The 71,460-nt window shown below is 44.4% G+C and overlaps 1 protein-coding gene and 1 non-coding gene across 2 annotated transcripts; one reads left to right on the top strand and one right to left on the bottom strand.

Annotated features, from left to right (window-relative positions):
• The first annotated feature begins 29,754 nt into the window (after positions 1-29,754).
• On the top strand, positions 29,755-64,894 carry RPIA (ribose 5-phosphate isomerase A). Its single transcript, XM_019970272.2, has 9 exons — positions 29,755-30,067; positions 38,094-38,154; positions 40,414-40,469; positions 54,596-54,655; positions 56,785-56,849; positions 58,097-58,165; positions 58,825-58,966; positions 60,715-60,814; positions 63,956-64,894. Exons 1-9 carry the CDS (start codon positions 29,795-29,797, stop codon positions 64,048-64,050), a joined length of 921 nt encoding a protein of 306 aa, XP_019825831.2. The 5' UTR covers positions 29,755-29,794; the 3' UTR covers positions 64,051-64,894.
• TRNAC-ACA (transfer RNA cysteine (anticodon ACA)) lies at positions 53,981-54,052 on the bottom strand. The gene has a single exon. It is a non-coding gene; the product is annotated as a tRNA-Cys (tRNA).
• Positions 64,895-71,460: the final 6,566 nt, after the last annotated feature.

Here is a 71,460-nt window from a genome sequence, read left to right as displayed (position 1 = left end):
ATAATTCCTGCTAAACATGATACTGATTGCAACTATTATTTCAGTACTTAATGCAAAGTTGCTGAAATGAATTTATTTCCACAAATTTCATTTGTGCACCCATTAAATGCTATGCTATGCTATGCTAAGTCACTTCAGTCATGTCTGACTCTGTGTGACCCCATAGACGGCAGCCCACCAGGCTTCCCCGTCCCTGGGACTCTCCAGGCAAGAACACTGGAGTGGGTTGCCATTTCCTTCTCCAATGCATGAAAGTGAAAAGTGAAAGTGAAGTCGCTCAGTCGTGTCCAACTCTTAGTGACCCCACGGACTGCAGCCCACCAGGCTCCTCTGTCCATGGGATTTTCCAGGCAAGAGTACTGGAGTGGGGTGCCATTGCCTTCTCCGTGTGGTAGTTCTCTCTTTGTGAAGAGCACAGGGTCTAGGGAACATGGGCTCAATAGTTGCAGCTCCCAGGCTCTAGAGCACAGGCTCAGTACTTGTGGTGCTTGGGCTTAGATGCTACTCAATATGTGGGATATTTCTGGACCAGGGGTCGAACTCATATTTCCTGCATGGGCAGGTGGATTCCTTACCACTGAGCCACCAGGGAAGCCTCCTGACTTCTTTAAGCTCCATTTCTTTCTCCTTTTTATTCCCTGCTTCTTCTTTTCCTATCACTTGCTCATTTATCTTGATAAAACCGAAGCACTAATGATATCAGAGACATTAGTTTAATTTTTAATTATCTTTGAATATTCTCAGTAGGAAAAAAATACTTACCCTTCCCTCCTCTATTCTATGGTTCTAACAGAATAATTCCCATTAATTTTATAGAATAATAATAAACTTATAGGGAAATCCCTGGCAGTCCAGTGGTTAAGACTCTGTGAAGACAAGGGGTGCAGGTTCGATCCTTGGTCAGGGAACTAAGATCTCATATGCTGCATGGCATGACTGGAAAAAAAAAACTTATAAACTAATAATTCCCTTTAATTTTCTTACAAATAAACACAACTGGTTGGAGAGAGGACTGGTGCAAAGAGTTTGAATCAATGCTGACCCAGAACTAAGAAAACAATTCAGAGTTCACACTATTAATTGTGAGTCAGTAAGTGTCATTTTCCTGGAAAAACACTGGGAGTCAGAAAAGGAAGTCAGAGGGATCATCCTGACAGAACCTTCCCTTTTCGTTTTTGGCAGCGAGGGATGCAAGAATCCTAGGTACCCAACCAGGTATCAAACCCAAGCCCAGTGGAAGCATGGAGCCCTAACCACTGGTATGCCAGGGAATTCCCAACTGTCCCTTCCAACCCAAAGGTTTTTTGGCTCTCATGTTCATCTATTTGCACTTCTAACCCCTGCAGGTTGGCCCTTCTTGAGTAGCATGAAGACAGGGTCATCTGTCCTTTATCCTAAAGCACCGTGGGTCTGAGCTGCCACCAGTTCAAGTACAGCCCTTCTTGTTAATTGCTGTCTCTTCAGCATCCGTGCAACACTGGACACCTAGTAGGCGCTCAGTAAGTACTGGTGAAATGATGTGAAATAACCAATGAAAAAATGAATGACTAGAACCAGTGGTGTTAGCCTGCACTTGTTGCAGAATTGAGATGGTGGAGGTACCCACCCTTCTCTTAATGCTGAGTTTAGAGACCCCCCAAGAGCAGGAAATTTAGGCCAGTATCACCTTTACAGACTTCCCCCAACAACCATACTCTGAGGGAAGTGATCAACCCTGGCTGAGCTGACGTGGAGGGTTGTCAGCCTGTGATATTTGCTCTTCTGATCCATCTGTAGAAACTCAGGCTTCCTCTCTTGCAGCTGTGCTTTGAGGTAACAAGATGTTTCTACATTCTTCCTTTCCGGACAGCCTGTGGTGAACTGAAATCCTCCTTTCACTTTGAAAGCAGCTTCCTTGCAGCTCCTGAATTTCAGAAGCAGGGCAAGCATGCCTAAAATACATTCACTCTTCCTATTGGCTTAGTAATTGTGTTTCCAGCCATGCGACCATCACCTGATCCCAGAGGCCAGCCCCCGTTTCACCCAGAGAGGCCACCAGTGACTCAGATGTGGATCTGTTTTTCTGAAATCCTAAGGCAGATGGAGCTGTGGCCGGGCTGCTAGTGGGTGGGGCCCAGACGATCTGTGCTTCCTTAAACAGTTTATTCTGAGAGAACTGGCAGAAGCCAAAACATGGAGATCAGAGAGAGGCTGTGGGATAGAAGAGTGTCCTCCACTTTATCCTTTTAAACATCTCTCTGATGACTATCTCCCTCTTTGCTAAATCAGTGAAAAAAGCTATCCTTTATGAGAAAAACTATTTTTTTTTTTTTTTTTTTTGGCTGCCCGGCATGAGAGATCTTGGGATTCCAAGGTGGCACTAGTGGTAAAGAATCCACCTGCCAAGGCAGGAGATGCAAGAGACATGGGTTCCATCCCTGGGTTGGGAAGATCCCCTGGAGGAGGAATACTGGCAACTCCAGTATTCTTGTCTGGGAAATCCCATGGACAAAGGAGCCTGGCAGGCTACAGTCCTTGGGGTCACAAAGAGTCCAACACAACTGAGCACACAACAACAACATGTGGAGTCTTTGTTCCTGGAAAGCCACACCCTTGCCCCTTGCAGGGAAGCGTGGAGCCTTAACCACTGGACTGCCAGGGAAGTCCCGCTTTCATAAGAAAACCTTAATCTTAGTTCTGAAAAGAAGGCAGGAAGGGTGGCTTCTACACACAGCTCTGGCCTTGGAATTGTTTTTCTAAGTTAAAAGGCCAAGCACGTCATGAACATGAATGTGTACCAGGTAGCCAGCCATAAGCAGTTCAGCAGGGAGGAGCAGAGATAACCCCCAAGTAAAGGTTCTTTAAGGATGGGAGAGAGAACCTTTTCTTGAAAGGAAACGTTTCAAGCCTAGCAACCTTCTTACATGGAAGGGCGTCTTCCAAGGGCCTACTCAACGCTGGTTCAGACTTGATTGCATGGTATCGTTCTGTAGACATTGGGTGTATTTCTCAGCTTGTGGCAATACCAGAGACTTTGTTTTTTCTTTTTGCTTTTCTATGTTGGTTAAAGGAGGAAATGCTAATTGGTCCTCTGCAAAACCAAAGCGTATAAATAACCCAAACCACGAATACAGAAGTCCTTTAGATGTAAACCCCAGCTCTTATGACTGGTTCTTAGTTCATACTAAATTTCTCAGAGCTGTATGAGCCTCACAGGACTAAGCATTACTTACTTCTTTTCTAAATGCAAAAGGCGAGACTTCCCTGGCAGTTCAGCAGTTAAGATTCAGCGTTTCCACTACAGGGGGCATGGGTTCAGTCTCTGGTCGGGGAACTAAGATCTGGCATGAGGCACTGTATGGCCAAAAATTAATAATAATAACAATAAAAATTAAATGCAAAAGGCCCTTTGTGCACATGTACTAGGATAGAACCTTTGTATATAGATCTTTCTTGTCCTGAGAAGCCAAATAAATCCTTCTTTTATGAATGAAAGATGGGCATGGACTTGATCAGTTCCAGGGATGGTAAATTTGATTGCATCACTGAACAGACATCGTGAGAACCGTATCTACTGTCAGGACAGACACAGAAGGCAAAAATGGAAATGAATTAAGATAAAGTCATCTGAAATATACAAAATCATTATCTGAAAATACCAGCAAGAGATTTGGTCTTTAGAGTTTCCAGGAGAACTTAGCTAGGTTACCAGAAATTAGATTGCTTTCGTATTAAACAACTAACTTCCTCCACAGCAAATTTGCTTGATTTAAACATTCCTTTGAAAGTCTAAGAAGCTGACGTAATAGCTAAGATAGCTGTGAACCTTATGGTCAAAGAGGGAGTGGGGGTAGGAGGGAGCAGGCAAACCATTTCTTGCTCAAGAAAAAATTCTATGAGTCTAGCCCCAAACCAGAGACTTCAGATTTGACTAGTCCTAACTCAAGTAGTTTAATAAAACCAAAAAAGAAGGAAAGAAAGAAATTGTGAGAGATATACCTACAGAGCAGGGGCCAGGTTGTGAAGAGCTTCTTTTGTCAGACTGAGAGCTTTGTTCTGCAAACAAAAGGAATAGAGAACTGGGGAGTAATAAGAAAGACTATGTTTATTTCATGTGTCCCATGAAACACAAACCTCAAGAAACGCTTCTTGAAAAAATGGTCACATGGACAAATCAGTTTTGGAAAGCCAGTCCACTAGTCCTGGAATCTCCTGGAGATGCATTTGTTCTAAAAGTCCCTGAAATGTCACAAGAAACCGATTTTATTCTTCTTAGTTCAGGGAAAGAGGAAAACACAAAGGAGAGTATATTGTTGACAAATCTATGCAGTTTTTCTAGTTCACTTCACAGCAACGAATTGATAGGTTGCCTTTTTTTTTTAAATTTGTGGGGCTTCCCTGGTGGCTCAGATGGTAATGGAATATTGTCCAATTAATGTAGTATCACACAAATATAACTCACATGTTCAAACTCTAGTAGTGAGTGACCTCAAAATAAAGTCCCATGATTATAATATGAAAAAACCCAGTGCTCAGGGACTTCCCTGGTGGTCCAGTGCTGAAGAATCTGTCTTGTAATGCAGGGGATACAGGTTCGATCCCTGGTTGGAGGACTAAGATCCCACATGCCTCAGAGCAACTAAACTGGTGTGCCAAAACAAGAGAGTCCCCAAGTCACAGTGAAAGATCCTGAGTGCTGCAACTAAGACCCTTGGCAGCTAAATAAATAAACTCAATGCTCAGTGCCTCTAACAGAAAGTCTTGGGTTTCTAGAGATTCTCCTCTGAAGATATGCCTTGGATGCTCACAGGTCTAGTCCCAATGCCCTTTCTGTGATAACTGCTCAGTCATGTCTGACTCTTTGTAATCCCATGGACTGTAGCCCGCCAGGCTCTTCTGTCCATGGGATTCTCCAGGCGAAGAATACTAGAGTGGGTTGCCATTTCCTTCTCCAGGGGATCCTCCCAACCCAGGGATAGAACCCAGATCTCCTGAATTACAGGCAGATTCTTTACCATTACAGCCACCAGGGAAGCTTTAATGCTCTTTAGGCTTGGCCAGTTTGATTCCAGTTAAGCCCCTTTTCCTATTAGGAGAACAAATGGGCTAGAGAGACCCTGCTCAGATCCATGCCCAGCTCACCTGGTCCTGCTTGCCGACTGTTGTCACTCCTCCCTGCCCACTCACTGCCTGGACACAGAGAGCTTCTAGATGACTCTTCGTCGTTTGTCTCCTCTCTGGGCAGCGGGGAAACTCATTTCACAGTGACTGCTCCTAAGGGAGCTGCAGGATGCCCGGGTCATAGTTTTCCCCTTTAGCTGTACTTTTCCCCTTCTCTGAGTGTTAAACACACCTGCATGCTGGATATGTATAATGGGGGAAATCGGACCTTGGGAGAAGGCTCACCTCCTGTACTAGGCAGGGTTCTCCAGAGAAACAGAGCCAATAGGATGTCTGTGGGGGCAGGAATAGAGCTGCAGATGTAGAGAATGGGGGAAAGAGAGGGTGGGACCAAATGAGAGACAGTAGCATGGACATATATATACGCTACCATGTGTAAAACAGCTAGCTAATGGGAAGCTGCCGTATAACACAGGGAGCTCAGCCTGGTGCTCTGTGATGAACCAGAGGAGTGGGATGGGGATGGTGTGGGAGGGAGGCTCAAAAGGGAGGGGGTTTTCTTATTGTTGTTCGGTTGATCAGTTGTATCCAACTCTGTGACCCCATGGACTGCAGCATGCCAGGCTTTCCTGTCCTTCACAATCTCCCGGAGTTTGCTCAAGTTTATGTCCATTGAGTTGGTGATGCTATCTAATCATCTTATTCTGGGCCGCCCTCTTCTCCTTTTGCCTTCAATCTTTCCCAGCATACATATATCCCAGCAGATATGTATACCTAAGCTGATTCACATTGTACAGCAGAAACCAATACAACGTTGTAAAGCAATTATCCTCCAATTAAAAGCAAACTTAAAAAAAACTTTTAAAAGTGTAAAGAAAAAAAAAAGATGTGTGTGTTGTGTATGCATGGAGAGAGAGAGGAGGGTTTTTAAGGAATTGGTTCACGTGATTTGAGGGACTAAGTTTGACATTTTCAGGGCAGACCAGCAGGCTGGAGATGGAGACTCAGGGATGATTTGATGTTGTGATCTCAAGTCCAAAGGCCATTTGGAGGCAGAATTCCCTCTTCTTCTGGAGACCTCGAGCTTCCTTGGTGGCTAGCGGTAAAGAATCCACCTGCTAATACAGGAGACTAGGGTTTGACACTTGGGTCTAGAAGATCCCCTGGGGAAAGAAATGAAAATCCACTCAAGTATTCCTGCCTGGAGAATCCTGTGGACAGAGGAGCCTGGTGGGCAACTGTCCATGGGCTTGCAAAGAGTCAGACATGACTTAGAGACTAAACAACAACTGGAGACTTCAGTCTTTTTTTCTTAAGGCTTTCAATTGATTGAATGTGGCCCACCCACATTATGGAGGGTAATCTACTTTACTCAAAGTCTACCAATTTAAATATTAATTTCCTCTAAAATGTGCCTTCACTGTGATATCTAGACTAAGTGAAAGTGAAAGTCACTAAGTCATGTCTGACTCTTTGTGATCCCATGGACTATACAGTCCATGGAATTCTCCAGGCCAGAATACTGGAGTGGGTAGCCTTTCTCTTCTCCAGGGGATCTTCCCAACCCAGGGATTGAACCCATATATCCTGCATTGCAGGTCGATTCTTTACCAGCTGAGCCACAAAGGAAGCCCAAGAATACTGGAGTGGGTAGCCTATCCCTTCTCCAGCTGATCTTCCCTACCCAGGATTCAAACCAGGGTCTCCTGCATTGCAGGTGGATTCTTTACCAACTGAGCTATCAGGGAAGCCTGATATCTAGACTGGTGTTCAACAAAAACTGGGTACAATGATATACCCAAGTTGACATATGAAATTAACCATCACACCTAGGTGTGATGTGGAGTTGGGTTCACTCTGCCAGGCTCCTGGGTCATTTACAGTGACTTACCTCTTGGGCTACTTGTCCTTCTCTGCCATCTGACATCCTGGGGCCAGACTGCAACTAAGCTCTTAACTCAGGTACAGCCAAAGTAGTATAAAGTAGACAGAACCTTTCTCTCAAACCCATCAAACCAGCTCTGATTTATTTGCATGACTGTTTGCAGTTTTGTCATTAAAGTTCCTTTGGCAAAGAATTTCTTCATTCTTCAAACACTGAAATCTTTAAGTTTATTTATTTAAAAACTTAATAGAATGACAACATGGAAATGCAAGGTAAGTAACTGGCTACCAGACAATAAAGGAAGACAACAATACTATCTGATACTTTGATGCTCAAAGAAACTGAGTTCAGAGCATGACAGAAGTTTTGGGAATGTCAATGTATAATGGGAATAAATGGGTGATACCGAGCCAGGGAACCTGTGTGATGCTCTATGGGCCCTTATGTGGCAGAGAATATTTTCAGCTGTAATGATTTGGTTAGATCTACCTAGGCTCTTAATCTCAGATTCATTAAAACTGTTTTGAGGGGTGAGATTTATGATTTCATCCATTAAATGTTTTCTAAATTTTACTTCTCTCCTCTCTTTCCATTCTAAAGTCATCCCCTTTTCTTTTTTCAATCTTCCCCCTTCAGAGATGCCAGTGCTAGAACTCTTTTGGAAGCCAGGCCCCTGTCACTAAATAATGTCTGGTGATTTTGATACTGCTAACTTATTTTACACAATAAACTAGCTCAGGCATCATAGTCCATTGTGAAATGTTAACTTCTAATTCTGCCTACTAACAGCATGTGACCCTATAAACTGTAGCCCACCAGGCTCCTCTGTCCATGGGATTCTCCAGGCAAGAATACTGGAGAGGGTAGCTATGCCCTTCTCCAGGGGATCTTCTTGACACAAGGATCGAACCCAGATCTCCGGCATTGCAGGCAGATTCTTTACCATTTGAACTATCTGGAAAGGCCCTGTATTTGATGTGCATACCCTATAATTCACAACACTATTTTTTTGTTCTTCTAGCTTTATTGAGAGGTAATTGACAGACACTACTGTGTAAGTTTAAGGTGTCCATCATAATGATTTGACTCACATATGTCATGAAAAAATCACCACAATAAGTTTAGTGGCCATCCACATCTCATACAGAGAGAAAATTAAAGAAACAGAAAAAAATGTTTCTGTGTAATGAGAACTCTTGGGATTTACTCTCTTAACAATTTTCATATATGACATATAGCAGTGTTAATTATATTCATCATGTTATATATTATATCCATAGCATCTTAAGTTACATTCATAACATCTTTTTTAGTTTTTGTTACTCTAGCATAGTTTTGAAAATATATTTATTTTAATTGAAAGATAATTGCTTTACAGTGTTGTGTTGGTTTCTACCAAACATCAACATGAATCAGTCATAGGTTTACCCATGTCCCCTCTCCCCTGAACCTCCCTCCCACCTCCCTTCCTATCCCACCCCTCTAGGTTGTTACTGAGCCCCCAGCTTGAGTTCCCTGGGTTATACAGCAAATTCCCATTAGCTATCTATTTTATGTATGGTAATGTATGTTTCCATGTTACTCTCTCCATACACCCCACCCTCATTCGTAACTTTTTAAAAAATCCCATTATGTTAAAAAAAATTGTTATAATATGGATCCATATTGGAATTAAACCAAGCCTTTGACTTTAGAACACAATGGACCACACCTTCATCAGGCCACATGACACAGAGCCCAAGAGTATCATCATACTGAAAATGTGTTCCAAGTCTTAATTGCTTGTGCAGTGCATAGTCTTATGAATCTGAGCAGTCTGAAAGCATTTGTACCCATTAGGAAATGGTGCATCATCAGTATCCAGTTTTCTTCTGTGGCCATTTAATGGACATGTGTAGTGCTGAATACCTAAGCAACAGACTCTAAGAAAAGGATGTAGTCTAATCTGCAACTCCCTTGTCTTGGATGTTTTTTCTCATGGTAATCTGGGAATTTTAATATTCATCCCCTTTCTAATTTTCATAGTCTTTCCAACTACCACTAGTGAGAACTTTGAATAATAACCTAGCTGGTTGCTTGAGACCCTTAGCAGACTAAAAGAGAGGGTACTAGCCTCCAGTCTTAGTGAGATCAGTGCAAATGCTTAGTGCTGTGGCCAATGCACAGATAAATGGTTTTTTTTTTTTTTTGTCCAGGTGAGTAGTTGTCTAATTTTGCTACCTATTAGATTTTTGAAATCCTATTGCTCGACTGTATTTCAGATCCACAAAATTAGAATATCTGGAGGGAAGCAGGCATTGGTAGCTTTTTAAAATTTATTTTATTGAAGTATAGTTGATTTACAATGCTGTGCTAATTTCTGCTGTACAGCAAAGTGTTTCAGTTATACATATATATATATGTATATAGATTCTTTACATATATATACTTTTTTAAAAATATTCTTTTCCACTACGGTTTACCACAGGATGTTGGCTATGGTTCCCAGTGCTACACAGTAGGCTGTTGTTGTTGTCGTTGTTCAGTTGCTAAGTTGTGTTTGACTCTGCAACTGCATGGACTGTAGCCTGCCAGGCTCCTCTGTCCATGGGATTTTACAGGTAAGAATACTCGAGTGGGTTGCTATTTCTTCTTCCAGGGGATCTTCCTGACCTGGGGATTGAACCTGCATCTCCTGCATTGGCAGGTGAATTCCTTACCGCTGAGCCACCTGGGATTTTTGTAAGGACATGGAATTCTCCTACATACGAAAGTCCCCCACCTTTTGTTTTTCATTTTTCAAAGTCAAAGACCTTTGAACTGGAATCTAGTCCCTAAGAACTCCTGGAAGTATCAAGAATTTCTTTGGGGGATTTTGAAGGAATATCTTTCTAGAAGGGTGGAGAGACTCATAACCAATATTGAAGAAGGAAAAATTAAGAGACGAAGAAGGGGAAACTCCCTTATTTTCCTTGGATCCTATTCAAATGGGCATCTCCTGAGTTTGGGATAGAGTTATATCTTGGATTCAGGTGACGTTCTCTTCCTTAGCATGTTGATCCCAACCTCAGAGACCAAGGAATTATTACCAGACTTCTGAAAACCCACCCAATCACCAAGTCTTTGACTGAAGGCTGACTAAACAATGTATCACACACAGATATATGACAATCCAATATCTGTAGAAATGGCATCTTTAGTAAAATACAAAGATATTTAAATCCACTGAAGAATTTATGCTAGATTTTTCATTATGAGCTTTATTTGGTTTACAAATAATAGAAAAAAAAAAACAATAATAGAAAAAGCAATTAAAAAAACCCAGCAGAAATCTGCAAGATTTCTTTTTTATATGTTACTCATACTTATTACTGCTCCCTCCTTCTTGAGGTAGACATTGTTTATAGCTGATTCAGCTGTAATATAAGATCTAATAGGAAGAATTTGCTCACAGATGGGCAAGCAGAGGAAAAAGACCAATGGGTCTAAACAAGGGTGCAATCTCAGGGTCCAGCTGCCTGCACCTCATATGGAGATTCTTGGTCTTGTTTGGAAGCTCTGGGTTTTGTTTTTATGGAAGGCTCCATTCTGAGGCTTCCCTGGTGGTTCAGTGATTAAGGCTCTGAGCATCTACTGTAGGGGGCACAGTTTTGATCCTTGATGGGGAACTAAGATCCTAAATGCCGAGTGGCCGAAAAAAAAGGCTTCCAAAAAAGGCTTCCATCCTGACTCTGATTCAAGGTCAGAGATATTTGAGAGAAATCTCCTTGGAAGCAGTCTCAGGTAGCAACATAAAGGTAAAAACACAGACAAAATACTGGACCAGAATAGTCATTCACTCATTCAACATTCTTGACTATCAGTTATAAGTAATAGTTGTTCAGTCATGCCCAACTCTTTGTAACCCCATGGACTGTAGCCCACCAGGCTCCTCTGTCCATGGGATTCTCCAGGCAAGAATACTGGAGTGGGTTGCCATTTCCTTCTCCAGGGCATCGTCCTTATTCAGGGATTGAACCCATGTCTCCTGCATTGGCAGGTGGATTCTTTACCAGTGAGCCACCAGAGTAGCCCTACATGTAAACATATTAGTGCCTAAACACAAGGGTGAAAGTATCAGCATGGAACATTATCAGGACCGGATTGAAAGTGACAGTGACCTATTAAACAAGAGAAAGATTCAGTCATTTATCTCCATTTCACATCAAACTTGACTTCAGGTTAGCCAAAGAACAGACAAAGGAAGACTTATCTTTCTCAATATCTCTATCAGTTCCCTCAGAGCCTAAGGATGACACAAGAAATGACTGCAAGCCACTGAGGTTGGAGGAGGGGATGACTGCTGGTGACCGTGCCTCATGACTCACCCGAACTAGACTTAGGCTGTCCGGAGGGTGGCTGGATGGTCCCTCGTACACCCTCCTCAGGTGCAGCCATTCCCAGGCACTGTGAGTCATTATCATGAGATGCCTGCCTCTGCTCCCGCCCTGGCCCTGTGCCAAATCAAACACACTGGCCACAGCGCCCTGAGCCTTGTTTACCTTTAAAACTTGGCACAGCCCCGGAAGTCTATGCGTTATCGATGTACAGGCTGTGCGTGGACAGCATGGGCTGCAGGCTGGGTCCCACTCTCCTACTCGTCTACCCCACTGTCCCTCTTGGTTCCCAGCACTGAGCAGCATCTGACAGTGCCAAGTGATCCACCTTTGTGCAATCCTCCTAACATTCTTTTTTAAAAGGAAGGATATTCTTTTTCTTCTTCTTTTTTAAAGTGAAAGTATTAGTTGCTCAGTCATGTCTGACTCTTTGCAACCCCATGGACTGTAGCCCGTCAGGCTCCTCTGTCCGTGGAATTCTCCAGGCAAGAATACTGGAGTAGGTTGCCATTCCTCAGGGGATCTTTCTGACCCAGGGACTGAACCCAGGTCTCCTGCATTGCAGGCAGATTCTTTACCTCTGAGCCATTTTATATTTATTTATTTGGCTGTCCCGGGTCTTAGTTGAGACATGCTAGATCCTCCATCTTCAGTGTGGCCTGTGGAACCTAGTTCTCCGACTAGGGATCGAATCCAAGCCCCCTACACTGGGAGCATGGAGTCCTAGCTAGTGGACCATGAGGGAAGTCCCTCTCCTAACTTATTTTAAGCACGTAACTGGTGTCTGCTTTTACCATGCTTAACCAGATGTTCTTGGTAGCAGAGCGCAGAGCTGTGTAATCCATACACTCAGCCTCCGAGGGGTGTTTGTGTGTGTATGTGTGTTGCAGAGGGTGGTGTTGCTGAAGACTGTGTGTGGTTGAGTGTTTTCACTAACACCAGCTGACCAATTCATTGCCTCAGCTTCGCCCAAATTTCATGCCTAAATCAGCGTCCATTTGCCTATGCCCAGTGCAAAGGCTGGGCTTCCCAGGTGGCTCAGCGGCAAAGAATCCACCTGCTAATGCAGCCAATGCAGGAGACGTGGGATTGATCCCTGGGTCGGGAAGATCCCCTGGAGAAGGGCATGGCAACCCACTCCAGTATTCTTGCCTGGAGAATCCAATGAACAGAGGAGCCTGGCAGGCTACAGTCCATGGGGTCATAAAGAATTGGACACTACTAAAGCAACTTGGCAGAGAAGGCAATGGCAACCCACTCCAGTACTCTTGCCTGGCCATGGATCGAGGAGCCTGGTGGGCTGTAGTCCATGGGGTCGCTAGGAGTCAGACACGACAGAGTGACTTCACTTTCACTTTTCACTTTCATGCATTGGAGAAGGAAATGGCAACCCACTCCAGTGTTCTTGCCTGGAGAATCCCAGGGATGGGGGAGCCTGGTGGGCTGCCATCTCTGGGGTTGCACAGAGTCAGACACGACTGAAGCGACTTAGCAGCAGCAGCAGCAAAGCAACTTAGCACTCACACATGAGGGGTTTCATGGAATGTGGGATTTTTAGATCTAATAGTGGGAAAGTCCCAGCAAAACTGGGACAGATTGGTTACGCTATGACCCCGGATTTCTTGAGAAGGTACCATAGTTTATTTGAAATCCATCTGAATCATTTTTGTCCACTTGGTCATATTCTTTCTAGCTTTGCCCAGGTCAAAGCATTTTGAGTGTGAAGTAGAACAGATATATTTTGCAATTCCTTATATGATTTATATAGGAGGATTTGATAGGGAAACACTTTGCAATAAACACACACACACACACACACACACACACACAGTCTAAAAGCTACCATGCCATGCATGGCTCTGTCCCCAGCCCTTTGCAGAGTATTTGTCATAGGAGCTTGATAAATACTCGATACACTGTTGAACCAAGTTTAACTAAGGGTTGGATCACATTAAAAAATCTCAGGGTTAGAAAAATCTGGAGAAACTGGAGATGTCTCTTCCAGATATCTTGCAGAGCAGGAAACAGCAAGACTTCATAACCTAAATATAGCCGGTTACCATCACCTCCGGTGACCAAACCGATCTTCAATAGACAGGGTGGTCTGCCACCTAGTGGTAAGTGTTAACATTGCTTCCTGGTAAACCACAATTGCTGTTTTGGTTGGGTGAATTTACTGAGCGTAGAATTACAGTGGGTAAGGACTCGGTGAGTCCCAATGCTATGACTGACCACTAAAGTAAAGAAACATGATAAAGAATATATTTTAATGATTTTTGAATTATTTCATATAAGAAAACCCATAAGAGGATAAGGGAAAAGACAAAGGAAACTAAAACGTGTGGAATGCTTATGTGAACTAAACATTCTATATAGATTTGTTTACTTTGCAACAGCCTTGTAATGTGGGTAGTATTGTGTCTATTTTATGGATGACAAAATGGATCCTCAGAGAGGTTAAGATATTTCTCTGAGATTAAAGAAGAAGATTATGGGTATGGCACAATTATTCCTGGCTCCAAAGCATGAACTCAGGCTGTTACACTACATTTTCCCAAACATTTAAAAGACCACTTAAAAATTAACTTTATTGTATTATAGCTTACATACACATAATTGTATGTGTTTAACATTTTATTTTTTTTATTGGAGTATAATTGCTTTACAATGTTGTGTTAGTTTCTGCTGTACAACAACATGAATCAGCCATAAGTATACACATGTCCACTCCATCTTGTTCCTCCCTCCCACACCCATCACCCCACCCCTCTAGGTCATCACAGAGCGCAGAGCTGAGCTTCCTGTGCTTTATAGCAGCTTCCCATTAGCCATCTATAATGGCACTCCATTCCAGTACTCTTGCCTGGAAAATCCCATGAGAGGAGGAGCCTGGTAGGCTGCAGTCCATGGTGTCGCTAAGAGTCGGACATGACTGAGCGACGTCACTTTCACTTTTCACTTTCATGCGTTGGAGAAGGAAATGGCAACCCACTCCAGTGTTCTTGCCTGGAGAATTCCAGGATGGGGAAGCCTAGTGGGCTGCCATCTATCGGGTCGCACAGAGTTGGACACGACTGAAGCGACTTAGCAGCAGCAGCAGCAGTGTATATATGTCAAACTCAAACCCTCAATTCATCCCACCCTCTCCTTCCAGCCTTATGTCCACTTGTCGGTTCTCTATGTCTGTGTTTTATGTTGAAGTAATTATATACTCATAGGAAGTTGCAAACATTTTATACCTTCTGTAACTATAGTAACACAATCAAAGCAAGGAAATTAATATTGCTGCAATATATGTGTGAGTACTTTTTATTTGGTCATTTTTAAGTTCATGCAACCCAGCTGCAATCAAGAGACAGTATTATTCCTTCCCCAGAAATGCCCCGTAAAGTCACCCCATTCTGTGTATGTCTTAGCCTTCTGTAGGGATACTGTGGGCTAGAAATGCCTGAGCTATACTGCGCTTGATAAGCCCCATCTTATCATTTCCCCTTTTGGAGCCATAGTTGCAACTGGACTGGCCCTTATGGTTCTTATTATTATTACATGACACATATCGTCAAAAGCCATCTCGGGACTTTGAAAAAAACAAAGTTTATTACACTGGAGGGTACACAGCATGTTTTGGGCCACACAGCAAGGTCACAGGAGAGAGCAAAAGAGAATATGGACCTAGGGTTCAGTCTTTATTGGGGTTGAGGATGGGGTGCCTAGGGTTTCTCAGGTTTACTCTTTTGGGAATTAAAATGTGGGAAGAAAAAAGCAGGATTGCTCACTCAAATGGTCAGTTATTGAGGTCGGTCAGGGCTTTCCAAAAGGGGAACTTCTTGTGTGGGGCAGCCTGGCTCTTTATCTGGTTGTGTTACAAGTAGCATGTGTGTTTAAGATGAGCACCTTTGAAGTGGAGGCCTCAGCCCTCAAAAGCTTAATGTCAGACACTTATATTTTACAATAAAAGGAGCTAATAGTCAGTTACTTGCAATATACACACCCCAACTCTCCCTTCCACCATTCCTAAACCCTGGTGGCCCTTAATCAACTCCCCATGTCCAGAATGTCATTTGACAGTGTTAGTTAATTGGAATCAATCATATAGTATGTGATCTTTTCAGATTGGCTTTTTTTTCACTCTGTGTAATGCTCTGCAGTCCATGCCTACTGTTGTGTGTATCAGCAGTTCATTATTTTCAATTGATGAGTCAAGTTCCATGGAAAGTATGTGCCACATTTTTTTAACCTTTCACCCATTGAAGGACCTTTTGTTAATAGCTGTTTCCAGTTTTTAGTATTACAAATAAAGTTTTGATGAACAGTCACATATAGCTTTTTGTGTGGATGTGGGTTTCCATTTCTCTGGACTAAACATCTAGGAGTGCAATTGCTGGGTCATATTCCTGGTGCATGTTGTTTTAAACTAAATTAAGTTTGCCAAGCTCTTTCCAGAGGGTATACCATTTTACATTTCCACCAGAAATATAAGAGAAATTCCTTTTCTTCATAGCCTTTCCATCATTTGGTATTGTCATCTATTTTTTATTTTATTTTATTTATTTTATTTGTGGCTGTGCTGAGTCTCTGGTGCTGCATGGACTTTTCTCTAGTTATGGCAAGTGGGGGCTTCTTGTTGCAGTGGTTTCTCTTGTTGTGGATCGCAAGCTGTAGGACGTGCAAGCTTCAGTAGTCACAGCATGTGGGCTCAGTAGTCATGGTGCATGGGCTTAGTTGCTCCACCGCATATGGGATCTTCCTGGACCAGGGATGGAACCTGCATCTCCTGCATAGGCAGGCAGATTCTTAACCACTGAGTCATGGCTTTCCAGGTGGTGCTAGTGGTGAAGAACCTGCCTGCCAGTGCAGGAGTTGTAAGAGACCTAGGCTTGATCCCTGGGTTGGGAAGATCCCCTGGAGGAGGGCATGGCAACCCACTCCAGTATTCTTGCTTGGAGAATCCCATGGACAGAGGAACCTGGTAGGCTACAGTCCATGGGGTTGCAAAGAATTGGAGATGACTGAATCAACTTACATGCATGCACACACCAAGGAAACCCACCCATTTTTATTTTAGCTGTTTTAATAGGCATGAAGTGATATCTCAGTATGGTCTTGTTACCTGCGTCCAGCCATAAGACATGATCAAGATAAAAAGTGAGAGAAGAGGGGGCTTTTCTGGTAGCCTGCTGATGCAGGAGACGCAGGTTCAATCCCTGGTTTTATAGGATCCCACATACTGTGGAGCAACTAAGCCTGTGCTCTAGAGCCAGGGAGCTGCAACTAACTGAAGCCTGTGCACCTTAGAACACGTGCTCTGCAACAAGAGAAACTACTTCAGTGAGAAGCCTGTGCACTGCAACTAGAGAGTAGCCCCTGCTCTTGGCAACTAAAGAGAAGCCATGCACAGCAACAAAGACCCAGCACAGCCAAAAAGAAAAAAACCTGGGGAAGGGAGAAATTATTACTTGTGTCAAGTAAGGAGAACAACAGAGATCTTGCCCAAAGTAGCATTGATGCTGAAAGCTCAGACTTTGTGCACAGGTGCCAAATCAAATCTGAGACAAGAGTTTTGAGTGAAGTAGAAGAGAATAGCTTTATTGTTTTGCCAGGCAAAGTGGAAACTTTGTGCCCCAACCCAGGAGAGTTTAGTGAGGAGTTTTATAACAACGTTTCAAGGGCAGGGGATGCAGTTAGGATTAGTGTGTGTGCAGGGCCTACCCTCCTGTAATCTGGCTTCAGGTGGTCTCCTGATTTCTGAAGAATGCTTCAAGTAATTCTGTCTTCCATTTGTTGAGGGGTTTGGCTCTACAAAGAGCTCAAAGATATTGTTATGTATATCCCTTAAGGGGGAACCAGGACCCTGTCTCAAGGCTGCACTATTGTTTCTCCTCCCTGGTCTCTGCATCCTCTCCCTTCCCTAATTAGCAATGGTTTGAACCTGGCCTTTGGAACTCAGGGAAGGTCAAGGAGCCTGAATAGAAAGTCTCCTGCCCCCAGGAGTCCCATAGAGTCCTGCTCAGTGTCAGTGTCTACTCAAAACGGCAAAATTATGGAAATTTTAAGCTAAGGATACGTGCATATTCATGAAGGGGTTTGAGCAGCTGAGCATTCAGCACAGAATTAGGGCAAAGGTTGACAGAGTGCAAGCATTCAGTTCAGTTCAGTCTCTCAGTCGTGTCCGACTCTTTGCGACCCCATGAATCGCGGCACGCCAAGCCTCCCTGTCCATCACCAACTCCTGGAGTTCACTCAGACTCACGTCCATCAAGTCAGTGATGCCATCCAGCCATCTCATCCTCTGTCATCCCCTTCTCCTCTTGCCCCCAATCCCTCCCAGCATCAGAGTCTTTTCCAATGAGTCAACTCTTCGCATGAGGTGGCCAAAGTACTGGAGTTTCAGCTTTAGCATCATTCCTTCCAAAGAAATCCCAGGGCTGATCTCCTTCAGAATGGACTGGTTGGATCTCCTTGCAGTCCAAGGGACTCTCAAGAGTCTTCTCCAACACCACAGTTCAAAAGCATCAATTCTTGGGTGCTCAGCCTTCTTCACAGTCCAACTCTCACATCCATACATGACCACTGGAAAAACCATAGCCTTGACTAGACGGACCTTTAAACGTTAGTTGACTGAAATCATGAGAGTTAGAAAAGGTCGGCATAATCATTCCTTAGGTTCTGACCACTCTGGGGGCTCAGCATGTAGTTAATGTCTTCCACCTGGATGAGGGGCTGAGTTCCCGCAGAACTCAAAGATAAGCATCAGATTGTAATGTATTTCCCTTGAGGAGGAACTAGAACTTTACTTTATGGCTGAACTATTGTTTCTTGACTGCTTTTCCTTTGTTCCTGCATTCTTTTGTTCCCTTAAGATCATTAACCACTGAGGCCTGTTCAAGGGCAAGTCTTGTGGCTAGGCTTAGATCACAAAATTGCTTCTCTTCTGACAAGAAAACCATGCTTCGTTCTCTTCCTCTGGGGACCCCTACCCTATCTGCTGATAGTCTTAATTTTCATTTTCCTAGGGACTAGTGGTATTATATATCTTTCTATGTGCGTATTCCACCCCACCCCCTTTTCCTAATTGCATCCTTTCGGTTTTTGTTTTTTACTGCTAAGTTTTCAGCATTTTAAAATATATTCTTGTCCAACAATAATCAAATTGAGGCTGAAAAGAACAAAAGAGTTTTATTGGGGGACTTAGGAACCACAATGCAGGAGACAGAGATTCAGGTAAAATAGAAGAATGTTCCAAGTTAGAAAAAGAGTCAGGGGCTTGTATAGGCAAAAGCAACAAGATTGTTCAAGTTGTCTCTCAAGACTATGATTGGCTCTGAAGCAAAAAAGGAAATATTTGTCCTTATAGGCAGTCATGAGTTATTTAGAGTAATAGCCTGATAAGTTATCTTGAGTTTCTGGAACATTGTGCAGATGTTCTGGAAGCCTACTTTAAGACAATGTGTCCAAAGTTCATATTCCGTCTGGCTGAGCCCTACATAAGTCACACCTCCTCAGTGGTCTCCTGGCTCCAGTTTAGCGCTCTCTTAGCAAAACTGACTTCATTCTGATTTTCCTTTCACATTCTAGATATAGGTTCTTCTTCAGCTTTGTGGCTTGCAAATATTACCTTCTAGTCTTTAGCTTGTCTTTTCTTCCTTTTCATCATTGACAGGGTCCATCAGAGAAAAATATAGAAGAATAAGAAATACATTTCACTTTCATCCATGATTCCTCTTAAAGCCCTTGTGATTTCCTAAGTGATAAGAGGTGTAGGAACATCTTTTGTTATGATATTTAGTTTTTGTTCCCAGCTCCTGAAATAGTTGCAGAGCGTAAAAGTGACAGGAGTATCTTGAGTTATTTTTACAAGTCCCTTTCAAATGAGACAGAAGTTGGGAAGGTATAACCTTTAAAAGAATGACATGGCTGTTGAGGACATGACATAAACTGGTTAGAACCAGCTGGGTTCAAGATAGTGAAAGATTCAACTTCCAGTAGATTTTGAGCCTCATTATAATCTCATTTTAATACATTAGCATCTAAATGACACACCAGTAGGCACACTGACGGTTCCTAGGTTAATCATAAAAGGCCAAAAATTGGATAGTGACCCAGTTCCTGGAAATCTCTACCCCTTCCCCCAAATAGTTGGAATAATCTTCCCACTCATTAGCCTATGACGGAGAAGGTAATGGCAACCCACTCTAGTACTCTTGCCTGGCAAATCTCATGGACAGAGCAGCCTGGTAGGGTGCAGTCCATGGGGTCGCTAGGAGTTGGGCACGACTGAGAGACTTCACTTTCCCTTTTCATGTTCATGCATTGGAGAAGGCAATGGCAACCCACTCCAGTGTTCTTGCCTGGAGAATCCCAGGGATGGGGGAGCCTGGTGGGCTGCCATCTCTGGGGTTGCACGGAGTCGGACACGACTGAAGCAACTTAGCAGCAGCAGCACTAGCCTATGAAATTACCCAGCCCATAAAAGCTAACCACCCCTTAGTTGACGGCCTCTCACCTTCTGAGATGGACTGCACTCTGTCTACGGAGTGTTTCTCCCAGAGTTGCTCTCACTGTCTGAAATGGACCACATTCCGTCTATGGGATGTGCATCGCTCTAAATAAATCTGTTTTCACTTTAGTATGACTTGCTCTTGAATTCTTTCCCATGCGAAGCCAAGGATCCACACTTGGTGGCCTGTCCCAGGAACTCACTTGAGACCTGGGATATCACCATCCTTGTTCTTGCCAAAATCTTGGCTTTCTCTGCCCACCAAGGGGCTTCCCAGCCTTTTACTACTGGCCCTAGTAGTAAAGAACCCACCTGCCAATACAGGTAGATATAAGAGATCAGGTTCGATCCTGGGGCAGAAAGATCCCTCGGAGGGGGACATGGCAACCCACTCCAGTATTCTTGCTTGGAGAATCCAATAGACAGAGGAACCTGATGGGCTATTGTCCATAGGGTCGCAAAGAGTCATATATTACTGAATAACTTACCTTGCACACATGTCCACCAAAGACAAGAAATTATAGAGACAGAGTTTGGAGGAAATAGAAAGATGGTTTTAATCCTCGCTGGCTGAGGGGGGAAACACAGCACAGACTGGAGCCTCAAGAACTGTGCCCCCCTAATCAGGAATCTGGAGGATCATATAGATAGGGGCTCCCGGTCAGGGGTAGGTGATAAGAAACAAAGGTGAAAGGATCTAACACTCTTCTTCCTTTTGCATTGTTTCAAAAGCAGTCATAGGCTGGTGACATGTAGCCCTATGAGTAGGTCTTGTAGCCACTTAGGTCTATTGTCTTGGTTTGGCTTATTGTGCTGTAGCCTTCTTTTCTTTTTTAAAAAATTAATTTATTCATTTTTCTGCTCCAGGTCTTAGTTGGGGCACATATGATCTAGTTTCCTGACCAGGGACTGAATTCGGGCCTCCTGCATTGGGAGCTCAGAGTCTTAGCCACTGGACCACCAGAGAAGTCCCTGCAGCCTTCTTTCTATAGTGCAAAAAGAGAACTACAAGGGGTGGTCTGAAAAGAGAGTGCTGCAAAGGTAAGCACCAGATATAGGATGTGATTAGCATAGAGTTAAAGGATAACAGGGCTTCCTTGGTGGCTCAGACAGTAAGGAATCTGCCTGCAATGTGGAAGACCCAGGTTCGATCCCTAGGTTGGGAAGAGCCCCTGGAAGGGTAATGGCAACCCACTCCAGTATTCTTGCCTAGAGAATTCCATAGACAGAGGGCTACAGTCCATGGGGTCACAAAGAGTCAGTGAGTGAGAGAGCGAGCGACTGAGCAACTAACACACACAGAGAGGATAACAGGTGCAAAATGTAGCCCATCCAGAGTTAGAGGGAGATAGGTACAGGATGTAACTTACATATTATCAGGTTAGTTTTTAGAAAAGTAAACTTCATTACAGACTATAGATTAGAACAGTTAAAGAAAAAAAAAAAAAAAAAAACCCCAAACTCAGGAAAGGGCAAGAGTAAAAGGAAAACTTTTTTTCTCTTTTTCACTACAACATCCTTGCACCACTCTTACTTGCAACTCAAACACAGCCTGAGTTTATGTTAACGAGATGACTTTTGGAAGAACCCTACGGATGTGATGGGGGTTGCTAGCTTCCAGGGGAACCAACCACTGTGATTAGAGAACTGGAACTTTCAGCCCCAACCGCACCTCAAGGAAGAGGAGAGGGGCTGGAGATTGAATCTAATCACCAATGGCCAATGATTTAATCATTCATGCCTGTGTTATTGTTAAGGGAAACACTGACTGAAACCGTCCACTTTGGCCAGGTACCACAGTAACCATCTGCATGAGTTATTTTATGACAGGAGGTCCTGATAAGGAACATGAAACTAACGAGCCACCACCAACCGGAAGAATTCAGGAAAGGTCAAAACCATAGAGGAGACTCCAGACCACATGTGTACCAGCCTCTCAGACTCTTTCTCCCTGGAAGCCATCTTGGCTGAGTGATGTGTGCTCCACTAGGAAGGACCCTGAGTCAGAAGGACTGGCCAGAGACAACCTGGAAACTAATCCCATCATCATAAAACCCAAGACCATGAGTCACGCACATGGCAGAGCAGTTCTCCTGGTTTCCCTTATCCCGCTGCTCTCCACCCAGGTGCTCCTTCCCAATGAAGCCTCTTGCTTTGTCAGCGTGAGAGTCTCCTCGCATAATTCATTTCCAAGTATTAGACAAGAGCCACTCTCAAGCCCTGGAAGGGGTTCCTGTTCCTACCAAAATTATGAAGCCTTCATAGAAACTCTTAAGGTAAGGAGTTTGGAAAGCTTCCAGATTGAACTCGTGGAGGTGCTGGTGGAAGCAGATAGGGTAATGGTCTTGGAGAAAGAGAAGCAGGCAAGGCTTTCTTTCATTTTGGCCTCAGGCATTTTGTGACCTAAGTCTGGCCACAATGCTTGCCTTTGAACAGGCCATGAAATTAAAAGACCCTTGCTCCTTGGAAGAAAAGCTATGACAAACCTAGACAGCATATTAAAAAGCAGAAATATCACTTTGCCGACAAAGGTCCATATAGTCAAAGCTATGGTTTTTGCAGTGGTCATGTACAGATGTGAGAGCTGAGCCATGAAGAAGGCTGAGTGCTAAAAAACTGATGCTTTTGAACTGTGGTATTGAAGAAATCTCTTGAGAATCCCTTAGACTGCAAAAATATCAAACCAGTCAATCCTAGGGGAAATCCACCCTGAATATTCATTGGAAAGACTGCTGCTGAAGCTGAAGCTTCAGCCCTTTAGCTACCTGATGCAAATAGCTGACCCACTGGAAAAGAGCCTGATGCTGGGAAAGATTGAGGGTGGGAGGAGAAGTGGGTAATAGTAGACAAGATGATTGGATAGCATCAGCAACTCAGTGGATACGAATTTGAGCAAACTCCAGGAGATAGTGAAGGACAGGGACAGGCATGCTGCAACCCATGAGGTCGCCGAGTCTGACATGACTTAACTACTGAACAACAAATGGAAATGAAGGAATTCAGGAACAAAGGAAAAGCAGTTAAGAAACAATAGTTCAGCGATGAAACAAAGCCTTAGTTCCTCTTCAAGGGATATATATCGCAATCTGATACTTACCTTTCAGTTCTGCGGGAACTCAGGTGGAGGATCCAATAATGATGCTGATCTTTTTTGACCCTGGTGACTAAATCAACTAAAGCTTAGACTCTGAATATTTGCCCCAATTCTGTGCTGAGTTCTCTGCTGCTCAAGCCCCTTCATGAATATACATGTACTCTTAGCTTAAAATTTCCCTAATTTAGGGTCTTTCCTAGTGGTGTGTGCATCACTCAGCCAAGATGGATTGCAGTGAGAAGGATTCTGGGAGGTTGGGAGGACATATGGAATGGTGAATCCTCTTTCCTTTTGACCTTTCCTGAATTCTTCTGGTTGCTGGTAGCTTTTTGGTTCTGCATTCCTTACCAGGACCTCTTGTTGTTAAGATAGCTCATGCAAGCAGCTACAGTCTTGCCTTACTGCTGGGCAAGCTGTTTCAGTCAATAATTTCCCTAATAGTAATAGTAGAGCAGGGAAGAAAAGGGGATTTTTTTTTCCTCTCAATCTTCTAAAAGGTTTAGGTTGACACCTGCCATTTCTTATTGCTACCTGTGGTAGGCTGAATAATGGTCCCTCAAAGGTGTCCAAATCCTAATATCTGGAGCCTGTGAATGTTACCTTGTATCCCATGGACAGAGGAGCCTGGCGGGCTATAGTCCATGGGGTCCCAAAGAGTCAGACATGACTGAGCAACTACCACTACACATCCAAGTATGATAAGAGGGATTTTTGGGTGTGATTAAATTAAGGTTCTTGAGAGGAGGTGATTATCCTGGTTTATCTATGTGGGTCAGATATAATCACAAGGCTCCTAATAACAGGGAGTAGATCAGAGTGAGTAGTAGGAAATGTGACCACAAAACCAAGTGACGTAGGAAGAAGCCATAAGCCAAGAATGCAAGCAGCCTCTATCTGCTAGTAACAAAGACTGCACTAAAAGTTGATTCTTCTACCTCGTCTTCTTTTTTAATTGAAGTATAGTTGATTTGCGGTTTCCCAGGTAAAGAACCTGCCTGCCAGTGCAGGAGACATAAGAGACTCAGGTTCAATCCCTGGGTTGGGAAGATCCCCTGGAGGAGAAAATGGCAACCCACTCCAGTATTCTTGTCTGAAGAATCCTATGGACAGAGAAGCCTGGTGGCTACAGTCCATGGGGTTGCAAAGAGTTGGACACGACTGAAGCAACTTAGCATGCACGCACGCAGGCACATAGTTGATTTACATTTCAGGTGTACACCAAAGTGATGCTATTTTAGATAGATAGACAAACAGACAGATTGATTCTTTTCCATTATAGGTTCTTACAATATACTGAATATGGTTCCCTGTGCTATACAGTAGGTCCTTGTTTTTTTTTTTCCTTGAAAGTGAAAGTGAAGTTGTGTCCGACTCTTTGTGACCCCATGGACTGTAGCCTATAATCTTCCGTCTATGGGATTTTCCAGGCAAGAGTGCTGGAGTGGATTGCCATTTCCTTCTCCAGGGGATCTTCCCGATCCAGGAATCAAACCCGGGTCTCCCGCGTTGCAGGCAGATGGTTTACCGTCTGAGCCACCAGGGAAGCTTTTTTTTTTTTTTCTTAATATATATTTATTGAAGTATAACTGACTTACAATGTTTCAGGTACATAGCAAGCTGATTCAGTTATGCATATACACATATATTGTCTTTGAAATTATTTTCCATTATAGGTTATTACAATATATTGACTATAGTTCCCTGTGATATACAGTAAACATTTGCTGCTTGTTGCATATCTATTTTTAAATTAGAAATCTAGCATTCTATTCATACTTAGTCAAACAAGTGGAATCAAAATGTCATAAATTTTTTAGTTAGGCAAAAATTCATAAGTTTTCTAAAATATATATATATTATACATATTATTATACTGTGGAAGTGAGAAATAGACTTAAGGGACTAGATCTGATAGACAGAGTGCCTGATGAACTATGGACAGAGGTTTGTGACATTGTACAGGAGACAGGGATCAAGACCATTCCCAAGAAAAAGAAATGCAAAAAAGCAAAATGGCTGTCTGGGGAGGTCTTACAAATAGCTGTGAAAAGAAGAGAAGCTAAAAAGCAAAGGAGAAAAGGAAAGATATATCCATTTGAATGCAGAGTTCCAAAGAACAGCAAGGAGAAATAAGAAAGCCTTCCTCAGTGATCAATGCAAAGAAATAGAGGAAAGCAATAGAATGGGAAAGACTAGAGATCTCTTCAAGAAAATTAGAGATATTGAGGGAACATTTCATGCAAAGATGGGCTCAATAAAGGACAGAAATGGTATGGACCTAACAGAAGCAGAAGATATTAAGAAGATGTGGCAAGAATACACAGAAGAACTGTACAAAAAAGATCTTCAAGACCAAGATAATCACAATGGTGTGATCACTGACCTAGAGCCAGACATCCTGGAATGTGAAGTCAAGTGGGCCTTAGGAAGCATCACTACAAACAAAGCTAGTGGAGGTGATGGAATTCCAGTTGAGCCATTTCAAATCCTAAAAGATGATGCTGTGAAAGTGCTGCATTCACTATGCCAGCAAATTTGGAAAACTCAGCAATGGCCACAGGACTGGAAAAGGTCTGTTTTCATTCCAGTCCCAAAGAAAGGCAATGCCAAAGAATGCTCAAACTACTGCACAATTGCACTCATCTCACATGCTAGTAAAGTAATGCTCAAAATCCTCCAAGCCAGGCTTCAGCAACACGTGAACTGTGAATTTCCAGATGTTCAAGTTGGTTTTAGAAAAGGCAGAGGAACCAGAGACCAAATTGCCAACATCCGCTGGATCATGGAAAAAGCAAGAGAGTTCCAGAGAAACATCTATTTCTGCTTTCTTGACTATGCCAAAGCCTTTGACTGTGTGGATCACAATAAACTGGAAAATTCTGAAAGAGATGGGAATACCAGACCACCTGGCCTGCTTCTTGAGAAACCTGTATGCAGGTTAGGAAGCAACAGTTAGAACTGGACATGAAACAACAGACTGGTTCCAAATAGGGAAAGGAGAACATCAAGGCTGTATATTGTCACCCTGCTTATTTAATTTATATGCAGAGTACATCATGAGAAATGCTGGGCTGGATGAAGCACAAGCTGGAATCAAGATTGACGGGAGAAATCTCAATAACCTCAGATATGCAGGTGACACCACCCTTATGGAAGAAAGTGAAGAACTAAAGACCCTCTTGATGAAAGTGAAAGAGGAGAGTGAAAAAGTTGGCTTAAAGCTCAACATTCAGAAAACGAAGATCGTGGCATCCAGTCCCATCATTTCATGGGAAATAGATGGGGAAACAGTGGAAACAGTGGCAGACTTTATTTTCTTGGGCTCCAAAATCACTGCAGATGGTGACTGCAGCCATGAAATTAAAAGATGCTTACTCCTTGGAAAGAAAGTTATGACCAACCTAGACAACATATTAAAAAGCAGAGACATCACTTTACCAACAAAGGTCCATCTAGTCAAGGCTATGGTTTTTCCTGTGGTCATGTATGGATGTGAGAGTTGGACTGTGAAGAAGGCTGAGCGCCAAAGAATTGATGCTTTTGAACTGTGGTGTTCGAGAAGACTCTTGAGAGTCCCTTGGACTGCAAGGATATTCAACTAGTCCATCCTAAAGGGAATCAGTCCTGGGTGTTCACTGGAAGGACTGATGTTGAAGCTGAAACTCCAATACTTTGGCCCCCTGACGCGAAGAGCTGACTGATTGGAAAAGACCCTGATTATGGGAAAGATTGAGGGTAGGAGAAGGGGATGACAGAGGATGAGATGGTTGGATGGCATCACCGACTCAATGGACATGAGTTTGGGTGAACTCTGGGAGTTGGTGATGGACAGGGAGGGCTGGTATGCTGCAGTTTATGGGGTTGCAAAGAGTCGGACACGACTGAGCAACTGAACTGAACTGAATTATTTATATATATATGTATACAAAAGCTTTTCTACTACTCTTGATAAAGGCTTGAGAAAGAACATCAAAAATAAAAGAGATGGAGAAATTGGAAAACATAAACTAAATGAAATGGAAACATTGAATATGAAGTATAAAAAGTAAAACAAACTAGATAAAAGATTATCATATAGTCCAGTTGTTTTTAAACATGGTTGCTCATTAGTAGGTCCTTGTTGTTTATATACTTTATATATAGTAGTGTGTTTTAATCTAATTCTTTATTCTTTCCATTCCATCATACTTATTTTATATGATATGAATTCAATCAGATGTTATATATGTTAAATCATATTTTGATAAACTGTAAGCCATTAAACAATTTCTGGTTTGTACCAAAATCTTGATATGCTCATTTTGTCCATGCATCACCCAATGCATCTATCTGTTCAGCCAGCTAACAACCACATACTGAGCACCTACCTTTGCTACTGTAAAGCCCTGTGGACACAGACAGAAAAGACGCAGGCTCTAGGCTCCGAATCAAGAAGCTTGCCCTCTAGTGGGCAAACGATGTATATCAGCGTGAAAAGTACTGAGATAAGTTTATTCAGGAAGTGAGGCCCTAGCCAGGTCTTAGAAAATGAAGAGGCATTAGCCAGACGAAGATGAAGTTGGGGGCCAGGGTTGTAGAAGGATGCGTGGAGGACATTGGGCATGAAGACATGACAAAACAAGGTGCACTGGGAAACTGTTGCTGGCTATGATTGGTGCTTATGAGGGAGGAGGATGCCCAGGGAAAGGTCGGGATCAGCTCCTGGGAAGCCCCGCATGCCTTGTTAAGATGTTTAGAACTCATCCTGAAAATGATGGAGTACCATCAAGATGTAAACAGGGATTACATTAGATTTGTTTTTAAACATTGCTTTGACTTTCCAGGTGGCTCAGTGGTAAAGAATCCACCTGCAATGCAGGAGATTCAGGTTAGATCCCTGGGTCAGAAAGATCCCCTGAAGGAGAAAATGGCAACCACTCCAGTACTCTTTCCTGGGATATCCCATGGACAAAGGAGTCTGTAAGGCTACAGTCCATGGTGTTACAAAAGAGTTGAACAATACTGAAGTGACTGAGCACACATGCACACAAGCATCCTCCCACACTTACTATTCCCTCTGTAAAAAAGGATTTGAAAGAGTTTCACTCATCATCCAGCTATACTCAACCCTGCCCCAAGAGTGCTCTCCGTGGGTGATTCAGGATGGAGTAAAAAGGATGAAGCATTTAGTGTTATGGCTACAAGGCCTCTAGATAGTTCAGATGTGTATCTAAAGAAGAATTTTAATGACTCTAGATTCTTGCATCTTTCCATACTTGGGAAAGAACTAAAATCATTAACTTGAGAATCTTTGTGTGTGTGTGTGATTAGCAGTCTTATTTTACCAAGATGCATGCTTGACTGTATCAAAAACTGAACATTCAATAAACTAAGATCATGGCATCCAGTCCCATCACTTCATGGCAGAAACAATGAAAATAGTGACAGATCTTTTCTTGGGCTCCAGAATCACTGCAGATGGTCACTGCAGCCATATTAAAAGATGCTTGCTTCTTCGAAGAAAAGCTATGACAAACCTAGACAGCATATTAAAAAGCAGAGACATCACTTTGCTGACAAAGATCTGTATAGTCAAAGCTATGGTTTTTCCAGTAGTCATATATACATGTGAGAGTTGGACCATAAGGAAGGCTGAGTGTGGAAGAATTGATGCTTTTGAACTATGGTGCTGGAGAAGACTCTTGAGAGTCCCTTGGACAGCAAGGAGATCAAACCAGTCCGTCTCAAAGGAAATCAACCCTGAATATTCATTGGCAGGACTGATGCTGAAGCTGAAGCTCCAATACTTTGGACACCTGAATGTTAAGAGCCAACTCATTGGAAATGACCCAGATGCTGGGAAAGATTGAGGGCAGGAGGAGGAGGGAGACAGAGGAGGAGATGACTGGATGGCATCACTGACTGGACAGACATGAGTTTGAGCAAACTCTGGGAGATGGTGAAGAATAGGAAATCCTGGCAGGCTGCAGTTCATGGGGTCGCAGAGCCTGACGTGGTTGAGCTACTTGAACAACAACGCTTGACTACATTTCCAAGACCAAAAAGACATGTATGTACTGGCTCCTCCCTTATCTTTTTGGAATAGTTCCACAGAGATGAAATGTTATTTCCCCAGCTGTAGTCCCGAGTAAGCTGCCAGAATAAAACTGAAACTCACTTTTCTTACATTGTACTTTTTTTCAGTTGACACGCACAGCAAGACACTTTATAGGTAGGGAAGAAAAGAGAGAGTTGTTTAGTTCAACGACAGTCCTTTTTGAGTCAATAATTTCTATAGGTCACACATAGGCGTCGAGTCAAGCTCCATCTGGAGGGAACCGCACCATCCAATGCTGTGCAGGGCAGAACAACACCTAAGGCTGGGGGTTCTAAATTTGTAGCCCTGCTCCTGTGGAAGGAGGTCTAAAGGTGGAATAAAGTGTGAGCCGCTGTCCGCAGGTGCGTTTCCCCGTGGAGTCCATCTAGAGAAGTCACTCCTAAAAGGACATTTCCATAAGAGCGACTGCCCTGAGGCCTCGTACGCCGCCACGTTCTTACGTCTAGGAAATCCAACAGGATTAGATCCAACACGCCCATCTCAGACACGGGGGCAAACAGAAAACACTCTAGCCTTGATCCATCCGGGGCTGCTTGCGCTGTACGAGCCGTCACACCGAAGTTCGTCTTCGATTTGGGCACCCGGTCGCGGAGCATTGTGGGGCTGGTAGTCCAGGCTGAGGCGCTGTTTCCGGTCACTGAAGTCCTAGAACTACATTTCCCAGCAAGTACCGCGCCGCAGCGGAAGCGGACCTCGTACGTGGGTTTCAAGACTTCCGGCGGAGCCGGGGGCGGGACCGTGGCGGAGGCTGGAGCGAGGCGGCGGGATGCAGCGCCCCGGGCCCTTCAGCACCCTCTACGGGCGGGTCCTGGCCCCGCTGCCCGGGCGGGCCGGGGGCGCGGCCTCTGGCGGAGGCGGGAACAGCTGGGGCGTTCCGGGTTCCCACGTGCAGTTGCCGGGACGTTCGCAGTTCGGCGCTGGCAGCACAAGTACCGGCGTCAGGGAGACTAACATCGTCTGTCCGGGCCCGTCCGCGATGTCAAAGGCCGAGGAGGCCAAGAAGCTGGCTGGCCGCGCGGCCGTGGAGAACCACGTGAGGGTGAGCAGTTCAGGGCTTGGGCCCCCTTGTTCGGCCTTATGGGCTCTTGCTGTGGGTTCTGAGCGCTGCCAGGTGCGCCAAGTTCCTGGCAGAGCGGGGGCTGCGTGAGAGGGGAGAGAGTACGCACTTGACCTGCCTTGAGACCTGCTCCTTCAAGGCCTTTGAAATACGGAATTGGTTGGGGCCGAGTACCCTAAAGTTGAGCTGTCTAAAGACTACTTGTCAGGCCAGATAACAGTTTGCCAAGTGGAGCGTGGTGGTGTGTGTCTGATGTTCGGAGTGGGGTTAGGAGGGACTTAGCGCGTGGCTTCCTTTATCAACAGATAAGAGACTGGGACTGCTGAGAAGTGTTCACCTCGCTTCACTGCCCAGGGAAGTCGGTGGGAAGCTGATTTGAAAAGTGTTTTGAAATTTAACTCCAGGGACGTGCTTAGCTGGGCGCGCACCGGCTCCTGAATGTACTTGCCGGAGGAAAGCGGAGGAGCCAAAGACTTGAAACCTCCTCCTTTTGGCGGGGCTCGGGTGGACACTTGAAGTCCGGAGATCTTCTTTAAGGTCGGGATGTGGAGATGTTTAGCTGTTAATGTAAGGTCGTAATGTAATGTTAGTGAGGTCGTGACCCCACTTGTTGGCTAAGTGGCGGGTGTGGTCCTCTTGGTGGAGTCTTTTGGATTTGCTGTCAACAATCAATTATCTTAATTGTAAGAATTTTGGGAGCAGGGAGCCAAGTGGAGTATCTCTGCCCTTAGGTGGAGTTTCCTGGGTTTCATTGGCTTTTAATGTTTTCTGCTTTCTGGAAAGTGGTATCAGATTCTCTTTTCTCTAATAATGGTTCTTTATTCTTTACATTTGGTAATGCTTTCGCGTACGAAGTTATTTTGCTGGATAGATGTTAGATCCTCCTACAGCCTGGCCAAGTGGGAGGGGCCCGCGTGGTAACCTGTGGCTCAAAGTGTTCTGTAGGAGGAATGACCGAGTATCCTCCCAGACCCAAACCCAGTGACTCCTGTTCTAGTGGCCTTCACCCAGATACATAGCTGCCCTGTTCTGGTGTAATAGTCTGGTTAGCAATAGGAATTTCTATGGGAATTCACAGAGAGAATGTGGAATGTGTCATCTGGCTCTCCTTTTGGGATTCAGTGTCTCAGCTGCAACATTGGGACAATCAGTTGAAATTTCAAATACCTGGAGAAAGTGAATGGTAATGGGCAAATGAAATCTATACAAATAGAAAAGACTTGTATGTTAGATTTCTTATTATCCTATTACTATTATGTCTTCCTGACCATTGTTTATTATTATTATTATGTATTTGGTTAAATAAAAATTTTCAAGCCCCCACCTCAGGCCAGAGCCTCCAGCCACCTGTTGCCTGAAGTTGCCAGACAATCCTGGGGAGATCTCCACTGACCTTTTGGCATTCACCCCAGTCTCAGTTAACACCATTTGCCTTTGCAGACTTCTTTCCTGAGATGTCAACACTATTTGAATGTTTTTTTTTTAAAATAATTATTTATTCTTTATTTTTGGCTGTGCAGGGTCTTTGTCGCTGCTCCAGCTGTTTTTCTAGTTGGTGGTGAGCCGGGGCTGCTCTCTAGTTGCAGTGTGCAGACTTCTCATTGCAGTGGGTTCTCTTGTTGCAGAGCATGGGCTCTAGGCTACACAGTTTTCAGTAATTGCAGTTCCTAGGCCTTAGAGCGCAGACTCAATAGCTGGGGCGTACAGGCTTAGTTGCTCTCCTGGGATCTTCCTGGACCGGGGATGGAGCCCATGTCCCCTGCATTGGCAGGTGGATTCTTTATTACTGAGCCACCAAGAAGTCCTGTATTTTGTACTTTGTGTCCCTGATTCATTCATTTCATTCCTGTGCTGGGAACTTGTTGAGTGCCTGCTATGTGTTAGGTAGTTGGTGTGGTGGCCAGAGATGTGGCTAAAGGGAGGAGAAGATGCTGATCCTGGGTATTTTGCAAACAAGATCACTTAATTCCAAGACAAGTTTATTGATCATAGTCCTGTACCTGATTGTCAAGGTTTAGCAGCCCTCTCCAGGGTTATCCATTTTTTCCATCTAAGGCCAAATTTTCCTTTAGCACTTTGCGACTTGAAATTGTTTCCTTGTTAGCCAACTCAGATTTTACTGCTCACCCCTTGAAAGACAAGTTTGCTTTCAAAACTTGGGAAAGAAAAGATTGCTTTGTTTTGGAGCCTGGCAACCTGGAGAGAAGGCAGACTTCTAGAACCTACTCCTAAGGTGAAAGGGGACGTTAATTGCAGTTAATCATTTAGGGAGGTCAGAGTCTTATCTTCCACAGTGTGTAGACCTTCTTCTGATTGGCTGATGGTGAGGTAACTGTGTGGTGGTTAGCAGTTTTCTACTTGGGTGGGGCCTTAGTTCCTGTAAAAGAATTCAGAGATGTGTTGTCCTGTATATTCCTTGAGGAGGAACCAGGACCCTGCCTCACAGCGCTTTGTTTCTTGACTGCTCCTCCCTTGCTTCTGCATTCCTTACCTTACCTGAATAGTGACTGCTTGTATCTGTCCTTTGGAACTCAGGGAAGGTCAAGGAGGCTGTATAAAGCCTGTTTCCTACAAACAACAAACAGAGCACAAGGGCCTGCTCAATTTTATACTCAGTTTGTGTAAGTTTATCAAGGTAGCTTCTGTGCCAGGTTCTATTGGTTCCACCTTTGAAATGTTCTTAGAACGGACCCTTCCTGTGGACCAGCTTTCCCTGTTCAGGCTTTCCCTGTGGCCAGAAGATCACAGTTGCCCTTGTCTTGTCTCTTCTGACCAGCCAAGTGATACATTGTCACCTCCTGAAGCTCCCTTCTGCTCTTAGCCTCATCCTAACCTCTGTATGACATCTGTTACAAGCCAGTAGTGAGCCAGGTGGAGGGGATACAAGGATAAGAGGCTCTGATTCTGGTCCTTAAGCCCACAGTCTTGTTTCCTTCTCTGCTCTCCTCTCTCCCAGGGACCAGAACATTGGAAGGGACAGACTGCTGGACGTGGCTGTGTTTTCATGTCATTACCCTCTACCTAGAATGCTCTTGTCTGCTGCTCTTGCCTGTTAAAACCCTGTCCTTCAGGGTTTGGTTCAAAGGCCATTCTTCCTTTCAGTTTTTCCCTAGCCTTGTAGGGGGAGGAATTCTTCCTTTAAATTCTGTAGTCCTCCATACCTCTTAGGTGCTTTATGTTTCATGGTCTAGTTATGTGTGTATCCCAATCCCATGAAGGGTAAACTTTTGGAAGGTAGTAAACTTGATTTTCATTCGGCATTGGTCGCAGTGGGACCTGCCTGCTAAATGTCTGATGAGTTGTGTGGAGTGTGGACACATGTGGAGGTTGCAGGCTGAATCACTGGAGTGTTAGGGTTTCCCTTCCCAAGGCCCTTGGTGCTCCAGGGTGGTGACTACTTCCATTCCTGGGTGAATGGAAATTTTGGAGAGTTCTCTACTGAAGGGCTTAGGTAGCCATCCTTGACTCAGGTCTGCTGGTGCAGCATGGGTCACCACGCAGGGCCACGTTCTCCTAAAGGTCTATAACCTCCTATGCTCTCTTTGGAGCCTGGCCTTTGCATTTTGGCTGACTGAGCTTGAAGAAGTTGGTGGACAGTAGTTCCTGTAGGTCAACAGAAGAGGTTACCCCACTGGACATGGTGAGCCAAGTTGTGATGTTGCACATATGACCTGTGGTTTAGTGTTGCCATTAGGAGGGGCCTGCTCCTCCGGTGGAGCCTGCCTGGCTACTGTTGGGCCACCTCTGTATAGCTTTGGCTGTTACACTGATTCCTGGCCAGTCATTGGATTCCAGGGCAGCAAGACCACAGGGCTGAAGAGCTTTGGGCCTGGCAGGTCTGCGCAATTCTTGGCCTCTACCAAAAAAAAGCCAAGGGAGGAGCCTTGCACAGAGCTTGTGTGATTCACCCAAGTTCATCTGTGTGCTCCCTGCCTGCTGGATGACAGGAGAGTGGGGAAATGAGGAATCTGGCAGTTGAATTACTGTGTAGCTGGAGCTCTTAGCTTCATGTCGAATGTGATGGTCATGCGGAGCCTGCCTAGTCAAGGCATTTCCTTGTTTGCTTAGTTTGCTGGGAGTGTGCATGAATGCCTCGTCACTCAGTCATGTCCGACTCTTTGTGACTCCACGAACTGTAGCCCACCAGGCTCCTCTGTCCTTGGGATTTTTCAGGCAAGAATACTAGAGTGGGTTACCATTTCCTCCTCCAGGGGATCTTCCCAACCCAGGGATTGAATCAGCGTGTCCTGTGTCTCCTGCGTTTGCAGGCAGATTCTTTAGCCGCTGTACCATCAGGGAAGCACCCTAGTTAAGGAAGCACCTTCGTTACTTGAAGATTTTTACATTTTTCTGATGTTCATCTATTTTGTGTGGTAGTGTAGCATTTACTGGTCTTGAAGACCTTGCTGTTGAGGTTTGCCCAGGTAGCTAAGCAGCTGGTGGATGCATTACCTTCATGAGGGCACCACCATGGGTGGATTCCTGACCTAATACGAGCTCCATTTTAAGGCCTCTTGATGTTATTTGGTAACCTTTGAGCCAGTAAAAGTGACTTCCATCAGATCAGGAACACGGTTGATGGGCAGAGCCCTGTGTAGGTAGGAGAGGCCCAGTTAGAAGCAGGGACATAAGCGTTTGATTTGTTGTTTTTTTTGTAACTCGGTCCACCTCTCGTTCTTTCCAGTCTTTTCTTGCTAGAGTTGTCCTCTCACTTTGAGAAGGACTGAATCAGCAGTGGGGTCCATGGGCTCGCCCTGGAGGTTCCTGTGGCATTTGTCCCATGGGGAGTTTGTCCCGAGGGGTCTCCAGGACCTTTCTTCCTCCTACAAAGGGCCCCCCTGCCCCTTGGCAAATGAGTTCATTGTTAATCAGTTGCTGGAACTCTTAAGAAATTTTAATTGAAATGCTTGAGCAAATTGAACTTCCTGTAGTTGCTTATTCAAGGTGAGGCTGTGTAGGGGAGTAATTAATATTGCTAAAAAATGACTTTTTTTTTTAAAGGTAAAATCATGATAATTAATACAGATATAAAATAACATTATCAGAGGTTGTTTTTTTTTTTTTTTTTTTTCCCAATTTGACTCATTGAATTGAGGGAACTGGAAAAGATGCTATAACCTGTTCACGTGCTAAGTCGCTTCAGTCATGTCTGACGCTGTGCGACCCTTTGGACTGAGCCCACCAGGCTCTTCTGTCTGTGGGATTCTCCAGGCAAGAATACCGGAATGGGTTGCTATGGCCGTCTCCAGAGGATCTTTCCGATCCAGGGATCGAACCCATGTCTTTTACATCTCCTGCATTGGCAAATGGGTTCTTTGTCACTAGCACCACCTGGGAAACCCAAACTGTTCACAGGAAAACCCAAAGAACCACAAAATTATATACAGTCAGGGAATGTTTAAATAAATTTACAGGAACTCTTATAAATCTGGAGAAGTCTCTTGAGAGTCCCTTGGATAGCAGGAGATCAAACTAGTCAATCCTAAAGGAAATCAACCCTGAATAGTCATTGGAAGGACTGATGCTGAAGCTCCAGTCCTTTGGCCACCTGATTCAAAGAGCTGACTCACTGGAAAAGACCCTGATGCTAGAAAAGATTGAGGGCAGGAGAAGGGGGCAACAGAGGATGAATTGGTTGGATGGCATCACTGACTCAATGGACGTGAGTTTGAGCAAACTCTGGGAAATAGGGAAGCCTGACATGCTGTAGTTCATGAGGTCACATAGAGTTGGACTAATCATCGACTTATCATCAACTGAACAAGAGCTATAGGATAATTAGTTGGATTTCACAAAACAATTTGCATTTCAATGGGCAAGAATTTGCAGGGGAACACTCCCATGTAGGATCAGATAATGCCTGCAGATTCCAGCATTTCGTTGTAAGAGTCTAATAGTCTCTTGCTCATTTCTAAGTCTTAAATTTTCGCTTCAGTCAGTTCCTTTCAGTCCAGTCGCTCAGTCATGTCCAAGCGACAGTCTTTGCATGTCAGTCAGATTCCGTGGACTGCAGCATGCCAGGCCTCCCTGTCCATCACCAACTCCTGGTCCCTCAAACTCATGTCCACTGAGTCAGTGATGCCATCCAACCGCCTCATCCTCTGTCGTCCCGTCCCCTTCTCTTCCCACCTTCAATCTTTTCCAGCATCAGGGTCTTTTCAAATGAGATAGTTCTTTGCATCAGGTGGCCAAAGTATTGGAGTTCAACATCAGTCCTTCCAATGAATATTCAGGACTGATTTCCTTTAGGACGGACTGGTTGGATCTCCTTGCAGTCCAAGGGACTCTCGAGAGTCTTCTCCAACACCACAGTTCAAAAGCATCAATTCTTTGGTGCTTAGCTTTGTTTATAGTCCAACTCTCACATCCATACATGACTACTGGAAAAGCCATAGCCTTGACTAGACAGACCTTTGTTGGCAAAGTAATGTCTCTGTTTTTTAATATGCTGTCTAGGTTGGTCATAGCTTTTCTTACAGGGAGCAAGTGTCTTTTAATTTCATGGCTGCGGTCACCATCTGCAGTGATTTTGGAGCCCCCCAAAATAAAGTCTGCCACTGTTTCCACTCTTTCCCCATCTATTTTCCCTTGGGGTGTTGAATTACCTCTGAGGGGCTTTGAGGTCACAAGGGATTGTTGTGAGATTCAACCTTTATCAACATTGTAAATCTTTGTAGGGGCTTAGTAGCTGATAGCTGCTGCTTTGGCCTGTAGCTGTTCTGCCCTAAACAGGGAAGAGCTTACTCGGAGGAAGTTGCTTAGGAACCAAGCTCCACATTAGTTCCTGTTAGTACCCTGGCCTTATTTTGCTGTCTGTGGTCTAACTGACCTCGGCTGGGCCCCTGCTCTGCTCTCAGGTCCCTTCCCCCTTTCTTACAATGGCAGGCTCAGTAGTGTGATGCCTGGTTCTCCTCCTTTGTACTCATGGAACGCTTTCCTATATGGCCACCAGATGAAGACTGTTTCTCATGTTCCCAGTTCAGCTTTCCCCCTCTCCCCATATTCTCTGAAGCAGACTTGTGCAAAATGAGGATCCCTTGATGTGATTTGATATTCAAGGTTGCTTCAGACTCTCCTCTCTTCTGTTGGCTTTGGTTGGAGCTCTGGATGGTAGACTTGATGTGTCTCTGAGGTTTGCTGTGATGCCACCAACTTGAAGGAGACTGTGGTCAGCCCCCTGCCTTGTGGATGTTAAAACTTGACATCTACAATGTGGGAAGATAGATGAAAAGTCACTGAAGTCAGAAACCTCTGTTTTCTGCTATTAATGTACAGCTAGGCTGTTTTTCCCTAGGGTCTTTCTCTTTGGAGTTGGCCAAAAATCCTCCAGTGTTCATCTGCAGGCCATTTCTGTGTGGTAGAATATGAGGAGTGTTAAAAATAAGACAACAGGCCCCAAAGGGAGTTGCTTATGCCAAGCCACAGGTCACCAAACTGATACTTAATTACGCTTTTGGCTCCCCCAGAAATGGAATCTTAGCCCAGCCAATCAAGGATCGCCTGATCAGCACTAGTGAGGCCATCTGCCTGGGAGACCCCTGCCATCCCCTACAGGAATTCACCTTACAGTAACCAACTCCCTTTTAGCCAAAAGTAGCTTCTTTATTTTTCCTACTCCCTTCCTGCTATAAAAGTCTTTAATTTTATACAGCTTCTTAGAGATCCCTTCTGTTTGCTAGGTTGAATCCTGCCGAATTCGAGTTGATGTTTGCTGAAATAAAATCTTAAAAGTTTTAACCTGCCTCAGTTTATCTTTGAAGAGGAGGAAATGGTAGTAGCATTGTCAAGGATGGAAGGAGGAGGGCTCTGCTGATAAGTTGCCACTGGGCACCGGAACAAAGTCCAGCTTTGAGGTTCAGTGATTATATTTCTGTGGCCACAGTACCTGCTTTGTGCCCATGTCAGTGAATTGCTATTCCTTATAATTTTATAGCTCTAGAAAGGCTGCTAGTGAGGGAGTAAAATACAGTATTAATAAAGTTTCCCTCTTCTTTTTTTATCTTTGCAGAATAACCAAGTGCTGGGAATTGGGAGTGGTTCTACAATTGTCCACGCTGTGCAGCGAATAGGTATGGTCTTGCCAACTCGATGTTTTGTGCAGGACAGTGGGGGAGGGGATATAGAGGAGAAGTAGGCAGCGGGCACTGGTTGGGCATCTGCCCAACTTGGTGCCAGCCATGTGGAGCCTGCAGTCAGGTGAGTATTTCTGTCCTCCTCTAAGTGCTATTCTTGGGCCCCGTCACCCAACTCTGGGGGTTACCCTGGCTTTCTTTGCTCTGCTGTGCTGCAGGTGAGGAGCTGAGGAGCTGACTTAAGGTGAGGTGTGTGTCTCTGTGTTTCTGTGTCTCTGTGTGTGTGTTTTCCATGGAACCTTAATCATCATCATTGGTGTGGTGGTGTGTGTGTGTGTGTGCGCGTGCACTTGGCCTCATGGATCCTAAGGCAGGCAAGCCCTTTCAAGCTGGAGGTCCCTCAGGCACACAAATCGAGGCCAGCCCAGGCTTGTCCTATTTGTGACCCTGGCAATGGTGTGACCTATCCGTTGGTGGCTGGCTCCGCAGGTGCTGACTTCATTTAGATTTGGGTGTCTCTGGGCTCAGGAAAGGCTCAGGAACTGTCAACCCTGGTGGCTGCTCAACAGGTTTGACGGCCCTGCTTTTGTTTGTGAGAACAGAGCCCAGAGGAGAGGCTTTCCTGAATGCTGCTCTCCTCTGCCCAGTGCCAAGGGGCTGCGCTCAGGGGACAAAGCCCAGGAATGCTCTGTCTTGAAGGAATGATTGTGGTGCAGGCATGCTGGCTTCTGGAAGCCTTCTCATTAGCCTAACAGGGCCTCAGTGTGGTACACCCTTGTGCCTCAGCACTGTGTGCGTGTGGAGGGCTTTTAGGGCACAGGGATTACTGTAGATTTCGTTGTAGTGCCATCTAAACCTCCCTAGGTGTACATTCAGTGACTGAAGAGATTTGATATTTTTTAATAAGGCAGTTTTCCCCTGTTGACTGGGGAAAAAAAAAAAAGCTCAACCTAAAAATTGAGCATTATGATTTTTTTTTGGTTGCATCACATGACTTGCAGGATCTTAGTTCCCTGAAGAGGACTGAACCCTTGTTCCCTGAAGAGGACTGAACCCTTTTCCCTGCAATGATATTGCAGAGTACTAACCTCTGGATGGACTGCCAGGGAATTCCCCAAGAATTATGTTTTATTTGGGGCATTACTGAAGACTTAAGTCTCAGATACAGCTTTTCAGATAGCTCTGAGGGACCATTGAGAAGCCAGGACATGTAGGAGTTTTTGCAAAAAAAATAACCACACAAAACTCCAGTAGTCGAACATCAAAAGATTACTGCTAATTAAGGAAAAACCAGATCACAAGTTAATAAATTTAGTGCTTTTCTGGGTATGGGAAGATGCAAGAGTCTGGGCTTAATGAAATTACTCCTTTGATGTACAGCTTAACCTGGGGCCAGTGTCCTGTTTTTCTCCATCTTGAATCCTCTCAGAGTGTACTGCCTAGGGTGGGTGCAGTGACTCATGACTTGATGACATCCTTTGTTTACTGAAATGAGAGGAGGCGTTCTTTGTCTGCATCCCTTGAGGTTTTTTGGTTTTTGGCCATACCACATGGCTTGTAGGATCTTAGTTCCCCAACTAGGGACTGAACCCTGGGCCCCATCAGTGAAAGCGCCAAGTCTTAACCACTGGACCACCAGGGAATTCCTAAGACTTTTGTTTTTGTTTAAATCAAACTTTCTGGAAAGGTGCAAATTTTAAGTGAATAAATAAACCCTCTTTTAACTGTCCTCTGGGGTCTATAAATGATTATATTTTTTATTAAATGCAGAAGTCACGTTCTAGCTTTTGTCTGTAAAAGGCAATATAGGGATGTAGTTAAGACTGTGGCGCTAGACTGCCTGGGATCATATCTTAGTTCTGTTGTTTGCTAGTTGCTTACCAGTTATTTTTGTCTCTCTGCACCTGTTTCCTCATCTGTAAAGTGGGAATAATAATTGTAAGTTACCTTTGGGTTCCTGGATTAAAAGAGTTCATATGTACAAAGTTCTTTGAATAATCCCAAACACATACTAGCAAACACTGATGTTTCTCTTTCCGTGATTGGTTCTTAACCTCTTTAGGCATTTTTGTCCTTGTCTGGTGACATGTGCAGTCTGTTTACCAACTTTTCACCAAGGGTGGGGACATGGAATGAAAGGGACCTGTCAGTGGTGGGGATTAGACCTTTTCTGTTGGCTTTGAGCAAGTATGTGTATGACAAGGAAGATAAAGTGAGGAGAGTGAAAAACTACCAGCATGGCTTTTGTCTTCACAGCTGAAAGAGTGGAACAAGAGAATCTGAAGCTCGTCTGTATTCCCACCTCCTTCCAGGTATGTCCTGCTTTCCCTTCTCCATCTTGGCAGTTGGCACTGAATCTTCAGGTTGCTGAGGACGAGGGGGTGTGGTTCTGGGTTGTGCACCAGGGTGGTTCTGGGTGAGAGAGCCAGGAGCAGGAGGCTAGTCAATTGATGGGAGATTGCTCCTCAGAAGCATGGTTTTAGAGGTGTTCCTTTATTTACTCTGAATATTTTAGCATATCTTTAGTATATTGTGGAGTATGTAGAGATAAGCACATGGTCTCCATCCTCAAGAAGTGTTTTTCCATTTATGGATGAAAAAACAGGCTACAGGGCATTAACTGATGTGTTAGTAATACAGGGATAGTATTTTGAATCCATATCTAATGCTCTTTGACCATAAAATAGTAGGGGCTGGTGAAGGAAAGCAACAGAGCCAATTAAATGTAGGGAAAGATACGGGAAGAGTAGACTTCAGGAAGGGAGGGGGTCGTTGTGGGGAGGTTGTGCCTATCATCTCTCATTGAATTCATTGAGGAGGTACTGTGAGCTGGGGTTAGCCTTGCTGGCGATTGGTGCTCCTGTGATATTGTGGACTTGGTTAAAGAAACCCTCAGTCCTGGAGGCTCAGCACTGCAGGTAGCTCTGGTGAAGGGACAGAGCTGAAGGGAGAGGACGGTATCCTTTTGGGCTTCCCTTGTGGCTTAGTGGTAAAGAATCCATTTGCCAATGGGGGAGACTTGGTTTGATCCGTGGGTCAGGAAGATCCCCTGGAGAAAGGAATGGCTACTAGCTCTGGTATTCTTGCCTGGAGAGTCCCATGGACAAAGGAGCCTGGTGGGTTACAGTCCACGGAGTTGCAGAGTTGGACATGACTGAGTGACTAAACAAGGAAAGTTTCCTTCTAAATCAGGTGTGTGCCCCTGCCTGTCAGTGGGGAATGGAGGAGGAGACATGATAGGAAGTTAGGATAGTGTGTCCTGCCAGAGCTTCCTTGAAGTTATATCTCTTGGAGACTCTGACCAGCTGGGTGGGCACCCACGGGACTGAAGACAGTACCATAATTCTTACGTTGGGTTGGGAAGGAAGTGGTTTTACCTGGCCTTTCTTGCTTTTGAAATCTGGCTGTCCTAAGGAGATACTCTAAGTCAGAAGGGTTGTGATGGGTTGCCTTGGTCTTTTGAAAAATCCTAAGTGTGTCATTTTTCCAAAAGAATTGATCATCTAGCATTTTTCTTATTTAGTAAGTTATTTGATATTGGTGTTCATTTTTAAAGTTGTATATGACATTAGTTGCTCAGTTGTGTCCGACTCTTTGTGACCTCATGGACTGTAGCCTGCCAGGCTCCTCTGTCCATGGGATTCTCCAGGCAAGAATACTGGAGTGGGTTGCCATTTCCTTCTCCAGGGGATCTTCCCAACCCAGGGATTGAACCTAGTTTCTGTACCATCTGAACTACCGGGGAAGCCCACAGTTACACATACATGTAGATTGAAGAGTCAAATAATTCCAGTTTTCTTTTTTATTAAAAAGCAAAACACTCCTTTAATTCTCTTCCCGTCAGCACTGTCCCCCCGCCCCCCCCCCCCCCCAACCCCCCGCAACCACCGCTGTTTCTGGCTCTTTAGGCAGACAAACTTTTTTTTTCTTAATAGTTATTTACTTGGCTGTTCTGGGTTTTAGTTGGGGCATTCAGGATCCTTGATCTTCATTACGGCATGCAGGATCTTTGTGGCATGCAGGATCTAGTTCTATGACCATGGATCGAATCCACACTCCCTGCATTGGGAGCTCGTAGTCGTAGCCACTGGACTGCCAGGGAAGTCCCATAGGTGGACAAACTTTTAAAACTATTTTAGTTCATTGGATGTTTGCTCCAGAATCTGGAAACTACATACTTTTCTTGCTATTTACATTTTTTTTTTCAACTTTAGGTAATAATTCTACACTGAATGGGTGAAAGGAAGATGAGCATTTGCTTCTCTCTTCCCTCCTTGTTTCCACAATTCACACACCCTTCTCCCAGTCTTCAGGACAGTCATATTCTGGTGAGGCTTACTGAGTGCTTACAGAAAGCTGATGTCCAAACTGCAGCTGAGCTGTACAGTGTGCTGTGGTTACGCTTCCTTACCTGCTCGTTGTTTTGTTTTTCTGAAAGTTAAGTAAATTGCCTTTGGTTTTTTTTTTTTTTTTCATCTGCCAGGTTATCTACATACTCCTTACTAATTCAGCCTCGAACTCTTAGCTACATGGAAAGTCTCACCTGTCTGGCCAGTAGATGTTCTACTCTTTGACTTTTGTCTTCTTGCCTGGGTCTCTGGTTGCTAGCAGCTGTACCTTGCTGTGGCTTTGGAGGTGTCTCCCTTCCTGCTCAGGAACTTACCTGTTCTGTCTCATTTTGGATCATCCAGTCCCTTGGTCTTGTTCCTCCTCACTACTCCCCCATATCCTTTAGTTTGTTTCCTTCAACTTTAGTGAAACACGTGTTTCATATCAGGGGTCCCCAACACCTGGGCCATGGACTGGTTCCTGTCTGTGGCCAGTTAGAAACTGGGGAAGCTTCATTTCTATAGCCACTCCTCATTGCTTTCATTACACCTGAGCTCTGCCTCCTGTCAGATCAGTGGCGGCATAATGGTGGGTTGTATAATTATTTCATTATATATCACGTAATCAAAAGTTAGAAAGTGAAAGTTAAGTTGCTCATTCGTGTCTGACTCTTTGAGACCCCGTGGACTGTAGCTCACCAGGCTTCTCCGTCCATGGGATTCTCCAGGCAAGAATACTGGAGTGGGTTGCCATTTCCTTCTCCAGGGGATCTTCCCGACCCAGGGATCAAACTGCATTGCGGGCAGACGCTTTAACCTCTGAGCCACTGAGGTTTACCCACATTGTAATCAAAATGCGCAGTAAATGTAATGAGCTTGAATCATCCCCAAACCACCTCTCCACCCCTGTGGGAAAATCATCTTCCATGAAACCCATCCTGGTGCCCCCATCCTGGTGCCAAAAGTGTTGGGGACTGCTGCTTCAGATAGCTACCCAAGTGCACGGGGTGCAAACTTGTCGGCACTTTGGATGTCTGAAAATGTCTTTATTCTAGCCTCTCTGGGACTCAGGTATTTGGGTGTAGAAATCTATGCTAAATCATTTCTTAGTTCTTGGTTCTGTCTGCTGGCTTTCAATTTGCTGTTGAGGAGCTTGGTGCCATTGATTCTTGATCCTTTGTATGAAGTCTATTTTTCATTCTCTCTGAACTCTTAACACCCTTATATTATCTTTATATCCACTGTTTTGAAATTTCACTTTGGTGTGGGTTTATTTTTGTCCACTGTGCTGGGCACTTGCTGGGACATGTCATTCTACAAATTGACCATCTTCAATTTGGGCGATTTTTCTTTTTCCCTATTATTCCTTTGATTTTCTTTTCTGTTTTCTCTGATCTTTCTTTTGGGACCCTTGTTAAGTCCTTGGTGCTCATGGCCTGTTTTGTCCTTTTGTCTAACCTTTTATTGAGCTTTTTCTAACTTTTCTATTGAGCTTTCTTTAGTTTCATATGTTTAATTTCATGTAAGAACTCTTTTTGTTGTTCTCTGAGTAGTTTTTGTTTGTTTGTTTTATGGGTTCAATTTTTCCAATTTCTTCTCTAAGCTCCCTGAGGATATTAATGCTTTTGTTTTTGTTCTAAGATCTCTTCTCCCTCTTATCTTTCCTCAGAATTTTGTTGTTGTTGTTGTTTACAGTTTGTTGGAAGTATAATTTACAGACAGTACAATTTACTCTTTTTCTGGTACTTCCCTGATTGTCCAGTGGTTAAGATTAAGAATCCACACTTATTACTTCAGGAAGCATGAGTTTGATCCCTGGTTGGGGAACTCAGATCTCGCATGCCATGTGGTACAGTCAAAAAAAAAAAATTACTCTTTTTTAGCATGTAATTCTGAGTTTTGACTGATATGGTCAAATCACAACCAACACAGACAAATATTGTTAGAGTGCTTGGTCTTTTCTTTTTTTAATTCTGGCACTTCTTAATTCTGGTGTTCTTCAGCTGGCTGCTTGTTTTGAACACTAGCAGACTAAGAAGCTGATTGGAAAGCAGCCCTCAGGGTGAGGCTAGCCCTTGCTCTCGGCTTGTCTGCCAAGCCCTTATCTTGGGGGGAACTTCTGGAGTCAGATCATTTTTCTTTCCTTTGACTGGTCAGGTTTCCTAGTGCAGACTGCCCAGTGCCCTTTTAGAAGGGGTATGCATAGCTGCCATGTCCTGGGAACCAAATAGGAGAGGAGGGTGAGAAGACATCTGTCATTATTCAAGACATAAACCTGTTTCTGATTTCTCCCATTTTCAGTGTTGTTCTTGTGCTAGATGGAAAATAAGTACCTGCTACGTTTTGCAGTGTGTTTTTGACTCTGGGCTTGATCATATTACTTGTTTTGCCAATGGAATGTGTCATCAGTGGGTTGAAAAGTGCTTTTGCTTTGGGGGATTGGCCTTTTTGCTCCTGAAACCTTTCTTGTTGCCTTGTGAACAGGCCTCAGCTAACTCCCCTGGAGGGTAAGAGGCAAGTGAGTGAGGTCATACTAGAGACTTTTCAGTCTGTCCATGGAATCATGAGAATTAATAACTATTTGCTCTTTTAAGCCTCTTACTCTTGGGGTAGCTACTCCACAGCAAAAGCTCACTGATGGAGAACCCCATCTTCAGCTCTGCCTGGCAGCCCAGTCCCGAGCCTGCTGTTTTGACCTTCTCCAGGGAATAAACATGCTACTTTGGAAGAAGTGGAGAAAGATGAGAAGCTATAACAGGTTCTCAAATAGCCTTTCAACCAGCTTTCCCTTATGACTTCCATTGTTGCATCTGAAGTTCACAGTGTCGCTGAGTTCCTGGAACCTTTTGGGGGTTGCTTCTTAGCTTTCTCCAGTACAGGTTTAGGATTTCTCTCCCTCATTTTTGCCACTTACCATTGTTCATTCAGGTATGACCTAAATCAAATCCCTTATGATTATACAGTGGAAGTGAGAAATAGATTTAAGGGCCTAGATCTGATAGACAGAGTGCCTGATGAACTATGGAATGAGGTTTGTGACATTGAACAGGAGACAGGGATTAAGACCATCCCCATGGAAAAGAAATGCAAAAAAGCAAAATGGCTGTCTGGGGAGGCCTTACAAATAGCTGTGAAAAGAAGAGAAGTGAAAAGCAAAGGAGAAAAGGAAAGATATAAACATTTGAATGCAGAGTTCCAAAGAATAGCAAGAAGAGATAAGAAAGCCTTCCTCAGTGATCAATGCAAAGAAATAGAGGAAAACAACAGAATGGGAAAGACTAGAGATCTCTTCAAGAAAATTAGAGATACCAAAGGAACATTTCATGCAAAGATGGGCTCGATAAAGGACAGAAATAGTATGGACCTAACAGAAGCAGAAGATATTAAGAAGAGATCTGGCAAGAATACACAGAAGAACTGTACAAAAAAGATCTTCATGACCCAGATAATCACGATGGTGTGATCACTGACCTAGAGCCAGACATCCTGGAATGTGAAGTCAAGTGGGTCTTAGAAAGCATCACTATGAACAAAGCTAGTGGAGGTGATAGAATTCCAGTTGAATGATTCCAAATCCTGAAAGATGATGCTGTGAAAGTGCTGCACTCAATATGCCAGCAAATTTGGAAAACTCAGCAATGGCCACAGGACTGGAAAAGGTCAGTTTTCATTCTAATCCCAAAGAAAGGCAATGCCAAAGAATGCTCAAACTACCGCACAATTGCACTCATCTCACACGCTAGTAAAGTAATGCTCAAAATCCTCCAAGCCAGGCTTCAGCAATATGTGAACCGTGAACTTCCTGATGTTCAAGCTGGTTTTAGAAAAGGCCGAGGAACCAGAGATCAAATTGCCAACATCTGCTGGATCATGGAAAAAGCAAGAGAGTTCCAGAAAAACATCTATTTCTGCTTTATTGACTACTCCAAAGCCTTTGACTGTGTGGATCACAATCAACTGTGGAAAATTCTGAAAGAGATGGGAATACCAGACCACCTGATCTGCCTCTTGAGAAATTTGTATGCAGGTCAGGAACTAACAGTTAGAACTGGACATGGAGCAACAGACTGGTTCCAAATAGGAAAAGGAGTACGTCAAGGCTGTATATTGTCATCTTGTTTATTTAACTTATATGCAAAGTACATCATGAGAAATGCTGGACTGGAAGAAACACAAGCTGGAATCAAGATTGCCGGGAGAAATATCAATAACCTCAGATATGCAGATGACACCACCCTTATGGCAGAAAGTGAAGAGGAGCTAAAAAGCCTCTTGATGAAAGTGAAAGTGGAGAGTGAAAAAGTTGGCTTAAAGCTCAACATTCAGAAAACGAAGATCATGGCATCTGGTCCCATCACTTCATGGCAAATAGATGGGGAAACAGTGGCAGACTTTATTTTTCTGGGCTCCAAAATCACTGCAGATGGTGACTGCAGCCATGAAATTAAAAGACGCTTACTCCTTAGAAGGAAAGTTATGACCAACCTAGATAGCATATTCAAAAGCAGAGACATTACTTTGCCAACAAAGGTTCGTCTAGTCAAGGCTATGGTTTTTCCTGTGGTCATGTATGGATGTGAGAGTTGGACTGTGAAGAAGACTGAGCGCCAAAGAATTGATGCTTTTGAACTGTGGTGTTGGAGAAGACTCTTGAGAGTCCCTCTTGAGAGTCCCTTGGACTGCAAGGAGATCCAACCAGTCCATTCTGAAGGAGATCAGCCCTGGGATTTCTTTGGAAGGAGTGATGCTAAAGCTGAGACTCCAATACTTTGGCCACCTCATGCGAAGAGTTCACTCATTGGAAAAGACTCTGATGCTGGGAGGGATTGGGGGCAAGAGGAGAAGGGGACTACAGAGGATGAGATGGCTGGATGGCATCACCGACTCGATGGACGTGAGTCTGAGTGAACTCTGGGAGTTGGTGATGGACAGGGAGGCCTGGCTTGCTGCAATTCATGGGGTTGCAAAGAGTCGGACACGACTGAGCAACTGATCTGATCTGGTCTGATTGTTCATCAGTGGTCTAACTTTTGAAAACTGGTTGCTGTTTTCTCCTCTTTTTGGTTTATGCCGTTAAGAAAAATTCCTTTATCATAAATGTAGAGAGGTTTGGGGAAAGAGCTGAGCTAAATACAGGTGTTCACATTCAAGAAGTTTCAATTAAATTTCTTTAATTAGAAGGAAGTTTGATCTGTGTTTTTCAGATAGCATCCTCCCCGCACACCTTTGTGTTATCATGGTAATTAATAGCAAGACTGGAAAATGATGGCCAGTTCCAGTTGATCGGTTGGAAGAGTCATTCACAGTTCATAGGACTTTAAAAAATAAACTTGTTCAGAGGTTTGTTTTTTTCTCTCCCTCAAATTCAAACTTATTTTGTGTTACATTTAGCCAGCTGTAGTCTCCTGAAATGACTAAAAGGAAGCCAAAATATTTTATGCTCTATCTTTTAAACAAGTACACCCCTAGGGACTTAAAGGATTTTTGTAGATTTTCCCTTCAAAGTTAAAAGATTTGGTGAGAGGAAAATAAACATAGTATTTAAAAGCTAGATCTGGTCTAAGCAAAAACAGCGTTTATTCACAATGGCCTTTAGTCTCCCTCTGTAAGGTGATAGAAGGGAAGATGCAGAGTTTTCAGGTTTTATTGTAAAACTGATGAAAAACAGGAATGCTTGCCTGCCACATGCCACTGTCCTTGATCACATGAGGCATTGCAGGCACCAGCTGTGAAACTGCATTGAGAAGGCAGAAATTTATGATAAAGGAATTTTTCTTCCTGTCTTTTTTTCCAGAAGTATAAACTAATCATTAGCTTTCCTGCTCCCTGCACTTTTAAGAGCTGGAAGAGACAGACAGGAGTTGTTTCATTACACTCTCAGGAGCCCCTCAGCATGTGAGCCTGGAGTATATGGTGTCAACAGATACTAATCTCAGTTGAGCACCTGTGGCTGAGCCAGCCATGGGTCCATGTTCCCACAGTAGGGCTGTGGTGTTGAATTCACTGCATTGGTTTCTCAGGGTTGCCATGACAGGGAACCACAGATTGAGCAGCTTAAAAAACAGAAATTCATTGTCTCTAGGTTCTGGAGGCTAGATATTGATTCCTTTAGAGGCTGTGAAGCTTTAGAGGCTCTAGAGCACAGGCTGCATAGTTGAGGAAGATGGGCTTAGTTGCTCCACAGTGTGTGGGATTTCCTCGTCCAGGAATTGGACCTGTGTCTCCTGCTTTGGCAGGTGGATTCTTTACCACTGAGCCACTAGGGAAGCCCCAATAAATCTTTTTTTGGGGGAGCACAGTACAATGCATTACACCCAGGGAGGAAGGAGTTTGTGCCACTCATGGTGATGCTTCTCTCCATGTGCAGGGTTGTGCACAGAGGCCTTGTGGGGGAATCCAGTCAGATATGGGGAGAAGAGAGTGCTGGAGGACCTGCTGATGGAAGCAGGCCTGAAGGGTCCCTCCTGAGTGGGATCCTTGAGGTCATTGTACAGGGCCCTTCACGTTGTGACTGGGGATTCAGACTGTTTAAATGGAAAGCAGTTGGCCTCCCAGCCACGTAAGACAGGCAGAACTTACCTACTGGGCTCCTTTCACATGCAGACTCTGGACAGGCATTGACTCAGGCAGCTGGCGGCAGTGGTGAAGAGGCATGTGGGATCTAGTTCCTCAACCAGGGGTCGAACCCTGGGTCCCCTGCATTGGGGGCATGGAGTCCTAGCCACAGAACCACCAGGGAAGTCTCATCATTTTTTTTTCTTAAAGCAGGAGTTTGTACTGGGTAACTCCTTTTTGAATGAACTCACAATAGTTACTCACTCAACTATTGGCTCAGCTAATCCTAACTGCTGGTGAAAGTGTATATAAAATGTACTCTCACATACTCTGATTACCATCTAGGTGGACAAACAGAACATCCTCATGAAACAATAACACTGGCAAGTGGTGCAGGCAGTTTTTAAACTTCGTGTTAAATGAAAATGATATATTTTATACAGATTTCTTTCCCCCATAGGAATCATGATAGAATTGTTTCCTTCCATCAGTTTTCATGTAATACATTTGAATGTAGTTTAGTATTGTTTCTAACTAGTGGATTGGCCAAAAAGTTTGTTCAGGTTTACATCAAATGTAACATTTTATGGAAGAACCTGAATGAACTTTTTGGCCAACCCAAAGTATACAGTTAACAGGGGTCATAGTATATATAATGGGCTTCCCAGGTGGCTCAGTGGTAAAGAATCCTCCTGCCAGTGCAGGAGATGCAGGAGACACAGGTTCGATCCCTGGGTTGAGAAGATCCCCTGGAGGAGGAAATGGCAACCCAGCCCAGTATCCTTGCCTGAAAAATGGACATGGACAGAGGAGCCTGGCAGGCTGCAGTCTATAGGGTTGAAAGAGTTGGACACAACTGAGGAACTGAGCACCAGTAGTATATATAACACAGTTTTATTTGTGATAGAATATCACACTGAGCTACATTCAGTTCATATCATTATTCCAGCATCTGTATTAGATATTCCATCTGTATTAGATATCTGTCACTGGAACAAATTACCCCGAAACTTGGCAGCTTAGAACAACAAATATTTGTAAGCTCATAGTTTCCAGGGGTCAGGAATCTGGAATGGTTGAGCTGGGTGTTTCTGGCCTTGAGTCTGATGAGCTTGCAGCTGAATGTTGGACAGGGCTGCAGGCATCTCAGCTCTGCTTGAAGGATCTGCTTCCATGCTCTGTCAAGTGGATGTTGTGGCCTTACTTCTTCACAGGCTGTGAAGTGGGCCTTGTCCCCAGGGCTCTCAGTGTCTTCAGGGCTTGGCAGCAGGTTTTCCTAGCGTGTGTGTGAGAGAGGGTGAGTGGAGGAAGGGGTCAGAATCTTGAGGGAGCATGCCCTTTCTTCTTTGTAAACGAATCTCAGCTGGGGCTTGCCATCACGTCTGCTGTGTGCGGTTGGTAACACAGGACAACCTCAGGACGTCATGGGCAGGGATTCCCCAAAGGCATGAGTACCACAGTGCGCGGGGGGCTTTGGGGCTCATCTTCCAAGTGTTTTTATAGCCTAAGGGTCTGTGATCAGTATCGTTTCTCCAATATCATGTTGGGAGAAACCTAGGAACTGAGAAATGAACCAGCAATACCTTGTTTCTTGTTTCCTCCCTTCATTATGTATTTCTCTTTCAAAATCATGAGTTTTTTTCTTTTGAACTTGATTCAGCATTTTATTTTACCTTTTTATTATGGAAAATTTCAAACTTCAAAAAGGATACTGAATAATGCAATGAACTTCTGTGTACCCATTGCCCAGTTTCCACAGTGATCAGTTGATGGCCAGTTTTGTTTCATCTGTATCCTATTCTCCTCTGCCTGTGTTATTTTGAAACGAATCCCAGACACAGTATGATTTCATTGTATGTATTTCATTATGTCTCTCTGAAAAATAGGGAGTCTTTAAAACATCTCCACAATACTTAAAAAATTAAGCAGTAATCTTTCATAGGATGAAGTAAAAATCCAGGATTCTAATTTCCCCTATTGTCTTATCCTTTAAAAATATTTTTCTACAGTTTGTTTGAATCAGGATCCAGATAGGACCCATACATTTCAAAGTCCAGGGTGTTTGTGTTTTATTGTTAGAGTCTTAGGATTTGAAGATTGACATTGGTCATTATCTATCCTCATCTTTTTATAGGTGAGAAAACTTGATAGGGGTCATGTGACTGGTTTATTTAAGATTAGAACCAAGACCTTCTCATTCTTAATCTCAGGTGGTTTTGACTTTAGGTAGAAGATATTTTCTAGACATGGCTTTTGGTAAAAAGGTTTCCATGCTTTGGTTGCTCCATATATTGAAAGCATATAGTCAGTGGTGCTGACTTGGCCACAAACATCCTGATTTTTCCCAGTCTGTTCTCTCAGTTTGCCGTGTTCCTCACTAGCAGCCATTCTGGTGTCCTGCCTTTACATCCTCTTCTAAGTGTGGGTATTCTCTTGCTTATTTTTATTCAACAGTGTGGCCTGGAAATTATCACTGTGTATCAATTTATAGTGATCTTCTGTCATTTTTTTTTACGTTATTAAAAAAAATTTTCTTATGTTTTATAGATTTGGCTCTTAGTTTCAGTTCAGTTCAGTTGCTCAGTTGTGTCCTACTCTTTGTGACCCCATGGAATGCAGCACGCCAGGCTTCCCTGTCCATCACAAACTCCTGGAGCTTGCTCAAACTCATGTCCATCGAGTCAGTGATGCCATCCAACCATCTTATCCTCTGTTGTCCCCTTCTCCTCTGCCTGTGTTATTTTGAAGGGAATCCCAGACATAGTATGATTTCATTGTATGTATTTCATTATGTCTCTGTGAAAAGTAGGGGGACTTTTAAACATCTCCACAGTACTTAAAAAATTAAGCAGTAATCATTCATAGGATCAAATAAAAATCCAGGAGTCAAATTCAATCTTTCCCAGCATCAGGGTCTTTTCTAGTGAGTCAGTTCTTCACATCAGGTGGCCAAAGTATTGGACCATCAGCATCAGTCCTTTCAATGAATACTCAGGCCTGATTTCCTTTAGGATTGACTGATTTGATTTCCTTGCAGTCCAAGGGACTCTCAGGAGTCTTCTCCAACACCACAGTTCAAAAGCATCAATTCTTTGGTGCTCAGCTTTGTTTATGGTTCAACTCTCAAATCCATACATGACTACTGGAAAAACCATAACTTTGACTAGACGGATTTTTGTCGGCAAGGTGATGTCTGTGCTTTTTAATATGCTATCTAGGTTTGTCATAGCTTTTCTTCCAAGGTGCAAGCGTCTTTTTATATTCATGGCTGCAGTCACCATCTGCAGTGATTTAGGAGCCCAAAGTCTTAGCTTAGGAAGTTTTAAAAAGTAATGGTAATCTCCCCCCTTCCCCTGCCCCCTCATCCATGGAGAATACATTCCTAGACCCCCAGTGGCTGCCTGAAACAGCGGATACAACTGAATGTGATGTATACTATATTTTTTCATATACATAGATACCTGTGATGACATTCAGTTGGTAAATTAGGCATGGTAAGAGAGAACAACAACTAGTAATAGGACAATTGTAACAAGACACTGATAAAAGTTATGTGATCATGGTTTCTCTCTCAAAATACACTATTGTAAAATTTACTTCCTTTTCCATCTTAACTAGGCATTTACTCACTGTTGTCATAACTTTTGCAGTTTGGGTTGCAACAGTGAGACTGGCACAGATTTCTTTTTCCTTCTTTACAGTTTCATGGATGGAAGATTTGTTCTTACAGTTTTAGATCTTAGCAGCTGTAGCGTGTAATTTTTTTCCTTTCCTTACTAAGTTAACAACTTTGACTGTTGCGCTTAAGAAAGCATTTTATGGCTTGTCTTTGGTGTATCTGAATTGCCAGCATCACTATTGTGCTTTGGAGCTTTACCTTGGAGATAGTCCAGGTTTGGTTCCATTCCACTGTAATATAATATGATACAGAGTGAGCTACTTGAATTTCCCAGTGCATTTAGAAGTTATGTCTACACTCCATTATATTCTAGTAAGTGTGCAATAGCATTATGTCTAAAAAAGCAATGGACATACCTTAGTTTAAAAATATTGCTGAAAAAACGCCAAAGCAGTTACAGTAGTAACGTGAAAGCTCACTGGTCACAGGCTACCGTAACAAACATAATAATGGTAATGAAAAAGTTTGAAATACCGTGAGAACTACCGAAGTGTGACACACAAAGTGAGCAAATGCTGTTGGAGAAATTGCACCCTTACGCTCCCTGGAGGCCGGGTGGCCACAGCCTTCAGCTGGTAACAAAGCACAATAAAGCGAAGCACAGTAAACCGAGGAATGCCAGTATGAAGTGCAGTAAGGGTTGGTTGAACACAAGCACTGTGATACTGTGACATCAGGCTGATAGCTGAGATGGCTGTTAAGTGACTAACAGGTGGGGTGTGCTGAAGAAAAGGATGATTCACATCCTGGACCAGATGGAGTATGTAGCAGAGATCTCATCGTGCTATACTCAAAGTGGTGTGCAGTTTAAAACTTGTGATTTCTGGAATGTTACATGTAAAATTTTTGGGTTGAGGTTGCCCATAGGTAACTGAAACCACAGATGAGGGCTACTTACTGTACTGTATTGGGCTTCCCTGGTGGCTCAGCATTAAAGACTGGCTGCTAATTCAGGAGACTCAGTTTGATCCCTGGGTCAGGAAGATCCCCTAGAGAAGGAGATGGTAACCCACTCCAGTATTCTTGCCTGGAGAATCCATCTCATGGTCAGAGGAATCTGGTGGGCTATAGTACATGGAGTCACACAGAAAGAAAGAAAGTGAAAGCTCAGTCGTGTCCGACTCTTTTTGACCCCATGGTCTGTAACCTACCAGGCTGCTCCGTCCAACCCCATGGTCTGTAACCTACCAGGCTGCTCCGTCCACGGGATTTTCTGGGCAAGAATACTGGAGTGGGTTGCCATTTCCTTCTCCAGGAGATCTTCCCCACCCAGGGATCGAACCTGGGTCTCCTGCATTGTAGACAGACACTTTACCGTCTGAGCCACCAGGGAAGTCACACAGAGTCACACACAACTCAGAGAGTAAAACAGCAACAACTGTAGTGTATTACCAGAGGCTTTGGAGGCCATGACATCATTTTAAGTAACAGGTCACAGAGGAGGGACTCTGTCTAGTGCTGGAGCAGAGTGTTCAGTAGGTGCTGTTTGCCTTCTTCCAGTTCCTGGAATGGGCCAACTTTTGCCATTCTCGGGGCTGGATCCCTATCTCTTGGTGGTTCAGGTTGGATTTGGGAGGGTAGCTCAGAGGTTAAAGCATCTGCCTGCAATGCGGGAGACCTGGGTTCAATCCCTGGGTCGGGAAGATCCCCTGGAGAAGGAAATGACAACCCACTCCAGTATTCTTACCTGGAGAATCCCATGGACGGAGGAGTCTGGTAGGCTACAGTCCACAGGGTTGCAAAGAGTTGGACACGACTGAGCAACTTCACTTCACTTTGGTGGTACTGAGTGTCTGACCCTTAGATCCAAGTGGCTTCTGAGAACCCTCACCCTCGGTCAGAGATGATTACAGGTGCTTTTTCCTGTTCTCCACAGGCCCGTCAACTCATCCTGCAGTATGGCTTAACTCTCAGTGACCTGGACCGACACCCAGAGGTAAGAGAGGCTGCTGGGTTTTTCTGCCTCCTTTTTCATGACTGTCACTTGTTCGTGGGCTCAGGATATCTGATCAAGTCTAGGAAGAAAGTCAGTCAGCCATACTACCTCTTCTCCTGGGACTTTAGATATTAATCCTGGCTGAGGTCACAAGTGGGGAGGTTCTTAATTTCCAGGACATTCCCTGTGGTTTAACTGAGGGGGCTCAGAGACCCAGGACTTCCTGCAGCCCTCACACAGACATGTAATATGAGCAGGCTGGCCCTTGGAGTTTACCGCTAAATGGAGATAAGAAGCAATTGTCTGAGGCAAGCATGGGCTTTTGAAAACAGAAGTTTTATGATTAAGATGATTGAACACACAAGCAATCCAGAGACTGACGTTGAGGAGAGTGTGGAGCATCCTCACAGCTGGCATTTCCCGAGCCCTCACTGTACACTGTAACTCACTGTGTATGGTTATTCTACTAAGTGCTGGTCAGTACTAAACCACAGTCATCCCTCAGTGTCTGAGGGGCTTGGTTCCAGGACCCACTGTGAAAACCAGAATCCACAGATGCTTGAGTGCCATAGTTGGCCTTCTGTATTCGTGGTTCTGCATCTGTGTGTTTAGCCAACCATGGATCACGTAGTACTGCAGTGCATATGTGGTGGACACAATCTGCCTCTAAGTGGACCTGCACGGTTTGAACCTGACCCTGTTGTTCAGGGTCACCTGTATTTAAGCTCCTGTAGTTCGGAAGGTGGGGACTATTACCATCCCATTTTACAAATGTGAGAAAGGCACGGAGAAGGCAAGGTGTTTGCCTGAGGCCTTGCTTCTTTTAAGTGGGAGCCTGAGGATGAATTCAGGTGCCTCCAGCTCTAGAGTGCTGCTGCTTAGAGGGGTTTTGTGGGAAGAGGTGAAAATTTGAGCAGAGCTGTGATGCTAGGTGGCAAGGGCAGGAGAGAACATTCCAGCAAGGATGGGAACCCTGGGAGCAGCTCCAGGCTAGCATGTGGGCATATGCGGACAGTGCCCAGAGTGGCTTGGGTGTCTAGGACCAAGTGATAGAATACTTTGGGTTGAAGGTGGACATGGGACCTACGCAGAAAAGATTGCCTCCCTCCAGTCCCCAGGGAGCTGGCTGTGGTGCAGCTGGGGTCAGTGCAGGGTAGGGGGGAGCATTGTGGGCTGTCACTTCATCCTTGTAAAAAGGCAGAAGTGAGGTTGCCCCACTAAAGTTTTGGTACCTCCGTATCAGGCAACTTCTGACTTGCAGCTTGAACTGAATTTGCACCCTGAGGTTTTATGTGTGCTCAGTTGCTCAGTCCTGTCCAACTCTTTGTGGCCCCACAGACTGTAACCCACCAGGCTCCTCTGTCTATGGGATTTTCCAGGCAAGAATACTGGAGTGGGTTGCCATTTTCTTCTTTATACTGATGTTTTTAGAAAAACCATTCCTGAGGCTCCCATATGGTCCATGCAGAGTACCAGGAGTGATGAGAAGTATCAATATATCTCTTCCTTGATTTCACATTTTGAAACATGAATGAACCTATTCTCCTCCTTCATTTCTTTTGGGCTGGCAATGGAACTTCCTGTTAAAGGCAGTGGGCAAGCCCAGACAGGTGCTTTAGTGGGATCATGGGGGCAGGATCTCAGAAATTTTCCAATTCTAAATCACATCAGATGTGTGTCAGCATACCCGTGTTTTTGCCATATTAGTTCAGACATTTCTAAATCAGTGCTTCTCAGACTTTTTTCCGTTATTGCCTGCTTCCAAGGAAATTTTAATCCCACAGATATACTATATATCTCTTTCTGTACTTGGAAGTGAAGTTACTCACACTGAGATTGCATGCTCAGTAATTCCAGCTTGTCCAAAGAGAAGCCCATCAAAGAGTAGAGGAAGAATAAAGTGGTGGATGAGAGCTGCACCCAGATGTGGTCTATATATGTTTCCTCATGACCCTAGTGGAATAACTTAACCACTGAGAGTCTTAGTTTCCTAACTGGTTAAATAGGAATAATAACTGTGCTTGGCTAATAGGGCAGCTGGGATCTGATGAGCTGTTGCAGGTTCATGCTTAGCACAGAGCCTTCCCTCACGAGGGTCTCAGTGGTTTTTGTATCTTTCTTCAATGCAGATCGATCTTGCCATCGATGGTGCTGATGAAGTCGACGCTGACCTCAACCTCATCAAGGGTGGTGGGTGAGTTGTGGGGCCTTTTTTTGCCAAGTATCTGCCAGTTAATCCTTAGCAAAGCCAAGTGGAATGCAGGATAAGTACAGTGCCTCTGTGATACACACGAGTTTGTCTTTCTTCTCGGATGTTGATGGCATAAGACTGTAGAGCCAGCTGGGCATTTGTGGTTGTTAGTAGCAGTCTGGTGACAGGGACCTGAGCCTGGTCAATGAAGTGATTCATCTTAATGGGTTCTCTGTCTGCTGCCTTCTGCTGATTCCAACTTTAAAAATTGTACAGCCAAAAAAAAAAAAAATTGCACAGCCTAAAGCGAACACATTACTGGGACTAGATTACTAGGTTGGTGGGCTCTGAGCAGGGAGTGATGTGTGTATTTATTCCTTTGGAAAACATTTATTGGGTGTTTCTTGAGTGTTAATTTTGGGGAGTTAGGAAGTGGTGAGTTGAAGAAGGTGAAGTCCCTGTCTCCTCGTTCTTATAATCAACCAGACCCTGGAGTGACACAAAACATGCTTAAAGTCTCACTGTGCTATCTCTGCTTCATAACTCTGGCTGTCAAATGGCAGAGAGGGCAGGTTGTTCAAAGCTTGTCCTTACTCCTCCCCTTCATGCCACAGTCACATGACCTCCCCCAGGCACCGTGCTCTCTGGCAGATGCAGATGCATCTTAGTTGGGTTATGCCTGTGGCCCCACTGGGAGCCCTTTCTCCCAGACACAGACTCCTGTTGCCACAGTCCATTTACTGGAAGTAGCAGGTCTTTAGCCCACGTGCCATAACAAAAATCTTAGATGTGGTGACTTCAAGGGAAAAATTTGTTTGTCACAGTTCTGAAGCCCTGGGCTTGCAGATGGCTGCCTTCTCAGTGTAGCCTCCTGTGGTGGCAGGAGAGAGAGTAAGAGCTTTTTGGTATCATCTTAGAAGGATACCCATCCTAATCAGAGCAGAGCCCCACTTCAGTAACCTCATTGAACCACAGTTACTTCCTTAGAGACCTCATCTTTCACATACAGTCACATTAGGGGTTAGGCCTTCACCAGATGAATTTTAGGGGGCAGAGGGCGGGGAGACGCAATTTAGTCTGTTGCAGTGTGATAGAGTTAGGGGGGCTGTTCCTTTAAGAATTAAAAATTAAATTTCTGAGTGTCAGAACTGAATGGATTTTGGTTTCCTTTATCTGACTTTAGTTCCCAAATTCAGATTTTGTCTTACTTAGCCCCGTGTTTTTTCCTTTGCTTCTTCCCCGTTCCCCAGAGGCTGCCTGACCCAGGAGAAGATTGTGGCCGGCAATGCCAGTCGCTTCATCGTGATTGCCGATTTCAGGTACGATGTTCAGTGTTTCTGAACTGTCCACTGAGGAGGTGCCTCAGACGCCAGCCCTCATTTTAGGGAGGAGAAAACAGAGCTGGAGGGAGGAGCACTTCTCCTTCCTGTGACTCAGGAGAGTGCCTTGGACAATTATGTTCTGCTTTGGTGCTGAAGGAAGATACTGCCATTTCTTGTGTCTGCTGGAAGGAGGAAACTGATGTCACACTCGTTAATAGAGCATGTCCTTATTGATCACTCATTCACCCTATTCGCTCCCTGCGGAGGAAGCAGGTCAGGCCTGCCCCTGGGCAGTCACCCAGCACCCCTGCTTCCCCTCTGTCACATGTGATTTGTGTTGTGGACAGCCTTTGACCAGGCTCTCAGAGTCTACTAGAAGGCACTTGTGCTGAGCATGTTAATTAAAAAAAAATATTACAGCTGTAGGAAGAGCATAAATGATTATGTTCCTCACACCTGTTTAACCACAAGCCAGTCATATCCAGGTTTTAACATTTTTGTCATATTTAATTACAGTAAAGCATAGCCAGTCCGTTTGAAGCCCTGGACACTTGGCCCTGCCCTCTCACCTCGTTAGTAACTCCATGCCTGAATTTGGCATGTCTGTACCGCTGAGCTTATTGATATCTGTTGTATTTCTGACTCTTTCTTTCTAGGAAAGATTCAAAGAACCTCGGGGATCAGTGGCACAAGGGCATCCCCATTGAGGTCATCCCTATGGCCTATGTCCCAGTGAGCCGAACTGTGACCCAGAAGTTTGGGGGCGTGATTGAACTTCGCATGGCCGTCAACAAGGCAGTGAGTGGCTGGAAGGTTTCTGGAAGGTGTTCCAGGCTCTCGGGGCCTGTCCTCCTCCTCCCGTTAGGTCTTTACCCAGACTGGGCAGGTGGCTTCTGTTGATTATTTATTGGCTGCACTGTGTCTTCATTGCTGCTCAAGGGCTTTCTCTGGTTTTGGCGTCAGGGCTACTCTAGAAGTGTGGGCTTCTCATCGTGGTGACTTCTCTTGTTGCAGAGCACAGGCTCTAAGTGTGTGGGCTTCAGTAGTTGCGGCGTGCAGGCTCAGTGGTTGTGCCACATGGGCTTAGTTGCCCTGTGGCATGTGGAGTCTTTTCAGACCAGGGATAGAACCCTTGTCCCCTGCGTTGGCAGGAAGATTCTTAATCCACTGTGCCACCATGGAAGTTCTCTCCGTTTATTTTTAATTAGCCTATTGGCTTATTTGCAGAGCACTGGCTTTATCAGTTTCCATATTCAAACTCATGTAGACAAGACTATACTTTAACACACTGTACCCTGTACAAATGGGCACATTTTCTGTCCCTTGGAATCTGATGCTCCTCAGGTGATCTGATCTTTGTACCTGGATCTCTCTAACAGCTGCTAAAAATGGGTTTGGGGAGTCCCTCCTGGGACAGAGAGTTATTCAGGTTTTGTGGTATAATTTTCTTTTTCCTCTTTTCTCATCCTGTGTTTAAATGAAGTCGAGTTCCTTGGGGGATGTAAGCTCCTCCCCAGGAATGCACTCCAGATACTTAGTCCAAACGCTTCACTTCAGCTTCTAAAGTGGGTTGAACAGAACTTTTTTTCTTACACTTAATTAAACAAGCAGTAGTAATAATTCTAAAACTAACTATAGTTGCAGACAGAACTATATATAAAAAGTTTGAAACATACAGGAGAGAAAGCAACTTACCTGTAACTCTTCCCTGATGAACTTTTATTTTATTTTAATGTATTTTCTTCCTGGTGTTTTGTGACTTTTTAAAAATCACAGTCTTAATCATAGTTGTTATACCAAGCTCTGACTCTGGCTCCCTGAGTAGCTGAGGATTCAAGAGGAGATTGTCAGGGTTCTCTCTCAGAGCTGGGGTTCCACCACACAAGAGCCCCAGCATCTTGCCTTTGGGTGTTCTTACTGGGCTCCCACTCCTCCATTTTGCAGAGCAGTCTTTGTATTCTGGCAACATTTGTGGTCTTATATGCTTTCTAGTGCCCACAGCTGCTGTGTAATTCTGGGTTAATTAACTAAAACTACCCCTAGCCCCTGTGATCCCAGGACCCCTCACTGCTCCATCTTTTTGTTGGGTCTGCCTGATGTGGGGGAATATTGTACGTTGCCTCACTGATGGTTCTCAGTGTGAAGATCTGGGAGCATTGAGCCTTGTTGGTTGTCTGTTCTCTTGCTGTAGTTTTTCACTCTAATGATGGCTAAGCATCACTGTGCCCTCACTGTGGTAAATGCTTACCCATGTGGTTTACGCATAAGCTGCCGAAGGAGGTAGGTTTCATTATCCCTTTCTTGCCATAGAGGAATCTGAAGCTCACAGAGGAAAATGGCCCCTGTGAGATAGCTGCCTCAGTGGCTTCAGGACTCCTGCTCATTACTGCTTCATAGCACTGCCTTCTAGTAATAGAAAGCATGAGGTGGAGTACTGGTTGGAGTGGGTTGCTTAAGATACTTGTCCTTGGTTATCACCTCCACTCTCCTGTCCCCTCTGCCTGCCTGAATCTATATCACCTCATCACTGGACAATTATCTTCTAGGGTCCTGTGGTAACGGATAATGGGAACTTTATCCTGGACTGGAAGTTTGACCGGGTCCACAAATGGAGTGAAGTGAACATAGCCATCAAAATGATCCCAGGTAACATATATTCTTGAGTGTAGACACCCAGGCTCTTCATAGCTGTCCCCTGCCTCTGGCCATGGGAGGCACAGTGGCTGTGGCTTTGAGACTTGGGTGGGAAGAATTTGTTTTATAACATGTTTGGAATTTCTAACTTCACACCTTTGCCTTTTCCTCCTGAAAACAGTTACTGTTCACCTAGCAGCTTTGTTAGTTGGCGTTTCACAACCCGTTTCAATTGGGGCAGGCATGGGGCCGATGGAGTGTCAGGGGGCTTGCCTTGAAATAAACCCACCTTCTCTGCAAAGAGCTTGGCTGCCACCTCTTTGATTCTGGCCTGTTCTCTGGAGAAGAATGACTCAGTTAGCCCAGGCTTTGTTAGATTCCTCCCGTGGGCGAGGTGCTGTGCTGTGTGTTATAGGGAGTTCTTCTGCCTGGTCGATGTTGATAATCTGGAAGAATTAGCCCTAGTGATAATGCAAATACAGGGAGCCCCCACCAGTGAGGGCGCTGTTCCTCTGTGGGAGGATTACTTGCAGTGCCCACTAGGGGGCTCTGGTGCACCTGCTCAGACTTTTCGAGGCTAATTGAGACACTGAGATGTCCTTTGTGAGCAGATTTCTCCCATCTTTTGGTCTCCACCTCAGTCAGCAGAAGCTACATCCTAGAGAAGTTCAGAGCTTCATTAGGAGCTTAAGTGAAGACGGTGTAAACAGAGAAGCTAGATGGTGAATTATTTAGCACAGTGCCTCCAGGGTCATCCATGTGGTTTGTTCTCTCATTCTCTTTTTCTCCTCCTCTTTGGTCTGTTGTAATACATGATGCTGGACTGAGTCAAGGGAGGAGGGAAGGGAAAGCTTCCCTGTCTATCTCTGTCACCCTGCCTGTGTCCCATGCACGTCCATTTGTGTGGGGACACCTAGAGGGCAGCAGAACTGGCCCCTGGCTCCCACACCCTTGGGTGTTCCACTGCTACACCCGGAGCAGAGAAGGGCCAAAGCCAGCGGGGTTCTTTCCCCCTTGTTCAGAGCAGACCACCTCTCCCCTTTCCACTAATCTGGGGATGGGTGTAGGAATGGGTTAGTCACTCCCAGCGTCCTAATAACCTGAAGAGAGGTGGCTCTTGAGATCAGACCTTTGACAGCTGCCCTGCACCTCTACTCTTAAATCGTTGAAGTCTTTTCTGAACTCAGTTTGGCTTTCTCGTGAATCAGGTGGAAGCTGTCACCTTATGTTACATTGGGTTAGCCTAAAAGTTTGTTCAGATTTTTCCTTGAAATGTTATGGAAAAACTCTAAGGAACTTTTTGACTCAGTAGAATTTTTGAGAAGCCTGGGTCTTGAGTGGCCACTGGGCATGTCTTTGGGAGGCCCCTGTCGTGTTGGTGCAGTGCCGGTAGATGATTTTATTTATGTATGGGGGGGGCTGTCTTTGAAAATTTTTTTGTCCTTTTGAATTTACATACTTCAAAATTTTAAGAATCAGCAGTGAAAAGTCTCTGTCTTCCATCCCTCCACTTTCCCCATCTGAAGACAGCCAGTGCTTCCAGAGTTGTGTGTCCTTGTGTGTGTGTGGCCTTCTTGAGTTGATTTTACATAAACACAAGTCAGCTCCCCCACCCCCATCTCTTTGTTTACACAGTTGACAGCATATTTGGCACATGTTTTGCTTCCTGTTTTTTCTGTCTTCCTATTTTCCTGTTTTTTCGCCCCTTTGAAGGTTATTATATAATGGATCACAAAAGAACTTCCTCATTCTTTTTTTTTTTTCTTAGTAATATGGCATTCCATCTTGTGACGCTCACGAAATTTATTTAGGCAGATCCGCATGAGCAGATATTCATTTCCAGTCCTTTTTTAGAAGGGGATTACCAGCTGAAAGAATAAGTGTATCTGGTTTTGCCAGATAGTGCAGAATTGCCTTCCACAATGGCGTTAGTTTACCTTCTGCCTGAAGTGCATGCCAGTGTGCTTCCCCACACACTGGGTCCATGAGTAGGTGAACAGTATTATCTCACTGTAGTATGTGTGTATATGAAATATTTTCAGTAAAGGTTGCTGACAGTTGTAGTTAATTTGCACTACTGAATAGTATACCATCATTTTTGTGTGTGAAAAAACGTCTGTATATCCATTCTACTCTTATGGGCATTTGGGTGTTTCTAGTTTTTAGCTGTTGGGAACATTCTCTTACATATCTTGTGAGGATCATATATATATATACCTGATATATACTGAGGAGTAGAGTTGCTGGATCATCAGGTATGAATATGTTCAGCTTTAGAAGATATACCGAGAAAGATTTTCCAGCATGGTTTTTTGCCAGTTTACTCCTATAGTCAATGTGTGGGAGTGTCTTTACATTCCAGTCAAATTTCATTATACTCATCCTGTTGAGTGTGTAGTGGTGTCTTGATTTGCATTCTCTTTTTTTTTTTTTTTAAATGTATCCTTTATTTTATTCTTTTTTTTTTTTTTTTCAGTTTTTTTGCTGCACCTTGCAGCGTGTGAGACCTTTAGTTCCCCGACTAGGGACAGGACCCACGTCCCTGCATTGGCAGAGCAGAGTCTTAACCATTGGGCTGCTGGGGAAGTCCCTACATTCCCTACTGACCAGTTTGAGCACCGTTTTCTATGTTTATTGGCTGTTTTGGAGAACCTCTTTTGTGAAGTATCTCTTAAGTCTTTTGCCCATTTTTCCACTAGATTGTCTGTTGTCTTACTGATCTGGAGAGTTTTCATCTTGACGTAGTATATGCATTGCAAGTATCTTTCAGCCCTTTGTGGGAAAAGCTTCTAAGGCTGATAGTGTGATTGAGGATCACTGGGAATGGGAGCACTTAGAGTCATGATGGAGGGCCTCTCTGAGAAGATGACTGGTCCAGATAAAGGCAACAGTGTGAGGGAAGGCCCTGAGGCAGGAAAGAGCTTGCACATTTGAGTACAGAGAGAAATCCAGGATCCCAGAGAGGGAGAGACTGCAAGAAGGAATAAAAATAACCAGGATGTGTTTTCATCACCATGCATGAGGTGCATCTTTAGATGTATCATTTGTCTGGTGCTGTTGAAGGTGGTCACTCCTACGGACCCCGTGATCCTGGTTTTCTTCCTACCTTGGGAGGCTCAAACTTAACACTTCCTTCTGCCCTTCGTCCCACAGGTGTGGTGGACACGGGGCTGTTCATCAACATGGCCGAGAGAGTCTACTTCGGGATGCAGGACGGCTCGGTGAACATGAGGGAGAAACCGTTCTGAATGGGCCCTGCAGGAGCAGAGTGTGTTCCTCTTGCGTCCCCAGCCCACCGCCAAGGTGGCCATGCCTCTCTGAGCCTTTGCCTTAATGTATCTGTGCCAGGTGGACAGCTTGGCAGGGTGAGGGTTAAATCCAGTCTTCTGAAGTATTGTTATTAAATGTCTTTTTAAAAAGAGAGATATAAACATATATATATTTTTACTATTAAAAATGCTCAGTTGTTTTTTTTTAATAAAGTGGAACTTGATTTCATGTTTTATAAGAAACATTTACCAAAAAAAAAAAAAAAAAAAGGACTGTCTTTTAAACTTTTAACTTGAGCCTGCTGGTTAAGCTTCTGAATATTGGGTTTGCTGAGAAATATAAGTCAAACGTTTCTTCAAACTGGTGAAATGAAGGGCACAGCCAGCAGCGATTTCCCTGATGCCTTACTGGAAACATAGGAGTTCGTTTACTTTTCTACCACACTGTTTTGTTTTTTAGTTTTTGTTGCAATTACGCACAATCTGTAGTTCTGTGTTCTAAGAGGTGAACTATAAAAATATAAGTCTGGCGAGTATAGGGTGTGGTGTGTGATGACTCAGAATGTGTAAACTACCCAGGGAGGGTGTGGGAGTTCTTCAGCTGAGGTCATGGGTTCATTCAGACCCTTTTGTTTTGAAGCCATTGGACAGAAATACTTGCCAGAACTGCCAAAGCACTGCTGTGAAGCACCTTTCAATGACTGTCTTTTTGTTGTTAATATTTTTTTCGTTCCTTTGTTGTTACTTGGCATGGTTTGGCATCAGAAGTTGTACCTCTTTATATTGTTTGAAGGTTGAAATAAAACAGTATGGTGCCATTTTGGCTCTTTGTCTTTGTTATATAATTTGTGTCCGTTTTACAGTAAAATAGGAATCAGTTTTGCTCACTTAATTTACATTGGATCTTTGATAAGGGGTGGGATTCACTCAAATCTTGAGCCCAAGAGTAGATAAATATTTTCTTTATTTCTGAGAGAGCTTGATAGCAGCTTTATTTCATAGAACTTTTGTCAAACAAGACATCGATTTTCTTTATTAATGGAGACTAACACAGCTGAACAAAAGTCACAGATTATCCCCAAGTTTTATGCTAGTCAGACCCTCAGTCGTGGAAGCTGACAAGCAGTAAAATGGGTCACCCGACTTTCCTGTGTTCTCCCAGTGTGTAATCTTCAGTGTGCCCAACGAGCAGTGAACATCCAGAAAGCTTCACAGATGGCAACAGAAAGGCCGTGATCAACTCAGCGATGATTCTAGATGGGACTCTGAATCCATCCTGCTGTAAAGGTGTTTGTGTTGAGAGCCCTAATCCCCCAGTGCTGACTTTGCACAATCCTTAGACAGTCATGTCACTCGCCTTGCCCTCTGTTTTGACTCTTGGATTATAGCTACCAAACCTAGAGGCGTCAGAATTCCTGCTAAATCAAGTTTTAAGCTCAAAGTCAATCATCAGGACTGAGCTTTGAAGAGGTTTTCTTTTCCTTCTGAATTCCTTCTTTTTCTCTCTGAAGGTGCTCTTTAAAAATAGTTGGTTCACACATTGTTAGGAAACCTGCTGTTAGAGGAGTGCTTTATTTTTCTCCAAGACTATTTTGGTCTGGATGGTACATAGTTTTTACACAGACTGGGCACTAGGTCTTAGTTGAGAAAACTTGATACAACTGCTTCTTGATCCTTAAAAGCTCTTAGGTTAAATTCAGGGATAAAGATAAACAACAAAGTTAAACTATGTTTCTGAAAAACACCTGCATGTTCCACGGCACAAGTAAATGCATGGTGGGTTTCACAGGCCTTCACACCTGTGAGCCAAGTGCAGTTCTCTTAACTGTGAATGTGAGGTTTTCCTTCTTTAAACACTTGTGTTTCAGGTACACATATACCAGTTTGTTCTAGAAGTAAATTTTGATTAAAGTTTCTTCAGTGAAGTCGTTAATAAATGTGGTCTTGTTGGATGTTCCCCATTTGCAGGCTTGTGGTCAGTCCCAGGGGCACAGGACAAGCTGCAAACCTGGTGTTTGGGAAAGGTTTATATCCACATTAAGCTGCCACATATCTGGGAGGCATTACAGGGGGAAAAAAATCACTTGAATTAGAATCTATTCAATTTTTATTTCAGCTGACAAGGTTTTTGTTTTTTTTAAGTTTTATTAATTTTTGGTTGTCTTGAGTCTTCGTTTCTGTGCGGGCTTCTCATTGCTTTGGCTTCTCTTTGTTGCAGAACTTGGACTGTAGAGCACAGGCTCAGTAGTTGTGACTCATGAGCTTAGTTGCTCTTCAGCATGTGGGGTCTTCCCTGACCGGGGATCGAACCTCTGTCTCTGCATTGGCAGGCCAACTCTTTTACCACTGAGCCACCAGGGAGGCCCCAGCGCTCAAGTTTTGATATTCTTCAGTCATCAAGCCTTTGCTGAGTTCCCATCATGTGCCGATTCTTAGTGGGGACTAGTAGAGGGTCGGAGAAGGCAATGGCACCCCACTCCAATACCCTTGCCTGGAAAATCCCATGGATGGAGGAGTTTGGAAGGCTGCAGTCCATGGGGTCGCTAAGAGTTGGACACGACTGAGCGACTTCACTTTCACTTTTCACTTTCATGCATTGGAGAAGGAAATGGCAACCCACTCCAGTGTTCTTGCCTGGAGAATCCCAGGGACAGGGGAGCCTGGTGGGCTGCCGTTTATGGGGTCGCACAGAGTTAGACACGACTGAAGTGACTTAGCAGCAGCAGCAGTAAGAGGGTAGAGAGCAGAGACAAGTAAGACACCGCCCGGGCTCCAGACGCTTCCAGCCTTTTGAGTGAGACAGGGTCACAGAGGAATTGTCAGTTCAGTAGGGAAGAGGGGCTGTGAGGTGGGAAACGTTACCAAGCGACTGGTGACCAAGCCCTAACTGTTACTTTGTACAGGTTGTGTCCCGGGCCTTTAGTCTGTTATCTCACAGGAGTTTGGTGGTGTCTGTTGTGGAGCCTGTGGGAAACAGGCTCAGTTTAAGTAACTTTTTCAGGTCAGACACTGGAAAACAGGACAGACTTTTCTGGCTCATCATTCCAGTTGGTTGTAGGACTCTGGAGAGTTTGCGTTCCTTAATGCTGTGTCCACTGTTTGTAACTTGAATCACAAGTAATGTGTAATTTTTAAAGTTCTGAAGTTCGTGAACGGGTTTATTGTATATGTGTGTAGGTTCATGGGTAATCCTATAATAGTAGAAAATTTCTCTTTTCTAATGAGCTTTCTTTTAGTGGGAGAAAGGCACAGAAGATTGCACAATCTAGGGTTGGCCCTGGGAAGGCCCTCTGCAGGAGTCAGTCCTTAGGCTGCCACCAGTTTTCTCTCCTCCTGTGCTTATTTCCTTTCTCCACTTTCCAGGATATAGGCACAGTGGCAACCATTGGCACTGCTAGCCCGGGAAGGATGTTTATGGCTAAGGGTTGTTAGTTCCCTGTAGTCAAAGACTTCAGAACACATAACTGAACAAAGTTGATTTTCTTTTTTCTTTTTCTTTTTGATGGTATTGAGTCTTTGTTGCTGTTCAGGCTTTTCTCAAGTTGTGATGAAGCGGAACTGCTCTCCAGTTGCGGTTCTCAGGTTTCTCATTGCGGTGACTTCATCTGATGTGGAGCACCAGTTCTGGGGCAAGAGGGCTTCGATAGTTGCGGCTTCCGGGCTCTAAAGCATAGGCTCGGTAGTTGTGGTGCTTGGGCTTAGTTGCTTTGCAGCATGTGGAATCTTCCTGGACCAGTGATCAAACCCATGTCTCCTGCATTGGCCAGCTGATTCTTTATCACTGAGCTGCCAGGGAAGCCCCCAAATTTGTTTTACTGATTCATTGAATGAAGGAAGTCACATGCCACAAGGAGTCTCAGCCCAAGGCTGTTAGGACTTAGAGAACTTAGGTGTCTGTCTGGGGCTTTGGGGAGGACCTTGTTCTGGGTTGGATGTCATCAAGAAGCAGGAGAATTCTGTGACCCAGCATCCTAATTTTCACTGAGAAAGTAAGGCTATAACGCTGGGATTGTAAAGAAGCAGCAGTCACTCAACAGCCAGGGAAGGGAGGTGTCTGGTCCTATTTGTGGTTTGGATGATGTTCATGTTTTGTCTGTTTTATGGAGACAAAATGATCATTGAGTCATCTGGTGTTTGTATCACTGTCACACAGCAGTCATGAAATTAAAAGACACTCTTTGGAAGAAGGCTGTGACAAACCTTGACAGCATATTGAAAAGCAGAGACATCACTTTGTCCACAAAGATTCATATAGTCGAGGTTAGGGTTGCATATGCATGCTCAGTTGTGTCCGACTCTTTGTGACCCTATGGACTAGACCACCAGGCTCCTCTGTCCATGGGATTTCCCAGGCAAGAATACTGGACTGGGTTGCCATTTTCTTCTCCAGGGAATCTTCCTGACCCAGAGATCAAACCTGAGTCTTCTGCATTTCCTGCATTGCAGGCTGGTTCTTTACCTCTTGAGCCATTGGTTTTTCTAGTAGTCATGTACTGGACCAGATGTGAGAACTGGACCATAAAGAAGGCTGAGTACAGAAGAATTGATGCTTTCAAATTGTTCCAGAGAAGACTCTTGAGAGTCCCTTGGACTTTAAGGAGATCAAGCCAGTCACTCCTGAAGCAAATGAACCCTGAATATTCATTAGAAAGACTGATGCTGAAGCTGAAGCTGCAATTCTTTGGCCACCTGATGTGAAGAGTCGACTCATTGGAAAAGACCCTGATGCTGGGAAAGACTGAGAGCAAGAGGAGAAGAGGGCAACAGAGGATGAAATGGTTGGATGGCATTATTGACTCGACCTAAGTATGAGCAAATTCTGGAAAATAGTGAAGGACAGGGAAGCCAGGCATGCTGCAGTTCCATGGGGCCACAAAGAGTTGGATACAGCTTAGCAACTGAACAAAAATAACACAGAGTGCCCCTGTCTGGTGATGGTCTGTGAGATTGTTTATGATCCACAGGAGAGCACGGTAGTCTCGCCGTGGGTGCCAGGCTAGTTCGTAGCAACACCAAATTTGGGCTATGGAGCCAGGCCAGTTCCTGGCTGTCATTTCTCTTTCTCGGAATCTGCTGACCCCAGGAACTGGAGGCCTGAGTGTTCTATGATCTCCTCTCTCCTTCCCTTTGGTTAACAGGCACTGAACGCTTTCTCTATGCTGGGCACTGGGGTGGCAGGGTCAGGCCACAGATGGCCGATGCTGTGACTCCGGCCTTGCAAGGCTTCATTGGTGCCAGGTAGTTTGCTCACTTCCTGCCTCACCTAGCAGCTGATGCAGCCAGACTTAGAGTTGCATCAGTTTTCACTCTCCACTAACCCAGTAATCACATGATGTTTTTGAGAGGGGTTCAGTGCCTTTGCTTTTTTAGTAACCAGGTTTTTAGTGCAGGACACCAAAACACCCCAATATAGCCTTGCATTCAGTTGTGCCCTAGTGGACCTCTGCAGGTAAACATCTGTAATGAAGCTCTGAGAGGGAAGGAAATGTGATGACTAATATGGGTCTTGGGGTGGGGTGGAATCCAAAGGGGAGGGGGTGCCAGTGTTCTGTGCACCATGCAGGTGATGCTAGTAGTAAAGAACCCACCTGCCAACACAGGAGACCTAAGAGACACAGGTTCGATCCCTGGGTCGGGAGGATCCCCTGGAGGAGAGCATGGCAACCCACTCCAGTGTTCTTGCCTGGAAAATCCCACGGATAGAGAAGCCTGGTGGGCTACAGTCTCGGGTTGCACAGAGTCAGACACAACTGAAGTGACTAAGCATGCACGCACATTAGGCAGACTACTGATGAATAAAATAAATTGTGTTGGAACTCCATTCACTGAGAACATCTCTGCTTTAGCAGCAAGGTGGAAGAAGCAGTTTCTCCCAGGAAACGAAGCCCTGGCTTCCTGCATCTCAGCGTACCGGCCATGAGACCCCCCAAATGTCTCCCTGATTATGTAACTACACTGGAGGGAGTTTCCAGGTTCAAGGGTATTCCAACTTGAGTTGCAGGTAGAGTTGCACTCATTTTATTTCAGAAGCTGTTCTTGGTGGAGTGTTGGGCCAATCTCCAGTCCCTGATGATTTCAGTTCAGATCAGAACTCTGATCTGAGTTTAGCTGTACTTGGCCTCTGTTCCCATGTCAGTGGTGTGCCTCGGGTTTCTTGGTGAACTTGTGAGAGGCAGCCACAAGGTGAGAGCCCACAGGGAGCTGGCACCCAGGGCTGCATAGCACCGCCCGGTGGAACTGTGAGCCACATACGTAATTCAAACATTCTAGTGGCTGCACTGAAAAGGTTAAAAAACAAAAAGAACAAATGAATTTTAATAGTTAACCCAACAGATCTAAAATATTACTATTTGGACTATATTCAATCAATATTTTACATTTTGGGGGTACTAAGGCTTCATGTCTGCGTGCTGTGATTCCTGGGGTCGCAAAGAGTCGGACACGACTGAGCGACTGAACTGAACTGAAGGCTTCATGTGTGTGCTAAGTTGCTTTATTCATGTCTGACTCTTTGCGACCCATGGACTGTAACCCACCAGGCTCCTCTGGTCCTTAGGATTCTCCAGGCAAGGATACTGGAATGGATTGCCATGCCCTCATCCAAGGGATCTTTCCAACCCAGGGATCGAACCTGCGTCTCCTGCGTTGGCAGGTGGGTTCTTTACCACTACCACCAACTGGGAAGCCCTAAGTCTTTATAATACAGTGTGTATTGTATTTCAGTATGTCTTCTTTTGGACTAGGCACCTTCCAAGTACTCATTCGTCAGTGACCCAGGATTGGGGAACACAGTTCTAGAATTGTGGGGAACTCTGGTATTGTCCTTGTTCTGGCTTTTACAATAATATTTTTTATGGCTGTGTTGGATCTTAGTTGCCATTTAGCTGCCCTGCAGCATGTGGGATCTTAGTTCCCAGACCAGGGATGGAGTCCGTGTCCCTGGTGTTGGAAGGTGGATTCCTAACCATTGGACCACCAGGGAAGTCCCTGTTCTGCTTTTTAAAGGCCCCTTTGATTTCCTGAAGCCAGCCTGGGTTCTACTGTGGCCCTAGATGTTTCTTAACACCCACAGAGTATGGAGTCAAGTGGACGGCCTCCGAAAGGGTTCCCTTTAGTTGCCCTAATTTGAACTGAGACCTGTGTCTCAAGCAGATGGTCTCTCTGACCTTATAAGTGGCCTTAACTCCAGGAAAGAGAACCATTCTTTCAGCTTCTAAGTTAAATGATTATTTTAGCTGAAAGTGTTAGTCACTCAGTCGTCTCTGACTCTCTGCGATCCCATGGACTGTAACCTGCCAGGCTTCTCTGTCCATGGAATTCTCCAGGCAAGAATACTGGAGTGGGTTGTCATTCCCTTCTCCAGGGGATCTTCCCAATTCAGGGATTGAA

This window comes from Bos indicus, chromosome 11 (genome assembly GCF_029378745.1).
Source record: "Bos indicus isolate NIAB-ARS_2022 breed Sahiwal x Tharparkar chromosome 11, NIAB-ARS_B.indTharparkar_mat_pri_1.0, whole genome shotgun sequence".
In the NCBI taxonomy this organism is placed as follows: Eukaryota; Metazoa; Chordata; class Mammalia; order Artiodactyla; family Bovidae; genus Bos; species Bos indicus.
This window is presented reverse-complemented; position numbering and strand designations above follow the sequence as displayed.

What these genes read in the sequence shown, in the direction of transcription:
- RPIA (XM_019970272.2), top strand. Translation starts at nt 29,795, where the DNA reads ATGCAGCGCCCCGGGCCCTTCAGCACCCTCTACGGGCGGGTCCTGGCC. An exon ending in AACCTCATCAAGGGTGGTGG is followed by an intron (nt 56,850 to 58,096) that starts GTGAGTTGTGGG and finishes CCCGTTCCCCAG; the next exon opens with AGGCTGCCTGACCCAGGAGA. An exon ending in ATCGTGATTGCCGATTTCAG is followed by an intron (nt 58,166 to 58,824) that starts GTACGATGTTCA and finishes CTTTCTTTCTAG; the next exon opens with GAAAGATTCAAAGAACCTCG.